Source organism: Triticum aestivum, chromosome 7B, assembly GCF_018294505.1.
Source record: "Triticum aestivum cultivar Chinese Spring chromosome 7B, IWGSC CS RefSeq v2.1, whole genome shotgun sequence".
Lineage (NCBI taxonomy): Eukaryota > Viridiplantae > Streptophyta > Magnoliopsida > Poales > Poaceae > Triticum > Triticum aestivum.
Genome location: NC_057813.1, coordinates 532,802,253 through 532,874,341, shown reverse-complemented (window position 1 = coordinate 532,874,341; position 72,089 = coordinate 532,802,253). Strand labels below are relative to the sequence as shown.

At 47.9% G+C, this 72,089-nt stretch overlaps 1 non-coding gene across 1 annotated transcript; it reads left to right on the top strand.

Annotated features, from left to right (window-relative positions):
* The first annotated feature begins 63,198 nt into the window (after positions 1-63,198).
* Positions 63,199-63,359, top strand: LOC123163227 (U1 spliceosomal RNA). Its single transcript, XR_006481794.1, has one exon. It is a non-coding gene; the product is annotated as a U1 spliceosomal RNA (small nuclear RNA).
* Positions 63,360-72,089: the final 8,730 nt, after the last annotated feature.

The window sequence follows — 72,089 nt, the reverse complement described above, 5'->3', positions numbered from 1 at the left end:
ACCAACATGCTCGACTTCGACTCCGAAGACATCGATGGTATGGACGACGATGCAGGAGACAACCAAGAACCAGCGCCTACAGGGCACTGGAAGGCCACCTCGTCATACTACATATACATGGTGGACACCCCAAAAGATGGGAATGGCAATGGAACATCGGAGGATGACCCCTCCAAGAAACAACCCAAGCGCCGGCGTCAGCGGCGCCGCTCTAAATCCCGCCACAGCAAAAATGGTGATTCCGGCACGGGAGATAATAACACCCCGGACAGTGCCGAAGACAACCCCCTCCAGCAGGATTCAGCACAGGAGGAGGGAGAAGCCAGCCCTCATGATAGAGCGGCAGACAAAGAGGTAGAGGACAATAATTATATGCCTCCCTCCGAAGATGAAGCAAGCCTTGATGACGACGAATTTGTCGTGCCCGAGGATCTCGTCGAACAAGAGCATTTCAAATGCAGGCTTATGGCCACGACAAGCAGCCTCAAGAAAAAGCAGCAGCAGCTTAGAGCTGACCAAGACTTGCTAGCTGACAGATGGACCGAAGTCCTTGCAGCCGAAGAGTACAAACTCGATTGCCCCTCCAAGAGCTACCCAAAACGCAGGCTGCTACCCCAATTAGAGGAGGAAGCACCCAAACCTACATCACCAGCGCATGATGTGGCCGACCGGCCACCTCGTGGCCGCGACAGAGAGGCCTCTAGGCCCTCCACTAAAGCCGCACCCCGGCGTCGCTCGAAAAGTATAAAGCCACGGGGAAATGCGCCAGACTTGTGAGACATATTGGAGGACAAGCCAAGGCAAATAAGATCAATCTACGGATTGCGTGGGCGCCCCACGACACGTGATGACAACCGTCACGCCGGATACAGCAATTCTGGCCGGGCCGAACACATTAGACAAAGCTCATTTGAGCTGCGTCGTGATATAGCCCAATACAGAGGCGCCGCACACCCACTATGCTTCACGGACGAAGTAATTTATCATCAAATCCCCGAGGGTTTCAAACCCGTAAACATTGAATCATACGACGGCACAACAGATCCTACGGTTTGGATCGAGGACTATCTCCTTCACATCCACATGGCCCGCGGTGATGATCTACATGCCATCAAATACCTCCCACTCAAGCTTAAAGGACCAGCTCGGCATTGGCTCAACAGCTTGCCAGTAGAATCAATTGGTTGTTGGGAAGACCTGGAAGCCGCATTCCTTGATAACTTCCAGGGCACATATGTGCGACCGCCAGACGCTGATGACCTAAGCCACATAATTCAGCAGCCAGATGAATCGGCCAGACAATTCTGGACACGGTTCTTAACCAAGAAAAATCAAATCGTTGACTGTCCGGATGCAGAGGCCCTTGCAGCCTTCAAACATAACATCCGCGACGAGTGGCTCGCCCGGCACCTAGGACAGGAAAAGCCAAAATCCATGGCAGCCCTCACATCACTCATGACCCGCTTCTCCGCGGAAGAGGACAGCTGGCTAGCTCGCAGTAACAACCTGACCAAAAACCTTGGTAGTTCGGATACCAAGGACAGCAATGGCAGGTCGCTTCACAACAAGCACAAGCGTCGCATTAACGGCTATAATACTGAAGATACGGCAGTCAATGCCGGATTCAGAGGCCCTAAACCCGGTCAGCGGAGCCGTTCAAAAGAAATACTCAGGGCCCGTCCAATCTGGACCGAATACTCGATCGCTCGTGCCAGATACATGGCACCCCCGAAAAAACAGCCAACCACACCTACAGGGATTGTTGGGTATTCAAGCAGGCAGGCAAGTTAAATGCCGAAAACAACGACAAGGGGCCGCATAGAGATGATGAGGAGGAGCCCCGGCCGTCGAACAATAGAGGACAGAAGGGCTTTCCCCCACAAGTGCAGACAGTGAACATGATATACGCAACCCACATACCCAAAAGGGAGTGGAAGCATGCACTAAGGGACGTATACGCGATGGAGCTAGTCGCCCCAAAGTTCAACCCATGGTCCTCCTGCCCGATCACTTTTGATCGAAGGGACCACCTCACAATCCGCCACGGTAGATTTGCCGCATTGGTTCTTGACCCAATCATTGACGAATTTCACCTCACTAGAGTCCTGATGGACGGCGGCAGCAGCCTGAACCTGCCTTACCAGGATACAGTGCGCAAAATGGGCATAGACCCCTCAAGGATTAAACCAACAAAAACGACCTTTAAAGGCGTCATACCAGGTGTAGAGGCCAACTGTACAGGCTCAATTACACTTGAAGTGGTCTTCGGATCCCCGGATAACTTCCGAAGCGAGGAATTAATCTTCGACATAGTCCCGTTCCGCAGCGGCTATCACGCACTGCTCGGACGAACCGCATTTGCAAAGTTCAATACGGTGCCGCACTACGCATACCTCAAGCTCAAGATGCCAGGCCCTCGAGGAGTAATCACGGTCAATGTAAACACCGAACGCTCTCTCCGAACGAAGGAGCATACGGCGGCCCTCGCGGCGGAAGTACAAAGCAGCCTCTTAAGGCAATTCTCGAGTCCGACTACTAAACGTACGGACACCGTCAAGCACGCCCGGAGTAACCTACAACAAGACCGCCTGGCACATTCCGAGCACGCGTAGCAATGCGGCCCCAACCCCGGCCCTCGCGAAATCGCGAGACCAGTACCACACGTACATAACTACGCTCTGGAGATACCATGGGCATAGGGGGAGGGGCACGACCACGGCATGCCCAGAGTACGGCTCAACCGCACAAGGGGCTCCTAATTGTGTCATTCTTTTTTTTCTCTTATTCTCAGGACTCGTTTTTCCAGAAGCCCTGTCCGACAGTAGAATCGACGAACTCACGATGCAACAGCCAGGGAAGCAGAAAAGCTACATTGAGTGTGCAGGTGGTCTCTATTACGAGCAGTATACCTATTTTCCATACTATCCCGTAGCCTACCCCTGGAGGGGGACATGTTAAATAGTCCCAGCCCTTGCTTATCGCACTATTTGTATCATTCTGCTTTCATTGCAGTATCTTTTGAATAAACAATACATAGCTTCTCCTTATTATTGCATTTCTTTTTTTTCTATAAATGTTCATCTATGACATGTTGCACCCGCACAACTTGGTACGGTCAATACACCAGGGGCTTAAGTACCCCAAAACATGGTGTGATAAGTCCGAACACTTTCACAAGTGCGGCACCCTGAACTTATAGCATTATATGCATCAGCTCCGAATCATGTCTTGGGTAAATAGTTGGGTTTGCCCGGCTCCCATGTTTTGTTACCTTACGTTCCGTTATATCGGCTAAGGTGGCGCTGGGAGAACCACTGCGATTGTGCCCCGGTTGAGTTGGGTTGAGCACCTTAGTGGAGAAAGCTAAAACTGACCGTCATGATAGGGCGAGAGCCGGTCACTGTTCGAGAGGTTTTTCGGGTCCCTAAAGACCCATGCCGCTTAGAGCAAGGAGTCGGCATTGTCCAGCCAAGGCATGGATAGCGTCCCGAACTCGGTCTTCCGAATACCAGGGGCTTCGCTGAAATTTAAAATTATAGCATTCTATGGCTAAGTGAGAGTGTTCAAGCATTATAGTCTGGTTGCCTCGTTCGTCGTGTTGAACGCCTCCCTTGAAGGACCCAAGAATGGGAACAAGAGCGCTCAAGTTTATCCCGAACACCCCAGCACTCGTGGCATGGGGGCTGAAGCCAACGACTCGCCATCTCTCAAATTTGATAAACGGCCGCACAGAAGGTAATATTTTAAATTAACAAGCGTTGCTTAGCGCATATGAACAAAGTTTTTAGCATATAGGATAACAAATGCGAGTCTACTCAAAAATTACATCTTTGGAGCATTCACCCGCTATAAGGCGGGCACCCTTCAGGACGCCCTCATAGTACATCTCGGGCTTGCGATACTCCTTGCCCGGCGGTCGCGCGTCCGGCACAAGCTTCTCGGCGTCCATCTTGCCCCAGTGCACTTTAGCACGGGCAAGGGCCTGACGGGCACCTTCAATGCAGACGGAGCGCTTGATGACTTCAATCCATGGACAGGCGTCCACCAGCCGCTGCACCAGACCGAAGCAGCTCCCAGGCATGGCTTCTTTAGGACACAGCCGAAATATGAGGCCCTTCATGGCCTGTTTGGGCACCTTGTGGAGCTCGACCAGCTGCTTCAGCTGGTCGCTCAGGGGCACCGGATGTCCGGCCTCAGCATATTGAGACCAGAACACCTTTTCCGTCGAGCTCCCCTCCTTGACTCGGTAGAACGCGGCAGCATCAGACACACTACGGGGCAGATTGGTGAACGCTCCTCGAGAGCTCCGGATTCGGGTAAGTAACAGATAATTCACTTTTACATGCTTGCTTTGCATAAAGAATGCCTTACCCGCCGCTATCTTCTTTATCGCCTCAATCTCCTGGAGGGCCTTCTGGGCTTCGTCCTTAGCGTCTTTGGCACTCTCAAGAGCCAAGGCGAGCTCAGACTCTCGAGTCTTCGAGTCACGCTCCAAACTCTCATGTTTTTTCACGAGAGCCTGGAGCTCTTGCCGCACCTCCGCCACCCGCGCCTCCTGCTTCTCTCGCTTGGTGCGCTCTGCGGCTGCACTGTTTTCTGCCTTGGACACCGCTTCCTTTAGGGTTGCCACCTCATTCGTGGCCCCTGCAATACCCACACTATTCCTATCATTTTTTGCAACCAAATCCTTTCTATAAGGTATTACTTTAATAAGGTATTACTTACCTTCCTTGTCCTCGAGCTGCTTCTTGGCAAGGCCGAGCTTGTTCTCGGACCGCTCGAGGCTCTCCTTCAATGCATTGACCTCCGCAGTCAGTGCGGCAGAGGTCAGTAGCGCAACCTGCATTCCCATATTGACATATTTATGTTAGACTCCTGCGTATATCTTTTTAGATCCTCAGCTCGGCTTTTCTTTCCAAACACCAAACTGAGCATCAGGGGCTACTGTCTATGCGGTAATATTCTTACATATCTTAAAAACATACCTCAAAGCCTGTTAGAAGGCTAGTACAGGCTTCAGTCAACCCGCTCTTGGTGGACTGAACTTTCTGGATCAGCGCACTCATGATAGTGCGGTGCGCCTCGTCGATGGAGGCGCCGTTAAGCGCCTCCAACAAGCTATCCGGTGCCTCCGGTTGGACGGAGGCCACCGGCGTCGCAGTCTTGCCCTTCTTACGAAGGGACCGCCCGTCAAACTCTGGAACCACTAGAGGTTCTGGTGCAGAGTCTGGCACAGGGCCGGACTTAGAGCCCTCTGGGGTTTTTCCCCCTTTGCGCCCGGAGTCCGGGAGGTCGCCTTGCGGCGCCTCCAGGACCACCTCCTCCTGGTTGGGCCCCTTATGGGACTCCACCGAGGCGTCTTCCACGTCATGAGGGGAGAAGGCGGTCGGAAGTGAAGTACTATTCACATCCGACGAATCTAGGGAGCCGCTCGACGAAGCGGGGAGCTCGTCCTTGGGCGGGCTACATGGTTGTATTCGGCGTTAAAAGACACTATGCGACAAATGAAAAGCATGAGTTATTCTGGAATCCGGACACTTACGATCTCGCCAGGGGCTTGGCCCTCGAGGGCCACTCCTCTTCGCCGTTGTCGGCGTTGGTGGAGTAGTCCGAAGGAAGGGTCCTTCCCTTCTTGGACCCTCTGGCCTCCCCAGTTGGGGAGGCCTTCCTTTTCTTCTCTCCCGCCGCTGGGGGAGAAGCCTCTTTTTTCTCCTCCTCGTCTTTGCGGGAGGAGTCCGCCTTGGAGTCATCGGACGATGAGTCCGATAACACCTGACGCTGGGAACTCTTTCGGGTTCCCGTGGCCTTCTTCTTGGCCTTCTTATTTGGCACCACGTGAGGTGCCGGAACCAGCAGCCCCGTCAATCAGGCGTCCGCTGGGTCTTCTGGTAAGGGAGCCGGATAGTTAACCTGCCCGGACTTCTTCTGCCAGGCCTATCAAAGGTAAGGGAGTTTAGATCCCGCATAGAGTCAAACTATGAAAAACAAGTGTCCTGTAAAGGGTAAAATAGCTTACCTCGCCGGCTTGACGCTGCGAGCTGAATGCGCGATCTTCGGTAGCGGATGCGGGAGCCTCGGCGCCCTTGAATAACACCTTCCAGGCATCTTCGTACGTAGTGTTAAAGAGCCTGCTCAAAGTTTGGTGTTGTGCCGGATCAAACTCCCACAAGTTGAAGGCCTGTTGTTGGCACGGGAAGATCCGACGGATGAGCATGACCTGGACTACGTTGACGAGCTTGATCTTCTTGTTCACAAGGTTTTGGATGCGGGTTTGGAGTCCGGTCAGCTCTTCCAAATCACCCCACGTCAGGCCCCTCTCTTTCCAGGAGATGAGCCATGTGCGGATGTCAGATCGGAATTCAGGGGCCGCTGCCCATTCAGGGTCACGCGGCTCAGTGATGTAGAACCAACCTGATTGCCACCCTTTGATGGTTTCCACGAAGGCGCCCTCGAGCCATATGACGTTGGGCATCTTGCCTACCATGGCGCCTCCGCACTCCGCCTGCTGGCCGCCCACTACCTTCGGCTTGACATTGAAGGTCTTCAGCCATAAGCCGAAGTGGGTCTTGATGCGGAGGAAGGCCTTGCACACAACGATAAACACTGAGATGTTGAGGATGAAATTCGGGGCCAGATCGTGGAAATCCAGGCCGTAGTAGAACATGAGCCCCCAGACAAATGGGTGGAGTGGGAAGCCCAGTCCGCGGAGGAAATGGGGAAGGAACACCACCCTCTCATGGGGCCTGGGGGTGGGGACGAGCTGCCCCTCGTCTGGAAGCCGGTGCGCAATGTCGTTGTGCAGGTATCTGGCTTTCCTGAACTTTTTGATGTGCCCCTTCGTGACGGAGGAGGCCATCCACTTGCCTCCCGCTCGGGACATGGCTGGGGAAGGTTGAGGCGAGATGTGCGGACTTGGGTGCTGGAGCTCGAGTGCGCGGAAATGGATAAGCAAAGGAGGAAGAAGGCGTAGGTAAAAAGGTGGATCCTTATCCCCTTATATGGATGGACGAAACTGTGTGTCCCCACCAGCCTGATAAAACTCGCTTATCTCCCAAGCGCCGTAATCAATGGTGCGGTTGGATTACCCACGCCTGTATTCATGAGAATCCCGGAATGAGGGGACACGATCTCTGCTTTGACAAGACGTGCCAAGGAAACCGCCTCGCTAAACACGCTGAGGTGGGACAGTAAAAACAATTTCAACAAAGGCTTGGTCGCGGTGTGATGTCACGCCGCAGAATATGTCAGCAGATTGAATTTGTGTAAAGATAATTCTCCCTACGATGGTATGTGGAACTTATTTTGCAGAGCTGGACACTATCCTTGTGTTCAAAATCTTCTATGAAGTATTCGGAGGAGGAACCCGCCTTGCAATGCCGAAGACAATATGCGCGCCGGACTCGTCGTCATTGAAGCCTGGTTTAGGGGCCACTGAGGGAGTCCTGGATTAGGGGGTGTCCGGATAGCCTAACAATCACCGTTGGCCGGACTCCTGGACTATGAAGATACAAGATTGAAGACTTCGTCCCGTGTCCGGATGGGACTTTCCTTGGCGTGGAAGGCAAGTTTGGCGATACAGATATGTAGATCTCCTACCATTGTAACCAACTCTGTGTAATCCTAACCCTCTCCGGTGTCTATATAAACCAGAGGGTTTTAGTCCGTAGGACGAACAACAATCATACCATAGGCTAGCTTCTAGGGTTTAGCCTCTTTGATCTCGTGGTAGATCTACTCTTGTACTACCCATATCATAAATATTAATCAAGCAGGAGTAGGGTTTTACCTCCATCGAGAGGGCCCGAACCTGGGTAAAAACATCGTGTCCCTTGTCTCCTGTTACCATCTGCCTAGACGCACAGTTCAGGAACCCCTACCCGAGATCCGCCGGTTTTGACACCGACAGTCCTCCTCTGACGTCTGACTGTAGGCGTGAAGATACCGATCATCGTCGGATTCTCAGGGCGATGCTGCTCCTAGATTCATGTTTAATTGAGCATCCCCTTTTCGCCTACGCTTGTCCTCGCGATAGGCGGCTCGCTCCGCCCTCATCTTATCCCTCTTCGCCCTCCTTTGCGCGTAGAACTCGCGCTCGTTGATGATGTCCTGCGGGAAGTGTTGGCGCCACAGCGCCATGGCTTCCTCGTCCATCTCGGCGATGCCGAGACAGTGCTCCCGCCTCCGGTTGTCGCGATGATCCTCGTCGGTGCTAAGCCGCGGCAGAGGCGCGAGCTCCTGCGCCCGCTCCCGCGTCGGCACATTGGGGAAGTTCAATGTTCTATGAGGCCACCGGAGGTGCCACGCCGCCGCGTCGTACGCGCGAGCAGCCTCATTGGTGTTGTGAAATTGCCGAGGCCAAGGCGCATCCCACGGAACCGGATCTCGATGGAGAAGCCACTGGAGGGGCGTGCGCGGACGCGCGGTATCCCCAATTTTCCCAGCGACGCGGCGGCATGGTGGCGCGACGGCGGCGAGACGAAAAATAGCAAGGAGAGAGCGGTGGCGAGGCACAGAGCGGGGAGAGAGTGGGGAGAGAGCGGTGGCAATGCACAAAGCGGTGGGAGGGTGTTGGATTTTATAAAGCGTGTCGGACGCCGCGCGCCAAAACTAGCACACGCCCGACCGCTTTTTCCCATGCGCGCGCAATCCTTTCCCGACATCTCTGCTATCTCTACTCTCTTCTCTACTGTTATATTTATTTTATATTTTATATTTAATATTTATCTCTACTTCCTATATTGTCTACTTTTTTCTCTATACTTTTTTTCTTGCAATATAGGTCGTCCGATTTATATCTGACAGATAGGAAGGAAACAAATGGAATTTTGCAAAAAGATACCCATACCCCTCTCCAGATTTGCAAATAAGGCCTTCCCTCGTTCATCCTTTTCTCCCACAAGATAAACTACTCATACAAATGCATCTTGATGCGTGCAACGCATGGGCATCTTGCTAGTTCTAAAAACCTTTCCATCATTTGCCACACTACTGGTTGCAGATGAAAAACCTACGCAAGCACAGCGCGATACAGGAGCGACGCACAATTACAAGCTGATATTCTGTTGGACAGTGGAGGCTATAACCAATTACTTTTACGGGAACAATAGCACCCAGGAAATTGAAGGGTAGGTATGAACAAAATTGGAACTTCACATGTATTGCTAAGTGATTCAGTACACACATTACCAATCGAGGAGGAGAACGATGGTCGCGGCGGCCTCTGTGAGTCATGGTCGACAACGGGAGTCAGTTCATTGTCCACGACGGTGGTACTTCTGCGCTTGGTGTCGGCTTCCGGGAAGCAGATCCGAGGCCATGGAAGACGATGCCAGGGAAGAGGCTCCGTGTACGACGACGACGGTGGACCGGCTCCAGTGTGGCGTACGAGGTCGTCGATGAGGCAGATGCGCTGTGGTGGACGATTGTGCTGATGTAAAGGGGAGGAGCACGAAGGCTGCGGTGGCGTGGAGAAGTCTATTTTGCGGTGGGGATAGAAAATGGGGAGTACTCAGGTGTACTACTCTAGGTGCCGGGGTGGGGTTGGCTGGGTAGGGTGAACGTGAAGTTACAAAAACAGCCCCCTACCAAGCATCATCCGTAGGCCTGTTCCGAAGGCTATGATGGTAACTTCCCACTGCTCAAATCAGGGTCGCGGAAGATTTTCCCGCCAACCTCAAAATTTTGTGACACTGGACTCCCCGTGTGGCGTGTTGAGTGATTCGGCTAAGCAACTAGCGAGTAGTAGTAGTAAACTCTGCATATTAGGTTTGACCGAAGTCAAACTTCCTAAAGTTTGACCAAGTTTATAGAAAAATATAAACATTTACCATAACAAATATGTATGATGTGAAAGTACATTCAATAATGAATCTAATGGTATTTATTTGTTATTGTATATGTTAATATTTTTTTGTTATAAGCTTTTTGAGAGTTTACAAAACTTTACTTTGACCAATGCTAATACGCGGACTTAAATAAAAATAGAGGGAGTACACATTTGTTTTCTTAGTTTGTAGTGAACTAATCATTTGTTGAAATTGTGAAATAAATATATTAGGCTATTGACTTCGAATGTAATGATCTATACAATTCAATAGTTACAATCATTGTCGAATCCCAAGATGTATACAAGGTCTATAGTACTTCACAACATGCTCAAACTCACATAATCCCAGTCAAATGAGAATCTAAATGCATTTCATAGTTATTACTTTGTAGGATGCAACAAAAACAACCATAACTCTACATCAGCCATTATAGAAGCAACATTTTAACATATCCCAATGTGTGAATGAAACATGCAGAGAGAGCTTTTTAAGATGGAGCAAATAGGGCAGGAAAGATTGTATGTATGTGGACGAGAGAGTAGGAGACAAACCTAACGAGACAGAGAGAGAGAGAGAGAGAGAGATAGAGAGATAAAGAGAGAGGAATAAGTTAGGTTTGTGAGAAAGATGGAGACATGTCATATACGTGAGATGCGTGTGCATCCGGATTCTGTATACGTGGAAGGAGAAGAGACAACATGTTTGATGAGAGAGTTGGAAAACATGGACGAGAGGGGAAGGATCTCATGGGTTGAGGGATTGACAATTTTGTGCGGGGGAGAGAGGGATTGGTAATTTTGTGCAAGAGAGGGAGAGAGGGTGGGGGGAGGAGTCAGTCAGCCGTCGTCACATCACCTTGCTTCCAAATGACCCCACAGTCCCTAGCGCGGTGTGGTCGCCGTCTTCGATCTGCTCGATGCCCTCTTTGAAGATTGAGGTGTTGTGCATGTTGGGGTGCAAAGAAGCACAAGCGAGAGTGGTCACCGTATAACCTTGGATGGGGATGAATTGTGTGCTCGGGGGAGTGTGTGTGTGTGTGTTGTGCTGCATGTGTGTGTGTGTGTGTGAGAGAGAGAGAGAGAGAGAGAAAACAAACCTGAGAGAAATGGGTATTCACGAAGAGATTGTGCGGCCCTTGAGGTGGGTAGGGGCCAGGTGAGGGTGTCAAAATGTGCGCGTTGATGCATGTGTTGCATGCGATCATGCGAGGGACGGACGAATCGAGAGAGATGGTTGTTGTGTTACGGATGCTCCTCTCTCTATGTCTCTCAGTCTCTCTCTCTCTCTCTCTCACACACACACACACAAGTAAACTAGAAGACCGTTCTCTCATGTATACACAACGTATCGGCATCTGTCTATGTCGCACTCAGGCATGATCATTTGCACATTCACACCTCTCTATGTCTGTATGACACGCACACCGTCTCCACATTGCCCTTCCGCCACAACACACATATGGACACATACACACATTCTCTCTCAGTCACACACACAAAATAAGTATTAAAAAAACTAGGGCACACCTAAAACGTCCAAATCCAAATAAACACAAACTGGAGCTAAATTCAAATATATGGAAATATTGCAGCGTCAAGAACTTTCCCAGGAAAAGAAAGTTGAGTAATATTCGAGGATTGTTTTCACACACAAAAAAAGGTTCAGTGGATGTCTTTCGAGCGCGACACGGTGACGCACCGTTCGATCGACCGCGCGGTCGTGGTTCACACGCTTGCACAGGATTCCGTATCGTGTCTGTGGTACTAACTTCAAAAAATAATAATAAAAGCGCTGCCTAAGTCTAATGTTTACGTGTACTAGTACGGTTTTCTTTTAAGTTTGACCAACCTTATATAAAACTAAAGTAAGCTCCCACACACGCACTCATCAATATGCCGCCGCTGCCGTTGCGCATGCCGGCGCCCGCCTGCTCCGGCCAACAATTTCTCGCCCATCACCGTCGTGTCACCGCCATCCCTGTGCCATGAAGCCGAAGGCTCGCCCGCTCACGCCGTCTGCAGTCCCTCCTCGCCATGCCACCGTGCTGCCAAGCACGCGAGCAGCTGGTGGAGTCGCGTCTATGCATGCAGCATACGAAGAGGAGGACGAGCGCATGCTCCAGCACGCCAACGAGGAGGAACTAGCGTGTCATTGTCGTCTCCGCCCGCGCGGAGGAGGCGCGCATGGTGGCTGTCGCGGCGGATGCCGGTCGCACGCGTGTCGAGCCCGCAAACTGGGTGCGGATGCGGAATCTACCTTTGAGACCTTGAATGCCACGTGGATCCTGCAATCTCAAAGAGCAATTTGGGTCAGTCGACTCATGTGAGCCATTTGATGCAACATGGATGCATAGAAGGGCTTCTTCCACCTCTTTTGCCGTCTTCTTCCTTCGCTCCGTCGAACTTCTTTCACAAATCGACTGACCCAAATTATACTACTGGTACAAACGTATTAAGTACAGTAGGAACACCAAGATACGAGCAGTAGTACCAACTGCAAGAAGAACAGTAGTAAGACATAGTACTAGTACTACTGTACGTAATAAAGAACATAAACATAGTTCTGCTGGGACCTCAACACAACTTACCCTTGAAAATAAACTAAGCAACTAGTCCGCTTGACACTTCAGTAGAACCAGCATGAGCGACAGCACTGCCACCTACTCGGAGTCCGAGTCCACTTCCTCGACTTCGTCCTCGTCCATCTTCCTCTTCCTCTTCGCCGATGCTTCTTTGCTTGAACCGGACACTGGGCTCTGCTTCTTCATCCAACCCTTGTAGATATTTAAACAAAGATAGGCATCCATTGCTGCGTACAGGATATGATCTTCATCTAATGTCTTCGACTCCCATGCATGATGAAACCCGTGATGAGGTTTCTTCAGTTTAGCGTACGAAGGATCAATCATGGCTGCTGCCAGGGTCAACATTGAAGGTTGAGAGGAGGACACCAGGCTTGCCTTCTGGAGATCGAAGGGCTGGCCTACAACGAGACCTATCCGACGCAGGACATCCCTGTCGTTCTTAAAGCCTATAGTAACGAATTTCACTCTTTTGTCCTTGAGGAAGTTCTTAAAATCCTGGCACTCAACATCGGCATGGCATATGTGGTAGACCAAGAAAACGTTATGTACGCAAACCTGGATCACGGCGGGCTTCTTCCTATCTTCGTCCTTTAGATCCTTCTCTCGTCCCAGGACTGTGGTGTACTCAACATCTAGCCCAGCGACCCACTCATCCGTTGAACTGTTGAACATGCGTAGGAAGCGAGCAAGCCATGCTTTCACCATCGCGGATCCACGTGTGTAGATGACGATAAACGGATCGCCGGTGATGGCTCTAACCTGGTACTCAATGGCAACCATGGAGATTTGGGAGGCCATGGATTTTGGAGGAGGGTTAGGAGAAGTTGAACTATTGTACCCCGCAAAAACTGGGAGCAAACTAATGTGAAAGGACGTGACGACTGGGAGCGAACTGTTGTGAGGTAGAAGACGGGGACGAGTAGGGAGTGCGAACGGTGTGGGGTTGCTGGCTTGCCCGGTGGATAAACGGCTGCAAGCCCCCAAAGAGTTCTCAAGAACTATGTGGGACCCACTAGATGTCATGTCTACTAGACCCATATTGGCTTCTGCCTGTTCGCACGCCATGTCGGTGCGTGGATGTAACTTCACTTAATTCCGTCAACCATCGCGCCTCCCATGACCTTCGCCTCCCTCGCGCGGTCGCGCCCTCTGAGACTTCGACCGACTATAAATGAGCATTTTTTGCCTACTCCGCATGCATGATACTCCCTCTGTTTTTATTTACTCTGCATATTAGGGTTGACTGAAGTCAAACTTAGTAAAGTTTGACCAATTTTGTAGAAAACAATATAGACATTTATCATAATAAATCTATACGACGTGAAAGTCCATTCAACAATAAATCTAATGTTGTTGATTTGTTATAGTATATATTAATATTTTTGTTTATAAACTTGGTAAAAATTTGTAAAGCTTGACTTTGACCAAAGCTAATATGCGAACTACTAAATAAAAACGGAAGGAGTACTCCCTCTGGTCCTTTTTACTCCCATCAACCGTTTGCAAAGTGTTTGACGGAATTTATACTTTTTTTGAACACCACCTTATATTAATTAACCAGCCACACCAGTACACTCATTCGATACAATATTCACCACACAGGGTGGTACCTTATTTACAAGAATACCATCTAATCTATTGTCAAAGCTATACTTAGCGATTAAGTGTGCCACCTTATTGGCCGAATGGCTAATCTTTGATAATTGAAGATTGTTGATCGACTTCGAGATGCTCACGGCTTTCATCTTCAGGTCACGCATAGCAGACCTATCATAGTCCCCCGATGCAAGAGACACTACCACAAAAGCGCAATCAGTCTTTAAAATTACAGGATTATGAAGAGAAATACCTATGTAGAGACCGGCAATGCAAGCCCTAAGCTCCGCTTCCTCCACGCTTTGATAGGCATCAATGAAATCCCACGACCAAATTTATACTAAAAATATCAATATCTACAATACTGATTATAATGAGTATAAGAACTACGTTTTATAGTGAGTGTAAAAATATTGATTTGACATTGTGAATGTTGATACTCCCTCCATTCCCTTATACAAGGCCACTATGAAAAATACATTTTGCATCTATACTAGGCCACTAACAGTAATCGAGGCAACATTTAATGATGTTTTCTCGTGGTAGCAACTTGTTTAATCCTTGCATGCATGTAGTCATAATGACACTGTGCTACTTCCTTCTCATTCCTTCCTTGCATGCATGTAGGTGTATTAATGATCCCAGTTAACAAGAAGAAAAGTTGGCTTGCAAAGTAGTCATTAAATTTTACCTAGGTACCTGTAATTTGAGTTTGTGGCCTTGTATAAGGGAATGGAGGGAGTACTACATTTTTCTATAAGTCTGGTGAAAGTAGAGATACATTGACTTCAGATAAAACTTAAATGCACAATGCAGACTAGTTCCTCCGTCCAGGTGCGTCCATGTCCTATCTTGTCATCACAACAAGGTTAGCTATTAGAGTACTACTACCTCCCTTCTAGTTTAAAGGGCTCAATTCAAAATTTTCACCTACTCTTAGCAAGATAGTAGAGGCGGTGGAATAGTTTTTGAAGTCTGCAGAAGTACTCAACTAATGTTCTCGTTCTTCACAAAAAATGTGTTTACCAATGCATGCATGAACACTAGTTACTCTAACCCCCCCTCTCTTCTTTAATTCTTTGCCACATCAGCATGTTTGCTATTCCTGTGTGCATGATACCAGCTAAGATACTATCATTATGGCCAACCTTAATCATCGCATGCAATAATTTAGTGCACCTTGAAATATGAACATGTGTGGGGCGTGTATGTTTTTAATGACTTGAGACTATACCTAGCCCGGCATGCAAGATGACTTATTATGCACCGTTCCCCATACCTGCAGGAAGCCCGTTTGTCTCCAAATCTTTTCCTCTCCATGTGTGGAAACAATTCGGAAACAATATGCCTGCCAAACTCTCCTTCTCCCTCCGGCGGTCCCACCACTCCACCCCGTGTGAAAAAATCTGCATGCATGACTCTCCTCCCCCCACGCTCGTCCAATCCGTTGTGACCAGCAATATTTCCACCCCTTCGCTCCCTCGTAATTTACTCCAACAAATATGCCCACGTAGCTTTTACTTAACTTCAACTGCATTGGGTCACTGACATATGGGCCCAATGGGGGACTGGCCCACATGTCAGTGACGCAACTGGACCTGTAGTTAAGTCAGTGCAGCTCAGTCCATATCTTACGTAGGTGTGTCATTGCTCGCTATAAATACCACGCCTCCCACAACATCGCTATCTCCTCCCCCTCACGTTCATGTTCATTGCTATCTCCTCCCCCTCCCTCTCACGTCGACCACCATGGCATCGCTCCTCCCAAGCCCTAGGAGCCCCTCACTGCACCCGCGGACGGTCACGCGTCGCCGTTCTGTTCCTCGTCGCCACTAGTCGAGGAGGACGCATCGGTGTTCTGTTCCTTGCTGCTACGCGACGTGTCGCCCTTCCGTTCCTCGGCGCCACTAGTCGAGGAGGATGCGTCGGTGTTTCGCTCCTCGCCACGACGCGATGTGTCGCCGTTCCATTCCTCGCCGCCACTAGTCGAGGAGGACGCGTCGGCGTTCCGCTCCTCGCTGCGACGCGTCGAGGTGGATGCGTCGGTGTTCCCAATCTCGCCAGCACGCGCGTCGAAAGACGCATTGGCTCCCCGCTACGAGGAGAACACCGCGCCGCCCGCCGATCCCTCCCAGCCTTGAGGAGCTTTGGAAAGAAATGGATGTCGCCTTGTGGGAGGCTTAGCCTCCAGCAGAGCGCGCCAAAATAGAGGCGGAGAAGAAGGCTGAGGAAGAGAAGTGCACCGCAGAACAAGCTGCCTGGGAGGCCTATGTCGCATCCGAGAGAGTCAGCCAATTGGCTCTTTGGCAGAAGGCTCGTGCGAGGGCCGTGAGGGTGGTGGAGGACGCCCGTGCCGACGCCCTGAGTGCAGTCAGGCCCAAGTGCCTCATCTACGCTTGGCGGTACGTGGACCGGGTGCATGCTTCCAACAAGGAGGAGTACCTGTTGGCGCCGGATCACCACACCAGTGAGATCACGCTCGCCCGCCGGCAAGCCGCCAATCAGCACCTCGCGAGTTGCGAGGCTGAGGAAGAGGCGTTGTGTCGGTGCGCTGGGAAACGGCCGTGCACCAGGGCACTCGTGGCGCGCCGCAAGCGCTCCTGCGAGCGCCGTGGCTTTTAGGAGGAGTAATTTTTGTTTCATAAGGCGATCTTATTAGTTTTGGGACGCAAATGATAAATCCCAAATGTTCAGGAATTTTTAGCGTCCTTAATTAAGTACGTAAAAGGGAAAGTTTGGAAACCTTGTGTATTCGTACGCATTTTGCAAGTACGTGCATATAGCACAAACTTTACTATATACTACCGGACTACACGTCTCTCTCGATATATGCTTACAGACTGTGATACTCCCTCCGTCCAGGTCAATAAGTCATCTTTGGTTGTGCACCGTGACCAAGAAGTAGGGAAGACTTGTACACCTAGACAGAGGGAATACTACTATTACTTATGTACGTGCAAATGCATGTTTTAACATTACGATGCGGTTTTTGTAGAAGTAGAAAAACAACACTAGTCAAGCTTGTGAAACAATTCAATGCAAAACAAATGCAAAAATGCTCGTTTGATTGTTTACTTTTAGCTTCCTTCTCTATGGTTATTTCTCTGTCGTACTTTATACGGAGTATCTCGGTGGTTGGAAAGGCATGCAAATTCCCAAACCGCTTCCTACACCTAGTATCAAATTTTTTGCCTAACAAGTTGTGCCGTGCAATTGGAATTCCAACTTGAGTACTACTACTAGTAGGAGTACCAGGGGCTAGTTCTTTTAGGCTTCTAGATTAGTAATCCCATAACTACTACCTCCGTCCTGGTTTATTGGTCCCCATTGTAATCTGTGTCAAATTTTGATCATAAATTTAACTAATGAAATGTTAGTGCATGTCACATGCACTACTCCATCCGTCTAGGTGAGTAAGTCATCTTAGGTTGTGTACCGTGACCAAGGAGGAGGATAAAAAGAGAAACGTTAATGTTTATTTGCTAATTAATAGTATTGCATGCAATGAACTAACCACTGCATGTCGTGTTTGATATCTCAAGTCATTAAAAGCATGCACACTCTTTATCTCTTATTGGTTGATATGTCAAGAAACAAGAAATGACGTAGAAGTTAATGCACCGCGCCTAAGTGTTTTGGGATTATTTGGTTTTCGTAAGATGACTTACACACCTAGACGGAGGGAGTAACATTTTATCAGTTAAATCTTTGGTCAAAATTTAGGACAAATTACAATGGTGAGGAATAAAATAGGACGGTGTAGTAGTTTAGAAGCCCAAATAAATGAGTGAGGCGCCTTATTGTTACTCTCCACTGTGACTAGTCTTGTGGGAAAAGCTGGGGAAGCCGCCAAAAGAACTGGCCCTAGGAGTAGTAGCTAGGGATCGAGTGTGCGAGATGAACCGGAGAAAGTAAATGCAGAGAGATGAAATGCAAAAAAGACGGAGGGATGTGATGGTTGCTTGTCCGTTTATTTTACCAGGCCACTTATTACTGGGAGTGGTTAGGTTTTGTGATATGATGGCTTTACTGCCGTGCCACGAGCGGGGTGAGAGGTGAGACTCCCGTGCAGCGCCGCCCTCTACACCTGTACTACATCGATCGTGGTTTATTAGTCCCCCATTGAATTTGACTGAAGATTTAACTCACAAAATGTTAGTGCATGTCAACAAAAGCTATATCATTGGATTCGTATTTGAACATAGTTTTGAATGATATAATTTTAGGTGACATGCATCAGCATTTATCGTACTATATATAATGTTAGTTCATTTTTTGGTCGTACTAATCTATAGTAGTAAGGTGCCCGTGCGTTGCACCGAAGAGTGAAATGCATTGATCGGGGAGTTGCTTATTTTGACAAAGGATGTGGGGGTCATCTCATGTGTAACGGGTATCGATAGGTTTCTTCGGATATTATTTCATCTCTAGAGCTCACAAACATCCGGGTGAAATAGATAAAAAGGTATCTTTTGCAAACAAAAGCGTTCAACTGTTCAACCTGCATCCAAAACTTGTGAAGAAATAACACTTATTGTGCTTTGCAAGAAATGATCTTTAAGAATTAGTTTTTGAGTATCGATTGTTATACATGTTGGCTACAGATGACATGGCACTTTCTTATAGTCAACAGTTGGCTATACTATTAATTAATATTAACCATTCCCTTATACACCTAGACGGAGGGAATAAATCAGGATGACTTGCAAGGGGGCAGAGGAGATGTAAGAAATGGTTCATCGTAAGTCTTTCACCAGTACTGTAGTAAAAATTCATACATGGAAAATTCTAGACTAAACCATAAACGGATACACTTTTATTCATGCGCAATACTCCAATAGAGCAAGATCTTGCATGGAAGTCTCCACATGCTTAGACAGCGGATTACATTGAGCGAAGACTAATGATCAACATTTAACTTGATAATGCGTATGTCTAGGTGAACCTCCTTGGGGTCCCCGTGCACCGCGTCGGCGGGTAAAGGATGCCATGGGTTTTCCAAGTCCACATTGGCGGTATAGTCCCAGCTCCCGTCCAAGTCCGTTCAATGAGGCCGGTGTCGCCGCCCACGCGACCCGGAGGGGTAGTAACACTGACCATGCACCCATACATCAGCCTCGTGTCAGTGTCAGCGTCAGCGGCGTCGCCCCTGATGCACATTACAAAGACGGGGCGACGGCCTGCGCGGGCCTCGCCGGTGCCCACGATCAAGAGGAAGACGCTGACGTCCTCCTCCGAGACTAGCAGGAGGCGGTGATCCTCCAGCGACTCCAGCATGGTGAACGGGTAGCACGTCTCATACTTGATGTTCTCCGCCAAGGGCCAGCAGTGACCGCTGCACGCATCCGTGAGGTGATGCACCATGTCCGCCGGCGAGCCACAAAACCGCATCGGGCACTCATAGCAGTGGACGAAGGGCTCCTTGGAGGCATTGACCAGGCCATCCATGAAACGGGAGTGGCTGTAGGGGACATTGCGCCAGTTGAATATATGAGCAAGTTACTGTTGGGGAACGTTGCAGAAAATAAAATTTCTACTACGGTTTCACCAAGATCCATCTATGAGTTCATCTAAGCAACGAGTCATGGGAGAGAGATTGCATCTACATACCACTTGTAGATCGCGTGCGGAAGCGTTCAAGAGAACGGTGATGATGGAGTCGTACTCGCAGTGATTCAAATCACCGACGACCAAGTGCCGAACGGACAGCACCTCCGCGTTCAACACATGTACGGAGAGGATGACGTCTCCTCCTTCTTGATCCAGCAAGGGGGAAGGAGAGGTTGATGGTGATCCAGCAGCACAACAGCGTGGTGGTGGATGCAGCAGAACTCCGGCAGGGCTTCACCAAGCGGCTGCGGGAGGAGGACGAGGTGCAGCAGGGGGAGGGAGGCGCCAAGACACAGGGTGCGGCTGCCGTCCCCCCTGCCCTCCTTTATATAGGCCCCCAGGGGGGGCGCCGGCCCTGGGAGATGCAATCTCCCAAGGGGGGCGGCGGCCTGGGGGGTGGAGTGCCCCCCAAGGCAAGTGGTGCGCCCCCCCCCCCCCCCACATAGGGTTTCCACCCCTAGGCGCAGGGGGGGCCAAGGGGGGGCACACCAGCGCACTAGGGGCTGGTTCCCCTCCCACTTCAGCCCATGGGGCCCTCCGGGATAGGTGGCCCCACCCGGTGGACCCCCCGGGACCCTTCCGGTGGTCCCGGTACAATACCGGGTGACCCCGAAACTTTCCCGATGGCCGAAACAGCACTTCCTATATATAATTCTTTACCTCCGGACCATTCCGGAACTCCTCGTGACGTCCGGGATCTCATTCGGGACTCCGAACAACATTCAGTTTGCTGCATACTCATATTCATACAACCCTAGCGTCACCGAACCTTAAGTGTGACCCTACGGGTTCGGGAGACATGCAGACATGACCGAGACGGCTCTCTGGTCAATAACCAACAGCGGGATCCGGATACCCATGTTGGCTCCCACATACTCCTCGATGATCTCATCGGATGAACCACGATGTCCAGGATTCAAGCAACCCCGTATACTATTCCCTTTGTCAGACGGTATGTTACTTGCCCGAGACTCGATCGTCGGTATCCCAATACCTCGTTTAGTCTCGTTACCGGCAAGTCACTTTACTCGTATCGTAATGCATGATCCCATGACCATACACTTGGTCACTTTGAGCTCATTATGATGATGCACTACCGAGTGGGCCCAGTGATACCTCTCCGTAATACGGAGTGACAAATCCCAATCTCGATCCGTGTCAACCCAACAGACACTTTCGGAGATACCTGTAGTGCACCTTTATAGTCACCCAGTTACGTTGTGACGTTTGGTACACCCAAAGCACTCCTACGGTATCCGGGAGTTACACGATCTCATGGTCTAAGGAAAAGATACTTGACATTGGAAAAGCTCTAGCAAAACGAACTACACGATCTTGTGCTATGCTTAGGATTGGGTCTTGTCCATCACATCATTCTCCTAATGATGTGATCCCGTTATCAATGACATCTAATGTCCATAGTCAGGAAACCATGACTATCTGTTGATCAACGAGCTAGTCAACTAGAGGCTTACTAGGGACATATTATGGTCTATGTATTCACACGTGTATTACGATTTCCGGATAATACAATTATAGCATGAATAAAGACAATTATCATGAACAAGGAAATATAATAATAATCCTTTTATTATTGCCTCTAGGGCATATTTCCAACAGTCTCCCACTTGCACTAGAGTCAATAATCTAGTTACATTGTGATGAATCGAACACCCATAGAGGTCTGGTGTTGATCATGTTTTGCTCGCGAAAGAGGTTTAGTCAACGGATCTGCGACATTCAGATCCGTATGTACTTTGCAAATATCTATGTCTCCATCTTGAACATTTTCACGGATGGAGTTGAAGCGACGCTTGATGTGCCTGGTCTTCTTGTGAAACCTGGGCTCCTTGGCAAGGGCAATAGCTCCAGTGTTGTCACAGAAGAGTTTGATCGGCCCCGACGCATTGGGTATGACTCCTAGGTCGGTGATGAACTCCTTCACCCAAATTGCTTCATGCGCTGCCTCCGAGGCTGCCATGTACTCCGCTTCACATGTAGATCCCGCCACGACGCTCTGCTTGCAGCTGCACCAGCTTACTGCTCCACCATTCAACATATACACGTATCCGGTTTGTGACTTAGAGTCATCCAGATCTGTGTCGAAGCTAGCATCGACGTAACCCTTTACGACGAGCTCTTCGTCACCTCCATAAACGAGAAACATGTCCTTTGTCCTTTTCAGGTACTTCAGGATATTCTTGACCGCTGTCCAGTGTTCCTTGCCGGGATTACTTTGGTACCTTCCTACCAAACTTACGGCAAGGTTTACATCAGGTCTGGTACACAGCATGGCATACATAATAGATCCTATGGCTGAAGCATAGGGGATGACACTCATCTCTTCTTTATCTTTTGCCGTGGTCGGGCATTGAGCCGAGCTCAATTTCACACCTTGCAGTACAGGCAAGAACCCTTTCTTGGACTGATCCATTTTGAACTTCTTCAAAATCTTATCAAGGTATGTGCTTTGTGAAAGACCTATGAGGCGTCTCGATCTATTCCTATAGATCTTGATGCCTAATATGTAAGCAGCTTCTCCAAGGTCCTTCATTGAAAAACACTTATTCAAGTAGGCCTTAATGCTGTCCAAAAGTTCTATATCATTTCCCATCAAAAGTATGTCATCTACATATAATATGAGAAATGCTACAGAGCTCCCACTCACTTTCTTGTAAACGCAGGCTTCTCCATAAGTCTGCATAAACCCAAACGCTTTGATCATCTCATCAAAGCGAATGTTCCAACTCCGAGATGCTTGCACCAGCCCATAAATGGATCGCTGGAGCTTGCATACTTTGTTAGCATTCTTAGGATCGACAAAACCCTCCGGCTGCATCATATACAGTTCTTCCTTAAGATGCCCGTTAAGGAATGCCGTTTTGACGTCCATCTGCCATATCTCATAATCATAGTATGCGGCAATTGCTAACATGATTCGGACGGACTTCAGCTTCGCTACGGGAGAGAAAGTCTCATCGTAGTCAACCCCTTGAACTTGCCGATAACCCTTAGCGACAAGTCGAGCTTTATAGATGGTAATATTACCATCCGCGTCCGTCTTCTTCTTAAAGATCCATTTGTTTTCTATCGCTCGCCGATCATCGGGCAAGTCTGTCAAAGTCCATACTTTGTTTTCATACATGGATTCTATCTCGGATTGCATGGCTTCAAGCCATTTGTTGGAATCTGGGCCCGCCATCGCTTCTTCATAGTTCGAAGGTTCACCGTTGTCTAACAACATGATTTCCAGGACAGGGTTGCCATACCACTCTTGTGTGGAACGTGTCCTTGTGGACCTACGAGGTTCAGTAGCAACTTGATCCGAAGTACCTTGATCATAATCATTAATTTCCTCTCCAGTTGGTGTAGGCACCACAGGAACATTTTCCTGAGCTGCACTACTTTCCGGTTCAAGAGGTAGTACTTCATCGAGTTCTACTTTCCTCCCACTTACTTCTTTCGAGAGAAACTCTTTTTCCAGAAAGGATCCGTTCTTGGCAACAAATGTCTTGCCCTCGGATCTTAAGTAGAATGTATACCCAATGGTTTCCGTAGGGTATCCTATGAAGACGCATTTTTCCGACTTGGGTTCGAGCTTTTCAGGTTGAAGTTTCTTGACATAAGCATCACATCCCCAAACTTTTAGAAACGACAGCTTAGGTTTCTTCCCAAACCATAATTCATACGGTGTCGTCTCAACGGATTTAGACGGTGCCCTATTTAAAGTGAATGTAGCTGTCTCTAGAGCGTATCCCCAAAATGATAGCGGTAAATCGGTAAGAGACATCATAGATCGCACCATATCCAATAGAGTGCGATTACGACGTTCAGACACACCGTTACACTGAGGTGTTCCAGGAGGCGTGAGTTGTGAAACGATTCCACATTTCCTTAAGTGTGTACCAAATTCGTGACTTAAGTATTCTCCTCCACGATCTGATCGTAGGAACTTTATCTTTCGGTCACGTTGATTCTCTACCTCATTCTGAAATTCCTTGAACTTTTCAAAGGTTTCAGACTTGTGTTTCATTAAGTAGACATACCCATATCTACTCAAGTCATCAGTGAGAGTGAGAACATAACGATATCCTCCGCGAGCCTCAACGCTCATTGGACCGCACACATCGGTATGTATGATTTCCAATAAGTTGGTTGCTCGCTCCATTGTTCCGGAGAACGGAGTCTTGGTCATTTTGCCCATGAGGCATGGTTCGCATGTGTCAAATGATTCATAATCTAGAGACTCTAAAAGTCCATCAGCATGGAGCTTCTTCATGCGCTTGACACCAATGTGACCAAGGCGGCAGTGCCACAAGTATGTGGGACTATCGTTATCAACTTTACATCTTTTGGTATTCACACTATGAATATGTGTAATATTACGTTCGAGATTCATTAAGAATAAACCATTGACCATCGGGGCATGACCATAAAACATATCTCTCATATAAATAGAACAACCATTATTCTCGGATTTAAATGAGTAGCCATCTCGTATTAAACGAGATCCAGATACAATGTTCATGCTCAAACTTGGCACTAAATAACAATTATTGAGGTTCATAACTAATCCCGTGGGTAAATGTAGATGTAGCGTGCCGACGGCGATCACATCGACCTTAGAACCATTCCCGACGCGCATTGTCACCTCATCCTTCGCCAGTCTCCGCTTATTCCGCAGCTCCTGTTGTGAGTTACAAATGTGAGCAACGGCACCGGTATCAAATACCCAGGAGTTACTACGAGTACTGGTAAGGTACACATCAATTACATGTATATCAAATATACCTTTAGTGTTGCCGGCCTTCTTGTCCGCTAAGTATTCGGGGCAGTTCCGCTTCCAGTGACCCTTCCCTTTGCAATAAAAGCACTCAGTCTCAGGCTTGGGTCCATTCTTTGACTTCTTCCCGGCAACTGGCTTACCGGGCGCGGCAACATCTTTGCCATCCTTCTTGAAGTTCTTCTTACCCTTGCCCTTCTTGAACTTAGTGGTCTTATTGACCATCAACACTTGATGTACTTTCTTGATTTCAACCTCTGCCGACTTCAGCATAGAAAATACTTCAGGAATGGTCTTCACCATCACCTGCATATTGTAGTTCAACACAAAGCTCTTGTAGCTTGGTGGGAGCGACTAAAGGATTCTGTCAATGACCGCCTCGTCCGGGAGGTTGATCTCCAGCCGGGACAGGCGGTTGTGCAACCCAGACATTTTGAGTATGTGCTCACTGACAGAATTGTTTTCCTCCATCTTACAACTATAGAACTTGTCGGAGACTTCATATCTCTCGACCCGGGCATGAGCTTGAAAAACCATTTTCAGCTCCTCGAACATCTCATATGCTCCGTGTTTCTCAAAACGCTTTTGGAGCCCCGGTTCTAAGCTGTAAAGCATGCCGCACTGAACGAGGGAGTAATCATCAGCACGTGACTGCCAAGCGTTCATAACGTCTTGGTTGTCTGGGATGGATGCTTCACCTAGCGTTTCATCTAGGACATACGCTTTCTTGGCTGCTATGAGGATGATCCTCAGGTTCCGGACCCAGTCCGAATAGTTGCTGCCATCATCTTTCAGCTTGGTTTTCTCTAGGAACGCATTGAAGTTCATGTTAACATGAGCGTTGGCCATTTGATCTACAAGACATATTTTGCAAAAAGTTTTAGACTAAGTTCATGATAATTAAGTTCATCTAATCAAATTATTTAATGAACTCCCACTCAGATTAGACATCCCTCTAGTCATCTAAGTGTTACACGATCCGAGTCGACTAGGCCGTGTCCGATCATCACGTGAGACGGACTAGTCATCATCGATGAACATCTCCATGTTGATCGTATCTTCCATACGACTCATGTTCGACCTTTCGGTCTCTGTGTTCCGAGGCCATGTCTGTACAAGCTAGGCTCGTCAAGTTAACCCTAAGTGTTTTGCATGTGTAAAACTGTCTTACACCCGTTGTATGTGAACGTAAGAATCTATCACACCCGATCATCACGTGGTGCTTCGAAACGACGAACTTTAGCAACCGCGCACAGTTAGGGGAGAACACTTTCTTGAAATTGTTATAAGGGATCATCTTATTTACTACCGTCATTCTAAGTAAACAAGATGCATAAAAATAATAAACATCACATGCAATTATATAAAGTAGTGGCATGATATGGCCAATATCATATAGCTCCTTCGATCTCCATCTTCGGGGCTCCATGATTATCTTCGTCACCGGCATTACACCATGATCTCCATCATCATGATCTCCATCATTGTGTCTTCATGAAGTTGTCACGCCAACGACTACTTCTACTTCTATGGCTAATGCGTTTAGCAATAAAGTAAAGTAATTTACATGGCGTTCTTCAATGACACGCAGGTCATACAAAAAATAAAGACAACTCCTATGGCTCCTGCCGGTTGTCATACTCATCGACATGCAAGTCGTGATTCCTATTACAAGAACTTGATCTCATACATCACAATATATCATTCATCATTCATCACAACTTCTGGCCATATCACATCACATGACAATTGCTGCAAAAACAAGTTAGACGTCCTCTAATTGTTGTTGCATCTTTTACGTGGCTGCAATTGGGTTCTAGCAAGAACGTTTTCTTACCTACGAATAACCACAACGTGATTTTGTCAACTTCTATTTACCCTTCATAAGGACCCTTTTCGTCAAATCCGCTCCAACTAAAGTGGGAGAGACAGACACCCGCTAGCCACCTTATGCAACTAGTGCATGTCAGTCGGTGGAACCTGTCTCACGTAAGCGTATGTGTAAGGTTGGTCCGGGACGCTTCATCCCACAATACCACTGAAGCAAGAAAAGACTAGTAGCGGCAAGCAAGTTGACAAGATCTACGCCCACAACAAATTTGTGTTCTACTCGTGCAATAGAGAACTACGCATAGACCTAGCTCATGATGCCACTGTTGGGGAACGTTGTAGAAAATAAAAAATTTCCTACGGTTTCACCAAGATCCATCTATGAGTTCATCTAAGCAACCAGTCATGGGAGAGAGATTGCATCTACATAGCACTTGCAGATCGCGTGCGGAAGCGTTCAAGAGAACGGTGATGATGGAGTCGTACTCGTCGTGATTCAAATCACCGATGACCAAGTGCCGAACGGACAACACCTCCGCGTTCAACACACGTACGGAGCGGATGACATCTCCTCCTTCTTGATCCAGCAAGGGGGAAGGAGAGGTTGATGATGATCCAGCAGCACAACGGTGTGGTGGTGGATGCGGCAGAACTCCGGCAGGGCTTCGCCAAGCGGCTGCGGGAGGAGGACGAGGTGTAGCAGGGGGAGGGAGGCGCCAAGACACAGGGTGCGGCTGCCCTCCCCCCTGCCCTCCTTTATATAGGCCCCCAGGGGGGGCGTCGGCCCTGGGAGATGCAATCTCCCAAGGGGGGCGGCGGCCTGGGGGGTGGAGTGCCCCCCAAGGCAAGTGGTACGCCCCCCCCCCCCACCTAGGGTTTCCAACCCTAGGCGCAGGGGGGCCCAAGGGGGGGCGCACCAGCCCACTAGGGGCTGGTTCCCCTCCCACTTCAGCCCACGGGGCCCTCCAGGATAGGTGGCCCCACCCGATGGACCCCCCGGACCCTTCCGGTGGTCCCGGTACAATACAGGGAGACCCCGAAACTTTCCCGATGGCTGAAACAGCACTTCCTATATATAATTCTTTACCTCCGGACCATTCCAGAACTCCTCGTGACGTCCGGGATCTCATCTGGGACTCCGAACAACATTCGGTTTGCTGCATACTCATATTCATACAACCCTAGCGTCACCGAACCTTAAGTGTGTAGACCCTACGGGTTCGGGAGACATGCAGACATGACCGAGACGGCTCTTTGGTCAATAACCAACAGCGGGATCTGGATACCCATGTTGGCTCCCACATACTCCTCGATGATTTCATTGGATGAACCACGATGTCGAGGATTCAAGCAACCTCGTATACTATTCCCTTTGTCAGACGGTATGTTACTTGCCCGAGACTCGATCGTCGGTATCCCAATACCTCGTTCAGTCTCATTACCGGCAAGTCACTTTACTCGTACCGTAATGCATGATCCTGTGACCAGACACTTGGTCACTTTGAGCTCATTATGATGATGCACTACCGGGTGGGCCCAGTGATACCTCTCTGTAATACGGAGTGACAAATCCCAGTCTCGATCCGTGTCAACCTAACAGACACTTTCGGAGATACCTGTAGTGCACCTTTATAGTCACCCAGTTATGTTGTGACGTTTGGTACACCCAAAGCACTCCTACGGTATCCGGGAGTTACACGATCTCATGGTCTAAGGAAAAGATACTTGACATTGGAAAAGCTCTAGCAAAACGAACTACACAATCTTGTGCTATGCTTAGGATTGGGTCTTGTCCATCACATCATTCTCCTAATGATGTGATCCCGTTATCAACGACATCTAATGTCCATAGTCAGGAAACCATGACTATCTGTTGATCAACGAGCTAGTCAACTAGAGGCTTACTAGGGACATATTATGGTCTATGTATTCACACGTGTATTACGATTTCTGGATAATACAATTATAGCATGAATAAAGACAATTATCATGAACAAGGAAATATAATAATAATCCTTTTATTATTGCCTCTAGGGCATATTTCCAACAGTTACTACGAGATTTAATCCGAATAAGCACAAAATAAATCATGACGGCTATAACAGAGATGAAACTAATCATGTGGACTAGCATAGTAGTAGGATACAGAGTAGAAACATGAATTGTACCACGATTTTGAACAGGAAGGACAGAAACACATATGGTGCAACGGGAGCAGCACCGTTGGCGTTGAGGTTGTCGCCCATGTCGTTGAGGAAGAGGTTGCCTAGGTCGGGGAAGAAGTCGTCGTCGATGAAGTCATGGCTGCCAGCAGTCGCGAGAGTGCGCTCCCCAAATTTCAACAGCACCCGCCGAATGTAGCGCAAGAGGGAGTGGCTGTAGGGGACGTTGCGGCCGCCGAATGGAGTGCAGGAGTAGTACACGAAGTAGTAGATGATGTCCTTACTAGTACTCCCTAGTCTATATCTATCTATATCTACTCTTATAGAAAACCGAGTTGGTGATGATGGTATGCCTGCCATCTCGTAATATAGACCGTCCGATCTATATCTGACGGATAGAAAGCCAACTATGACAATTTTACAAAAGATACTCGCACCTCTCTCCACATTTACAGGTAAGGCCTTGCCTCGTTCATCCTTATCTCCCACAACCTCGTGCTCCTCCCTATGTCTCCATCTCTACTACTCTACTTTGTTTTTTTATAACAAATCGAATAGTGCTGCCCCGTCCGCTGCACGCCCGGCTAAACATGCCTCCTCGCCTCCATCATCACCAACTGAGTCTTTTATAGGAGTAGGAGTAGAGAAAAAACCGAGTTGGTGATGATGGTGTGCTGTGCAATGCACGGGCATCTTGCTAATTTTTTGCATATAAGCCCAAACACCACATAGACACGGTTTTTGAGCACGTTTCGTAGTCGTTTCATGCTCGGGCATTGAAGTTTGTAACTATTTTAGATTAGAATATACTACTCCTCCGGTGCTAGTAGTTGAGCAGAGTCCTACTCTACTACTCTACTCAAGCAAGTTAGGGCATAGTACTGTAGTAGGTACTATAGGGAGTACCAGTACTATGATCACTCAAGCAAGTTGTCTGGCATCGACATGACCCTACGCTGCTGGTATGTGTCTCGTAAGTCAAGCGGCATGTTGTAGTCATCATCACCTGTCCACTTCCCGCAGCACATATTCGCTTCTCCATCTTTGTCCGCACATAATCTCATCCAATCTTCCATCCCCGCTAAGGCGCCTCCCCCCTCGTCCAAAACCCAAGCACTAACAATGGCAGAACCGAGCAGCGTCCGCCGAAAGAGTGGATGGAATTTGCTCCCCACAGAGGTAATCAAGCTCATTGTTTCGCGTGTGGACAATCTTAGTACCATGCCGCTCGCCGCGTGCTCGTCGGGGCTGTACCGTTTACTCAAAGCCCTCAGGCCGGAGCTTTTTAAGCCAGCTCCTTGCTTGCTGATGCCGCCTGATCTTCAGAAACGTCATGTCATGCAGCATAACGATCGTAGGGTGGCGAGCATCAACCCCTTGACTGCGATCGGATCCCCGTCAGCCTCAACTACATTAACAGTATGTACTGGGTCGGCATGAACACGTCTTGGATGGTGCTCGTCGACGGTCGCGGCAGCTGGATGCTCGTGGAGGTCTACACCGGGCGATTGATCCTCCTTCCTTCGATTAACACTGCACTGCTTTGGCACTATGGCCCAGAATACTCGGAATCTTACAGTAGCCAAAATGATACCAAGTTTGATTTGCTCAAGGTTGTAATCTGCCAAGTGCCCACAAGATCTGCGAATTATAAAGACTTCAGGCTAATTGCGTTCTTCAACCGCGGTCTCGCCTATCTGGCAGGTCACTACAGTAAGTGGATAAATCTACACGTCCATCGCAGGATCATACATCCTCCATGGTTCTCTGATGCCATTGAACACAAGGGCTTCATTTACGCCGTCGACTCCTTCTATGGCTGGACATATTGCTGGCCTACTCCAGTCATCGCTACAAACGGCTATTATAGCAGTATGTTACTTTCCTATGATATCATGATGGCTTGCTTATATTACTGTCAACATTTACTGAAAAAATATTCATGCTCATAACATGCTGTTCTTAAGATTGACTAAATCAAAAGCCCTTTTTCATTTGACTCACACTTGATATGATGTTGTAGGCCGTCTGGTGTCCCTACCCTTCCTAATCCCAGAACCTTTCAAAGAAAAGCGGCATGGCAGTTGCAGGTGGTTCCTGGCTCGATCAGACGACGGCGAAAGATTGATGATCGTTCGCACGTACCGGACGTGTTGTTTCGCGGAATACAATCACAGTCACTGCAAGATCTTTGAGCAGGATCCCAGCTTCTTTGGGCCTTCAGGAATTTTTGACTAGAGGCTGGTAAGTAGCCTTGGTACACGTTGTCTGTTTGTTGGACTGAATTATCCGATTAACCAGGAGATAACCGACGGCAAGGATCATGATGGCGGCGTGGTTTCGTTCATCGGGCAAAACTGTGTGTACACAGCGTACCATGCGTCTGTGCATGCACCATACCCTGATATGTGCCGCCACGCTCTGCAGCCCAAAGTAGGAGAGAGGGTCGCAAGTATCAGACTTTGACCTGCTGGCTGGAGTTTCCCCCGTCAGGCATCCATCTGGTTCAAGCCGTCAGCCAATCTCCATAGCTTAATAAATAGTAACGTCTAACTGAGCCAGTTAGTTAGATGAGTACACTTGTGTAGTAGGATATTTATTTAGTTTGATGCACACACTTGTTCTTTTTTTGGTAGCCCTTTTGTAATGATGGCTGATGTTTGGTTTGGAAGAGAGAGCTGCGTTTTCACTCTTCTGGCCTGCTTACTGCTTCTGTTGCACCCCCAGCCCTGGTTGCTGCTGCTGCTATTTTCAATGTACAATTAGTAGTATATTTCGTCTGTTGGTTGAATAAATGTGTTGTTAGACCCAGAAACACAGTATTTCGGAAGTGTTGCACGGTTTGACCCTTTAGTGCCCCGTACCGTACGTAGCTCATACTATTTTTTGTAAGGAACACATTTTCCACTTGTTGATAACATGCAGCCCACTGATGAAGGCCCAATAGAGAAGCCCATAATTAACTGGAAGGGATGCTCTCACATGAATCCGGCCCAGGTACATGCTCATGGTCCCCTAAACATAAATAAGTAAATAAATAAATAAAGCTAAATGCTCATGCACCAGTTCTTTGGGAAAATAGGTAGCCCAGTATTTCTTTTTGAAGAATAGCCAAGCTAGGCCTATTTGTTTTCTCCGAATTACTGGGCTGCAAATCTTTGAAGATGAGGAGGGATGCATTCCATCCTGGCCAAAGAGTATGGTCAATGTCTGTTAAAAGTAATATCAAAAGGGGTTGAAAATTCCAAAAAAATTATAGCAAATGGGATATTAGTTTCTTTTTTTGTTTTTGTTCTTCACTGATATCTTGTACGTATTTCATCGGATTTAACATGACATAGTACTAATTTATTTTTAAATTTGTTTTAGTATGGCTATTAATTTTTGGATTAAGAATATTTTGTTCTCCAGCAAAAATTTGCGAATTTTCAAAATTTCCCACATATTTAGTTAATTTTTTTACCCTGGTACTAACCAGAAAAAGGCCAGCGATTCTAAAAATGGAAAATGGGCTGCAATAAATTCCATATGAATTAGAGAATGAGTAAAATATATAAAAATAATAGCAAATGGGTTGTACACGCCACAGATTTTGAGGCTGACTTGTTTACGCAAGGCTTTGTCAGTGAACACACGATTCTAGCAGTAGTGATTGTTGAATGTCCATCCAACGGCCGACGTGCTTCTTGAATCTCTGATCTTCCTGCTCCAGCCGCCTAAACTAGCGTTGGCAGGACTGCCTGCTCCCTCCTCTTGTGGCTCGCTGTGATGCCGCGCAGGCTTCCCCTGCCCACCCTACTCCCTTCGCTGGCTTGGCCGCACGCAATCAACTGCCTCCTTATTACGCGAAAAAAAATGATTCCTCCCACTGACATCTGGGGTGCATCGGTTGGGAGGCTGACCTGTGGGCCTACTAAGTTGACGCGTACGCGGGGCTTGTCAACTTAGTCAACAAACGATTCTAGCAGCAGTAACCATTGGATTTGAATCGAACGGTCCTGCTGATTCTTCAATCGCTGCTCTTCTTGCACCAGCCGCCCAAACCAGCGCCCGGCAGACCGCCTGCTCCTGCCTCCAGTGGTCGGCTGTGCTGTCGTTGAGGCCTCATCGCCCCCTACTACTCCCACCGCTAGCTAGGCCTTGCAGCGACGGCAGCCTCACACCGCAGCCGAACCAGTGAACCCTCGTACTCCTCTCTGCGTGGGCATCCACTATCGCATCTTCCCCGGCTCCTCGTTGTCCCCTTCCTAGGCCTCGCCGTCGTCCACCACCTTGGTGCTCTCGGCGCGGCGTGGTCAATGTGGTCAACGACATTCCATCGGAAGAGTACTGTACGTGGAGAGGCTGACAGCTGGGTCCACGGCCACAGCCCAGTTTTTTTTGTGATTTGCCAAGTCGCTTTGTCAGGCCTGTTGGGCTGCAAATCTTTCAAGACGAGGAGAGCTTTCATTTGGCTGGCCGAGAAAATGGCCCATCAGTAATGAGAAATGGGATGTACATTTTTAAAACAAATCAAACCGGCAATTAGTTTCAAATATCTTTTTTTTCATTTCGAGATTTTAAATTACATTAATTTTTATGCGTGGAGAATTTGTTGGATTTTATATTGATATACATTTATTTTTAAAATCAGTTTGAATGTGAGTCGAAATTTCGGGATTAAAACAGTTCGGACCGCACCGAATATGCAAAATTTCGTATAATTTTTTAACCATGGCCACAATATGGGCTGTAATGCTAACAAAAAGAATATGGGCTCTAAAAAAACCTTAAGAATTAGCAAATGGGCTGTAAATTATTAGAAATAATGGCAGATGGGATATATGTTGTTTTTTACAGATTTGAGGCTTTCCTAAAAAAAGGTTAACGCACAAGCAGTGACTGTTGGATGTCCATCAAACGGCCGTCGTGCTTCTTCAATCTCTGCTCTTCCTGCTCCAGCCGCTCAAACAAGCGCCAGCGGGACTGCGTGCTCCCTCCTCCCCGTGGCCGGCTGTGCTGCCACGCAGGCCTCACCGCCCCACAATACTCCCATCGCTGGCCTAGCCATCCCTCTACTCACCCACACCTGCTGTTATTCTCCGGCGACGACAGACAAACCAGTAAACCCTCGTACAGTCGTACTCCCCTCCGCGTGGGAAATATCTGTCGAGTCTTCCCTGCCTCCATGTCGTTCCCTTCCTAGGCCTCGCCGTCGTCCACCGCCCTGGTGCTCTCGGCGCGGCCTGGTCAACGTGGTCAACAACCAACATGCATCTAAAGTGGAATGTACGTGGAGAGGCCGACAGTTGGGCCCACGGCGGCACGCAAGGAAATGCCTCCTTATTACGTGCAAAATAATGATTCCTCCACCTGACATCAGGGACCCACCGAAAGGGCCTCTGTATTTCGTGAAAAAAACGTTACCGCCACAGACAGTTCGGACCCACCAGCTATATCTTCGCACGCAAGGAAGTGCCTCCTTATTACGCACAAAAAAATGAATACTCCCCCTGTTAGCTGGGACCTAGTATAGTGGCAGGCTGACTTGTGGGCCTACTAACTTGACGGGGACGGAGGGCTTTGTCAACTTAGTCAATATGCACGATTCTAGCTCCAGTGACCGTATGATGTCCATCCAACGGCCGTAATGCTTCTTCAACCTCTGGTCTTCTTGCTCCAGCCGCCCAAACCAGCGCCGGTCGTGTCGCGTGCTCCTGCCTCCCGTGGCCGGCTGCGATGCGGCGGAGGCCTCACCGCCGCCTACTACTCCCACCGTTGGCCAGACCATCCCTCTACTCACCCACACCCCCTGTTATTCTGCGGCAACGGCAGCCTCACACCATAGAGAACCAGTGAACCCTCGTACTCCTCTACACGTGGGCATCCACTGCCGTGTCTTCCCCGACTTCGCGTTGTCCCCTTCCTAGGCCTCGCCATCATCCACCGCCTTGGTGCTCTCGGCGCGGCGTGGTCAACGTGGTCAAGGAACGGCTTCCATCGGACGTGGACTGTACATGGAGAGGCTGACAGCTGGGTCCACGGCCGCAGCAAGGAAGTGCCTCCTTATTAGACGCAAAATAATTATTACTCCACCTGATTGCGGGGACCCACCGGACGGGCCACCGTATTTCGCAAAAAAAACATTTCCCCCTGACTGTTGGGACCCACCAGCTACGTCTTCGCACACAAGGAAGTGCATCCAGAGAAAAAACGATTCGCCCCCCTGACTGCTGGGACCCACCAGTTACATCTTAGCACGCAAGGAAGTGCCTGACAGTCAAGACCCACCTGGTCGAAGCGTACGTAGCGTTGTCATTCTGGTCGCGAACGTGTACGTACATATATACTGGTCGATGTAGAGGTGCGCACGTGTCATAGTAGAGGCGCGTACGTGTCGTAGTAGAGGCGCGCATGTAGCATGTACACGTACGTACAACGTCCAAGGTGCAAGAAATAAAATACGGCCACGTATGTGTACATACGGGCGGGGTCTCGAACGCCTACTCGCGCATACGTACGGCCAGGGCTCGTGTACATGGCTGGGTCGAAACGGAGAAACAACATCGTCGTTGTGTTCATGGGGAGCCAACCGGCTGGGTCGAAACGGAATGCGTCATCGTGTTCATCGGGAGGGCTTGGATGGAACAGGCGATGGAAACGAGGCCTGGCGTAGCGCAGAACGGAAGAAACGGATCTCCTACGTTTGGAACGGGGTCCTGTTGATCGGGAGGGGTGTGGCGTACCGCAAAACGGAGGAAACAGACCTCCTACGGTCAAAACGGGGGTCCTGTTGATCGGGAGGGGTGTGGCGTACCGCAAAACGGACGAAACGGACCTCCTACGGTCGAAACGGGGGTCCTGTTCATCGGGAAGGGTGTGGCGTACCGCAAAACGGACGAAATGGACCTCCTACGGTCGAAACGGGGGTCCTGTTCATCGGGAGGGGTGTGGCGTACCGCAAAATGGGACTCCACGGGATACTGTTCATCTCCACCGTCGACCTCCTCCAGCCTCCATGGGCTACCGTCGACCTCCTCCAGCCTCCACGGGCTCCTGTTCATCCAGCCTCCACCGCTCGCTACTCCACCGGCTATTATTCAACCACCCCTCCACGGGCACCCCTTCACCATCTACTGTTCATCCAGCCCTCCACACCACGGGGTCCTGTTCAACCGCCCCTCCACTGTCTATTGTTCATCCAGCCCTCCACACCACGGGGTCCTGTTCATCCAGAGGCAAACGCCACCGCTCACTGTTCATCCAAACCCCCCCGCAACACTCACTGTTTATCCAATCGATCGGCTTCAGTTAGCAGCAGTAGCGAAGTAATCGCTCGATCGGGTTCAGTTAACAGCCATCGATCGATTGCTCGGGTTCAGTAACGCGTAGCCTGCACTGCAATCGCTCGGGTTCAGTTAGAGCCCAACGCCTCGCTCGGGTTCAGTTAGAGCCAACGCCTCACACACACGCGCGTACGAGTACGAGAGAAACGCGCATCGCTCGGCCCTCGACCTCCCACCGTAACCGGGAACTCCCCGAAATTTTCCTCGCCCTCGCTTCTACCATAGTTTTTTCCGTCATGGACGGCCCAAAGAATGTCATGCAACTGCGTCTCCGGCCTGCCCAGGACGAAAAGCCCATTTTCTGTCATGATTTTTTGTCATAGAAGTAGGAGCCCACCACATCTATGATGATACTGGGTTTTATCACAATTATCGTCATAGAAGTGTCATATGTATGACAGGAAAAAAATTCGTTCGGCCCAAAATGTCACGGATGTGTCTTTTTTTTGTAGTGAATGACCGGGCCACGGCGTGATGTCACACTATGGGAAAGTTGTCAGCAGATTAGACTTCTGGAATATTGTGCTCTCTACAGTGGTATGTGGAATTTGTTTTGCAGAGCCAGACATGATTCTTGTGTTCAACATCTTCTTTGGAGTATTCGGAGAAGGAACCCGCCTTGCAATGCCGAAGACAATCTGCGCGCCAGACTTGTTGTCATTGAAGCCTAGTTCAGGGGCTACTGAGGGAGTCCTGGATTAGTGGGTCCTCGGACAGCCGGACTATATGCTTATGCCGGACTGTTGGACTATGAAGATACAAGATTGAAGACTTCGTCCCGTGTCCGGGTGGGACTCTCCTCTGCGTGGAAGGCAAGCTTGGCAATCCGGATATGTAGATTTCCTTCTCTGTAACCAACTCTGTGTAACCCTAGCCCCCTCCAGTGTCTATATAAACTGGAGGGTTTAGTCCGTAGGACAACAACAATCAGAATCATAGGCTAGCTTCTAGGGTTAGCCTCTACAATGTCGTGGTAGATCAACTCTTGTAATACTCATATCAACAAGACCAATCAAGTAGGAAGTAGGGTATTACCTCCGTAGAGAGGGCCCGAACCTGGATAAACATTGTGTCCTCCGCCTCCTGTTACCATTAGCCTTAGACGCACAGTTCGGGACCCCCTACCCGAGATCCGCTGGTTTTGACACCGACAACCGCTAAGTGACAGAACTATTGCAGGAGCAGATGCAGACGTTATGAACGTTTTGGCAAAGCTCAATATGATAACTACTTCATAGTTTAGTGTGCCATGCTTTATGACTTAGAACCGGGACTTCAAAAATGTTTTGAACACCACGGAACATATGAGATGTTCCAAGAGCATAAATTAGTTTCATACTCATGCCTGTGTCGAGAGGTATGAGACCTCTAACAAGTACTTTGCCTACAAGATGGAGGAGAATAGCTCAACTAGTGAGCATGTGCTCAGAATGTCTGAGTACTACAATCGCTTGAATCAAGTGGGAGTTAATCTTCCAGATAAAATAGTGATTGACAGAGTTCTCTAGTCACTATCACCAAGTTACTGGAACTTCGTGATGAATTATAATATGCAAGGGATGACGAAAACGATTCCCGAGCTCTTCGCGATGCTGAAATCAGCGAAGGTAGAAATCAAGAAAGAGCATCAAGTGTTGATGGTTAACAAAACCACTAGTTTCAAGAAAAGGGCAAAGGGAAAGAAAGAGGAACTTCAAGAAGAATAGCAAGCAAATTATTGCTCCTATGAAGAAGCCCAAAGCTAGACCCAAGCCTGGAACTGAGTGCCTCTACTGCAAAGGATATGGTCACTGGAAGTGGAACTGCCCTAGATACTTGGCGGATAAGAAGGATGGCAAAGTGAGCAAAAGTATATTTGATATACATGTTATTGATGTGTACTTGTGTTTATAGCGATCCCTCAGTATTGGATATAGGTTTAGTTGCTCGAAACGGGAGTTGCAAAATAAACAGAGACTAGTTAAGGGCGAGGTGACGATATGTGTTGGAAGTTATTCGAAGGTTGATAAGATCACCATCGCACACTCCCTATACCTTCGAGATTGATGTTGGACCTAAGTAAATGTTATTTTGTGTTTGTGTTGAGCATGAATATGATTTGATCATGTTTATCGTGATACGGTTATTCATTTAAGTCAAAGAATAAATTATTCTTCTATTTACATGAATAAAACCTTCTATGGTCATACATCCAATGAAAATGGTTTATTGGATCTCGATCGTAATGATACACATATCCATAATATTGATGCCAAAAAGATGCAAAGTTAATAATGATAGTGCAACTTATTTGTGGCACTGCCGTTTAGGTCATATTGGTGTAAAGTGCATGAAGAAACTCCATGCTGATGGGCTTTTGGAATCACTTGATTATGAATCACTTGCTGCTTGCGAACCATGCCTCATGGGCAATATGGCTAAGACTCCGTTCTCCGGAACTATGGAGCGAGCTACAGACTTAGTAGAAATAATACATACTGATGTATGTGGTCCAATGAGTGTTGATGCTCGCGACAGGTATCATTATTTTCTGACCTTCACAGATGATTTAAGCAGATATGGGTATATCTACTTGATGAAGCATAAGTCTGAAACATTTGAAAAAGTTCAAAGAATTTTAGAGTGAAGTGGAAAATCATCGTAACAAGAAAATAAAGTTTCTATGATCTGATCATGGAGGTGAATATTTGAGTTACGAGTTTGGTCTTCATTTGAAACAATGTGGAATAGTTTCACAACTTACACCACCTGGAACACCACAGCGTAATAGTGTGTCCGAATGTCATAACCGTACTTTATTGGATATGGTTCGATCTATGATGTCTCTTACCGATTTACCACTAACGTTTTGGGGTTATGCATTAGAGATATCTGCATTCACGTTAAACAGGGCACCATCAAAATCCGTTGAGACGACACCGTATGAACTCTGGTTTGGCAACAAACCTAAGCTGTTGTTTCTTAAAGTTTGGGGATGCGATACTTATATAAAAAGGATTCAGCCAGATAAGCTCGAACCCAAATCGGATAAGTTTGCCTTCATAGGATACCCTAAAGAAACAATTGGGTACACCTTCTATCACACATCCAAAGGCAAGATCTTTGTTGCTAAGAATGGCTTCTTTGTAGAGAAGGAGTTTCTCTTGAAAGAAGTGAGTGGGAGGAAAGTAGTACTTGATGAGGTAATCATACCTTCTCTAAAATTGGCAAGTAGTTCATCAGAGAAATCTGTTCCCGTGATGCCTACATCAACTAGAGAGGAAGTTAATGATGATGATCATGAAACTTCGGATCAAGTTACTACAGAACTTCGTAGGTCAACCAGAGCACGATCCGCACCAGAGTGGTATGGTAATCCTGTACTGGAAGTCATGTTACTAGACCATGATGAACTTACGAACTATGAGGAAGCGATGATGAGCCCAGATTCCGACAGATGGCTTGAGGCCATGAAATCTGTGATAGGATCCATGTATGAAAACAAAGTGTGCACTTTGGTGGATTTTCCCGATGATTGGCAAACCATAGAAAGTAAATGGATCTTCAAGAGGAAGACGGACGCTGCTAGTAGTGTTACTATCTACAAATCTCGAATTGTCGCAAAAGTTTTTTGACAAGTTCAAAGTGTTAACTACGATGAGATTTTCTCACTCGTGTCGATGCTTAAGTCTGTCCGAATCATGTTAGCAATTGCCGCATTTTATGAAATCTGGAAAATGGATATCAAAACTATATTCCTTAATGGATTTATTAGTGAAGAGTTGTATGTGATGCAACCAGAAGATTTTGTTAATCCTAAAGGTGCTAACAAAATACACAAGCTCCGGCGATCCATCTATGGATTGGTGCAAGCATCTCGGAGTTGGAATATACGCTTTGATTAGTTGATCAAAGCATATGGTTTTATACAGACTTTCAGAGAAGCCTGTATTTACAAGAAAGTGAGTGGGAGCACTACAACCTTTCTGATAAGTATATGTGAATGACATATTGTTGATCAGAAATGATGCAGAATTTCTGGAAAGCATAAAGGAGTATTTGAAAGGAGTTTTTCAAAGAAAGACCTCGGTGATGCTGCTTACATATTGAGCATCAAGATCTATAGAGATAGATCAAGATGCTTGATAAGATTTTTTCAATGAGTATATACCTTGACAAGATTTTGAAGTAGTTCAAAATGGAACAGTCAAAGAAGGAGTTCTTGCCTGTGTTCCAAGGTGAGAAGTTGAGTAAGACTCAAAACCCGAACACGGCAGAAAATAGAAAGAGAATGAAAGTCATTCCCTATGCCTCAGTCATCGGTTCTATGAAGTATGCTATGCTGTGTACCGGACCTATTGAGAACCTTGCTATGAGTTTGGCAAGGGAGTACAATAGTGATCTAGGAGTAGATCACTGGATGGCAGTCAAATCCTTAGGTACCTAAAGTGGACTAAGGAAACATTTCTCGGTTATGGAGGTGACAAAGAGTTCATCGTAAAGAGTTACGTCGATGCAAGCTTTTACACCGATCCAGATGACTCCGCGTCTCCATCTGGATACGTATTGAAAGTGGGAGCAATTAGCTAGAGTAGCTCTGTGCATAGCATTGTAGACATAGAAATTTGCAAAATACTTACGGATTTGAATGTGGCAGACCCGTAGACTAAAACTTCTCTCACAAGCAAAACATGATCACACCTTATTACTCTTGGGTGTTAATCACATAAGCAATGTGAACTAGATTATTGAATCTAGTAAACCCTTTGAGTGTTGGTCAAATGGCGATGTGAACTATGGGTGTTAATCACATAAAGATGTGTCGCCGCAAAAAAATCACATAAAGATGTGAACTATTGGTGTTAAATCACATGGCGATGTGAACTAGATTATTGACTCTAGTGCAAGTGGGAGACGGAAGGAAATATGCCCTAGAGGCAATAATAAAGTTATTATTTATTTCCTTATTTCATGAAAAATATTTATTATTCATGCTAGAATTGTATTAACTGGAAACTTAGTACATGTGTGAATACATAGACAAAACAAAGTGTCCCTAGTATGCCTCTACTTGACTAAGCTCGTTTATTAAAGATGGTTATGTTTCCTAACCATAGACATGTGTTGTCATTTGATGAACGAGATCACATCATTAGGAGAATAATGTGATGGACAAGACCCATTCGTTAGCTTTGCATTATGATCATTACAGTTTCATTGCTACTGCTTTCTTCATGACTTATACATGTTCCTCAGACTATGAGATTATGCAACTCCCGAATACCAGAGTAACACCTTGTGTGCTATCAAACATCACAGCGTAATTGGGTGATTATAAAGACGCTCTACAGGTGTCTCCGAAGGTGTTTGTTGGGTTGGCATAGATCGAGATTAGGATTTGTCACTCCGTGTTTCAGAGAGGTATCTATGGGCCCTCTCGGTAATGCACATCACCATAAGCCTTGCAAGCAATGTGACTAATGAGTTAGTTGCGTGATGATGCATTACGGAATGAGTAAAGAGACTTGCTGGTAACGAGATTGAAATAGGTATGAGGATACCGACGATCGAATCTCGGGCAAATAACATACCGATGACAAAGGGAACAACGTATGTTGTTATGCCGTTTGACCGATAAATATCTTTGTAGAATACGTAGGAGCCAATATGAGCATCCAGGTTCCACTATTGGTTATTGACCGGAGATGTGTCTCGGTCATGTCTACATAGTTCTCGAACCCGTAGTGTCTGCACGCTTAACGTTCAATGACGATTTGTATTATGAGTTTATGTGATTTGATGACCGAAGGTTGTTCGGAGTCTCGGATGAGATCACGGACATGACGAGGAGTCTCGAAATGATCGAGAGGTAAAGATCGATATATTGTAAGGCTATATTCGAACATCGAAAAGGTTCCGAGTGATTCGGTTATTTTTGGAGTACCGGAGAGTTACGGGAATTCACCGGGGGAAGTATTGGGCCTTAATGGGCCATACGGGAAAGGAGAGAAAGGCCTCAAGGGGTGGCCGCCCCCCCCCCCATGGACTGGTCCGAATTGGACTAGGAGGGAGCGGCGCCCCCTCCTTCCTTCTCCTTCTCCCTTCCCCTTTTCCTACTCCGTGTGGGAGGTGGACTCCTACTAGGACTAGGGAGTCCTAGTAGGACTCCACACCTTGGCGTGCCCCCCTAGGGCCGGCTGCCTCTCCCTCTCCCTCCTTTATATCAGGGGCAGGAGGGCACCCTAGAACACACAGGTTGATCTTTTAGCCATGTGCGGTGTCCCTATCTGCAGCTACACACCTCGATCATATCATCATAGTGCTTAGGCGAAGCCCTGCGCCGGTAACATCATCATCACCGTTGCCACGTCGTCTTGCTGACAGAATTCTCCCTCGACCCCAACTGGATCAAGAGTTCGTGGGACGTCATCGAGCTGAACGTATGCTGAACACGGAGGTTCCGTACGTTCGGTACTTGGATCGGTCGGATCGTGAAGACGTTCGACTACATCAACCGAGTTACTAAACGCTTCTGGTTATGGTCTACAAGGGTACGTGGACACACTCTCTCGCTCCTTGCTATGCTTCTCCTAGATAGATCTTGCGTGATCGTAGGAATTTTTTTGAAATTACTGTGTTCCCCAACAGGTTTTTCATCAAAATAAAATAAATCAAATGGACACTTAATCGGTTAGATCTTTCTTCACAATCGAAGAATCTGTCTCCTTGAGCTAGTTTTCCTGACTCCGTTCCTCCTCAAGTTCGTTTGTTGGGACGGCTTGACAGAGCTTCGGCTTAGATTCCTGCCAGCTCCTTGGGGCGACGAGGTTAGGGTTTCTCACCATGCATACGTAACGGTGATATTTGGTGTCAGATTCTTCAGATCGATTCAAGGATTCCACCACGACGGCTGCTGCTCTGGGGCGCTGGTCCTTAGGGGCACGTGCACGAAGACTTTCTGGTTGTCATTGACAAGGTTAGGCCGACACTTATATGGGAGCGGCGACAGCGTGCGCCGGTGGCTCGTTCTGACGGCGACAATGGTCGTTCAGTGGTCCATGGACCCCGATGTAATTTTTATTATATTTGAAGTATTTTGTACCTCCAGCGAATCTTTATAATATATCTGACTCTTTTAGAAAAGAAAAAAAGATGGTATCCTAGGAACCAACAAATCAAATGGACCCTTAATCGGTTAGATCTTTTCTTCACAATCGAAGAATCTGTCTTCATTTTTCCTCCCCGGCTTCTGTTGAATTTCACTCCGTAGTTTACCGTTTAATTTAGTAATTTATCTCAATTACAAAATTCACTTTTTGTTCATGATCATTCATAGGATTTTGTTGGTGGTGTTGGCGGTGGCACTCTATATTCTCCATATCAACGGGTGGCACTCGGTTTATCACAGATATTCTCCATATTACGGCCACCTCGCGGAGATCTCCGCAACCCTTGGTGCCACAATCATGGTGCGCGCTGAAGGCGCAACAGGCTCATATCGGATCGATCACAAACAGTCAAATAGTACTATCAACAAACGATTGGCAAGCCGGCAGGAGATCGACCGAAACCCGCCGGCTGACGGTGCGGCGAAGAACGCGCGCGGCACGCCCCGTGATCACTGATCTGACCACCACCGCCCAATCATCCATGTGATCCTCCAGCTCCCCCTGCAACCACCCCCATTCTTTTAATCCACCTGGGGATCTAGAAGTATCTTAGCCTGCGCTTCGGTGGCCGGCACTGAGCGGAGCAGCAGAAAGCGACCAGTTCAGCCAGAAAACCTCTTGCCGATTCGATCTGATGCGAGGTTCAAGATTGATCCAAATCCAACGCGCCCGACGTAGGCGCCGTCGCGGAGCGCCGTTGGTTGATCCATCCGAGGTAGTAGACGCTTCTTTGATCCCGGAAGGGGCAGGACTCCCTGATGACGGTGATGAGTCACGTGTTGCCCACAAGTAAAGAAATAATCGGTAAGCTAGCTATTGTCATTTCCTATGTGATCTTTCGGTGGATGAGAGCCCAGTCCCAGCTCAACTCAACATCAGGTGTTTGTTTATCTCTCTGGCTCTCCTATCACGCTTGACTAGGAAGTCTGGGTCCACATGGCTTATCATAAAATTATCAGTCAGATAAATTAAACAACTTGGCATCACTTGTTTTTTCTTTCCTTTTCCCAGCGAGGACTGGGGGTGTGGCTGTCAACCGTGAAGGAATGGCTATGTTCTTTGAAGGTGGGGAAGGATCGGTGAGGGCTGAAACTTTCGGCGATAACTGCAATAGTGTAATCAGATTATGGCCTGCGAAAGCGAAGTTTCTAAATCCAGTAGACTAGAGCATTATTGGGAGACGGAAAGCTACGATCAACTGCAAACACAGATCAACGCCGTTTCCTTGTATAGACTCCCTCTGTTCGGAATTATTTGTCACAAAAATGAATAAAGATGAATGTATCTATAACTAAAATATATCTAGATATATTTATTTTTTGAACGAATTGCGAACGGAGGGAGTACAGCTCTCGGAGGCAGAGCAGCAAAAATTTTGAGCCACGCCTGCTCCCTACAAATTATCGTCACCTCCCTTTCCCCTTTTACAGTGTCTTGGCAAGAGCAAACTGTGAGCAATCTTTATTTTATTTTCTTTTGAAAAAGTAAGCAACCATTAAAGTTCCTTTTTATTCTGGCTACATTCTTTTTTGTGAACTAGTATTATTCTGTCTACTGGGCCTAGCCATCCAGAGCCCATTCAGTAACGCAAGTCCACGTGAAATAGGCCCACGTATAAGCAGCGCATAACTACACAACTCTCTTTGCACACAAAAAAAACTACACAGCTCCCTTTTTTTGTTTAGTACCACATTGACAACGCAAGAACATTAGACTAGGAGAGTGATACGTCCATTTTGCATCATGCTTTTATATCGATATTTATTGCATTATGGGCTATTATTACACATTATATCTCAATACTTATGATTATTCTCTCTTATTTTACAAGGTTTACCATGAAGAGGGGGGATGCCTGCAGCTGGAATTCTGACTGGAAAATGACCAAATATTAGAAACCTATTCTGCACAACTCCAAAAGGCCTGAAACTCCACGAAACAACTTTTTACATTTAATAAGAATTTTTGGACAAAAGAAATAGGCCAGGGGGCCCACACCCTGTCCAGGAGACAGGGGCGCCCCCCCCCCTAGGGCGCGGCCCCCTATCTCCTGGGCCCCCTGGTGGGCTTCTGGCGTCCATCTTCTGCTATATGAAGGGTTTTCCCCTGGAAAAAATCGTGGGCAAGCTTACGGGACGAAACTCCGCCGCCACGAGGCGGAACCTTGGCGGAATCAATCTAGGACTCTGGCGGAGCTGTTCTGCCGGGGACACTTCCCTCCGGGAGGGGGAAATCATCACCAACGTCATCACCAACGATCCTCTCATCGAAAGGGGGTCAATCTCCATCAACATCTTCACCAGCACCATCTCATCTCAAAACCCTAGTTCATCTCTTGTATCCAATCTTGTATCAAAACCATAAATTGGTACCTGTGGGTTGCTAGTAGTGTTGATTACTCCTTGTAGTTGATACTAATTGGTTTACTTGGTGGAAGATCATATGTTCAGATTCTTTATGCATATTATTACCCCTTTGATTATGAACATGAATATGCTTTGTGAGTAGTTACGTTTGTTCCTGAGGACATAGGCGAAGTCTTGCTATTAGTAGTCATGTAAATTTGGTATTCGTTCGATATTTTGATGAGATGTATGTTGTCTCTCCTCTAGTGCTGTTATGTGAACGTCGACTACATGAAACTTCACCATTATTTGGGCCTAGAGGAAGGCATAGGGAACTAATAAGTAGATGACGGGTTGCTAGAGTAACAGAAGCTTAAACCCTAATTTATGTGTTGCTTCGTTAGGGGTTGATATGGACCCATATGTTTAATGTTGTGGTTAGGTTTACCTTAATACTCCTTTTTGTAGTTGCGGATGCTTGCAATAGGGGTTAATCATAAGTGGGATGCTTGTCCATGTTAGGGAAGTACCCAAGTACCGGTCCACTCACATATCAAATTATCAAAGTACCGAACGCGAATCTTATGAACGTTATGACAACTAGCTTGACGATAATTCCCAATGTGTCCTCGGGAGCTCCTTCTTCATTATTAGAATTTGTCCAGGCTTATCCTTTGCTACATAAAGGATTGGGCCACTTTGCTACTGTCGGTGTCAAAACCGGCGGATCTCGGGTAGGGGGTCCCGAACTGTGCGTCTAGGCGGATGGTAACAGGAGACAAGGGACACGATGTTTTACCCAGGTTCGGGCCCTCTTGATGGAGGTAAAACCCTACGTCCTGCTTGATTGATATTGATATTGTGGATGTTTACAAGAGTGGATCTACCACGAGATCAAGGAGGCTAAACCCTAGAAGCTAGCCTATGGTATGATTGTAATGGTTGTTGTTGTGTCCTACGGACTAGAGCCATCCGGTTTATATAGACACCGGAGAGGGCTAGGGTTACATAGAGTCGGTTACAATGGTAGGAGATCTACGTATCCGTATCGCCAAGCTTGCCTTCCACGCCAAGGAAAGTCCCATCCGGACACGGGACGAAGTCTTCAATCTTGTATCTTCATAGTCTTGGAATCCGGTCGATGATGATAGTCCGGCCGATGATAGTTCGGCTGATGATGGTAGTCTGGCTATCCAGACACCCCCTAATTCAGGACTCCCTCAGTAGCCCCTGAACCAGGCTTCAATGACGATAAGTCCGGCGCGTATATTGCTTGGCATTGCAAGGCGGGTTCCTCCTCCGAATGATAGAAGATTGTGAACACCAGGATAGTGTCCGGCTCTGCAAAATAAATTCCACATTCCACCGTAGAGAGAATAATATATACACAAGTTCAATCTGCTGACGTTTTTTGTGGTATGATGTCACGCCACTACCAAGACATTACTTGAATCGCTTTTTACTCTACCACCTCAGCGCATTTAGCGAAGCGGTTTCCTTGGCACGTCTTGTCGAAGCAGAGATCGTGTTCCCCCTTAATCCGGGATTCTCATCAATACGGACGTGGGTAACCCAACCGCGCCCGTCGCCGCGCCCCCTCTATCGAAGGCGAGTCCCAAACGGTCACAAAGACGGCTCTTGGTATTCTCCCTCTTTATAACGGGACCAAGGCTCGTTTCTTTTCTTCAATCCTCCATCGAATCCTCTCCCCGCTCCAAGTTCCAGCACCTAGAGCTCCAGATTCGAGCGCTTCGGACTTTCAACGATGTCCGGTTCCGACCTCTAGGGCCGGTGGATGCCCTCCTCCGTCACGGAGGAGGACGTGCTAAAGCTGCGGGAGGCCAAGTACCTGGCTTATGAGATTTCGCATAGGTTGCCTGCCGAAGGGCAGGCCCTCCCCACCCCCGAGCCCGGCGAGTATGTCGTTTTCGTATCCCACCTCCGTCGGGGTTTAGGCTTCCCGATGGATCCTTTTGTGAGAGGGCTCATGTTTTACTATGGGTTGGAATTCCACGATTTGGCTCCGGAGTCCATCCTCCATATTTCCGCATTTATTGTCGTCTGCGAAGCCTTCCTCCGCGTCACCCCTCACTGCGGCATGTGGCTGAAGACCTTCAATGTGGCGCCGAAGATGATCGGGGGGCGTCAAGCGAAGTGCGGCGGGGCGGCCATAAGTAGGAGGGCCGATGCCCCGTGGCCCGCTGGCTCCTTCCAAGAGGAGCTCGGCCCGTGGCAGCAAGAGTGGTTCTATATTACCGTTCCGAGGGGCCGCAGACAAAAGCCGCCGCCCTTATTCCGCCTGGAACCTCCACGACGGTTGATGTCGTGGATCAACCAAGGTCTCAATTGGGGGTCGTCAAAGGACGTGCCCCTTCTGTAGGGCCGGATTCGAGATCTCCAAACGAGGGAGGTTGATGTGGTGGTGGTAATGCAGGTTATGCTGATTAGGCGTCTCCCGCCCTGCAAACGCCGCCCTCTCCGGCTGTGGAAGTTCAATCCGGAGGGCCCACGGATTCTTCAATACTTCATGGGTATGACACCCCTGGAGATGTACAAATTATTCTTCGGATCGCAAGAGGCGCGTCCGGAATTGACCGAGGATGCTGGCCTAAGCTGCAATCGCCTGGATACTCAAGTAAGTAGTTCCAAGTCCGGACATACCGTTTGTTTGCCTTTCGATGATTCGCCTTATGACCAACTTCCTTCTAAACAGGAGTGGATAGCGGAAGCAAAATTGATATGGTGTCCGACCCCCCTCCCCGAGACCGCGCCGGATTCCGTGCTGGTCCGGATGCTTGAGGTTGCGCCTCCAGAGGAAGGCGAAGGGGAAAGCAGGAAAGCTACTGCCTCGCCTAAGGAGGCTCTTGAAAGAGGGGGGATCGAGAATCCCTCCCTCCAAGGGGAGAAGAGGACTACCTCCGAGGACCCGGGGGCAAATGCCCCTAAACGGGGGAAGAAATCTTCGCCAGAGGGTCCTGCGTCCGGGGAGGCCCCGGCCGCACAATCTCCCTTAAAGAATCAGCCCTCCAACGAGCCGTAAGTAGAAAGAAAGGATTTTTATCATAAGGGACATCCCTATTTGTGCTTCTGAGGATAACTAAAGTTTTTACCTTATAGTTCGAATCTCCGTCCTTCGGAAATGAGCTCGTCTTCGGGGGACCTTCGTCCGGAGATGATGGAGAGCGAGACGCCTCCGTCCGGGGCGCCGTCGGATAGGGCGGACGAGCCTGATGTGTTGTCACGGAGGGAGCCCCCTGGTTTGGCAAAGCTGGATAGTTCAGCGCCAACTGGTGTACGGCTGAAGGATCTGCTTGAGAAGGCGTCTATCTCAGAAGATCACCACGCATTGATGAGCATGGTGATTGAAAGGATTTCGTCCGCCGAAGGCGGGTTGCATATTGCCGTCAGGAGTTTGCTGGCGGGGTTTGAGGTACGTAAAAATGACACACCTTTTAACAGTTTTTCATATAGAATGCGCCCTGTATAGATAGTAGCCCCTGAGACTCGGTAGGTTGTCGAAATCGATAGCGTGCCGAGGATCAAAATCGCAGGTTTAAATTCCCGCCGTGCCGATGCAGGTGGCGGGTCGTCCGGGGGCCAGCCAGACTGATGGAGTTGCTGAACTAAAGCGGCAACTCGCTGTTGCGGATGCGGACATCACGCTGGTCAACAGGCGACTTGATAAGTCGCAAGGTAAGTGTTTCTGTGCGGTCACTTGGTAAGGGAGCCAAAGCCAGCTCCTTACAACATGTGTGTGAAATGCAGATAGTGCCGCTGCTGTGGAGAGCCTTCGGGCCGAACTTGCTCAAGCCAAGGAGCAGGCCAGAAGGAGTAATGCGGCGGCCTCGAGGGCGGCCGAGGAGTTAGCGGCCGAAAGGGTCGCACACTGCCGGAGCAGGGAAGAGATGGCCGAAATGGCCGTGAAGTTAAAAGATGCTACCGACCGCAATGAGGCTCTTGGGAAGGAGCGCCTAGCGGGGCAAGAAGACCTGGGGAAGGCCACCGCCGAAGCCAAGGATGCCCGCTCTGCAATGCGGGCTATAAAGGAAGAGTTACGCCAGGCCGGAGATATTATAGCCGGCAAGCCTTTTCTGCTGCGCCGAAGGTTTACGGATCCAAAGTATGCTCAGCTGGGCCAACTGTGGGGTCCAGAGGACCCTTATATGGACTTAGCAGCGAGTGCGGCGGATGCTGTTGTGCATTTTCGAAGCCAGAAGGATCACAAGACGGAAGAGTTGTTTTGGTCTCAATTCCATAGTCCGGAGTGTTCACTTCCGCTGACCGACCGTTTGGCCGAGTGGGCTGAGCTAAATAGGTTGTCCGGGCTTGCTATGATGAATATAGTGACCCATGTCTGGCCGGATAGGCCCGAGCCGAAGAGTTACTTTGGCTTATTGCAGCAATTTCTTGGGGCGGTGCCGCATATCAAGGCGATGAAGCGGTCGGCCTACATAGAGGGTGCGCGGATGGCACTCGCCCGTGTGAAGACACATTGGACAGAGATGGATGCCACCGCTGTTGCGACCCCGGGTTCGGACGATAACCGGTTACCCGCCGAGCACTATTTTGGCGAAGTGCTGTGTGGTGCTCGTGTAATAGAGTCACAGTGCTCAAAAAAAATGTTACGTTCGAATGAACGTTTTTATGATGTAAAACAATATTTATGACGTAAGCGTCTTTTATACTTGTGCGTTCAAGTAATAGAATATCTCCTATGCGGCCGTTCATGTATACGTGTGTATAACCTGAAAGATGGCAGTCGTCGGCTTCAGCCCCCACGCACAAGGTGCGGGGGTGTTCGCAAAAAATAGCGTGTTTTCACACTTAATCCGACGTCTCGGTCCTGTAAAGGAGGTGGTACCGTAGCAAACGAGGCAACCGGACTATAATGCTTTATTACTTTCACTAAGCCATGGAGTTCGAGGGTGGGGCTACGACATAGCCCCTGGGGGCACCGCGCTCTCCGAATTTGGGGCGCATATGTGCCTGACTGGGAAACGGCCCTTCGCCAAAGCGGAGGAATTCTAAACATTCCCATGGTCGATCGAGTGGTTGACCAGTCTCTCGCTGTATCATGACAGTCAGTTTTCGGCTTTCTCTACTGACGTGCTCGCCCCAGCCAAACTGGGGCACAATCGCAGTAGTTCTCCTGGTGCCGCGTTAGCCGGTGATACAGAACGTAAGGCAGCAAAACACAGGAGCCGGGAAAACCCAACATTTGACCAAAGACATGATTCGGAGCTGATGCATATAAGACCTAACTCGAGACGCCGAACACTCCCGAAGGTGTTCGGTCTTTACAATAGCGGGCAAAAAAATGCCCTAAGCCCCTTGGGTCCAGGTACGGGCAAGTTCTTCTGGCGCGGCCGATGCCAAAATGCCAGTCTCCACTCTGGTTATAATGAGAAACCGGGGGATTATAGCAGCAAGAGACAGTAAGAAAGGTTTACGTAGGGTCTTAGTCTGAAAAGAGTCCTTGCAACGGGTCCCTACTGCACGTCTGCGCCTGTGTCTCCGTTGTGCCGTATCCTGGACGGGTGTGCACACTGTTCATCTGTAAAAAGAGAGGAACTTAGTTTGAAAAGAAATCATGCGAGAAAGTGCATAAAAAATTGAAATATAGATTAATAAAGTTGAGCCTATGCTAGCTCATTATGGCTTATATGTACAAACCCTTGTGAAGGGGTGTGCGGCTAGGTATCCCCTAGCTTATTTATTCCGGACTCGTCCAGCCGTGTCCGGGGTCTCAGGCGACCTTTTAATGAAATGATGCCACGTGGACCGGGCATTTTAAGCGTAAGAGACGCGTAATGTGGTATTGCATTGAAGCGGACGAAAGTTTCCCGTCCCAGTGATGCTTGATAGCTACTTTTAAATGGGGCGACATGAAAGGTTAGCTTTTCTCGTCGGAAGTTGTCAGGTGACCCGAACACAACTTCTAGTAACAATGAACCTGTGCACCTGGCGTAAGGGCCTGGCGCCACTCCTTTGAAGGAACTGCGGCTATGCTGAATTGTAGTAGGGTCCATCCCAACTTGCGGATTGTGTCCGGATATAGCAGGTTTGAGTCACTGCCGCCGTCCATCAAAACCTGCATGAATTGCAGTCCGTCTATTATGGGATCCAATATCGGGGCAGTCTATCCTGCGTTCCGGATACTTCTGGACTAATCCAGATGGTCAAAAGTGATTGGTTTTGACATCCAATCTCGGTGTTCCGCTGGGGTGGACCGTGCGACACTTGTCTTAGCGAGTGCCGTGTTGGTTTTCCGTACTATCACGTGAAGCGAGTTTACTGTTTTGACTTCTTGTGGGAAAGTCTTTTGACTTCCGGTGCTCTGCTGGTGGGGTTCGTCATCGTCCTCGCTTGGCGCATCGAGCCCCTTATGTCCGGCGTTGAGTCTGCCGGACTGTTTAAAAACCCAACAATTTCGGTTGGTATGGTTTGCAGGCCTTCTGGAGGTACTGTGGATTTGACATATCCGATCTAAAATTTTGTTTAAATTTGATAGCTCGTCGCTGTTGTCTTTAAGAGGCAGTGTTTTATTGTTTGGCCGCGAGCTTTTGAATCCGGCGTTGACCGCCGTGCCCTTTGGGCTTTTTTCTTTATTCCGGCGCTGATCTTTCCTGCGCCGTGATTTTCCGTTTCCATCTCTGATCTCGGATGTACTCGGGTCGCTGGTGCTGCATCTTGCTAGCCAGCTGTCTTCTCCTGCACAAAAGCGCGTCATGAGGCTTGTTAGCGCGGCCATTGTTCTTGGCTTCTCTTGGCCGAGGTGTCTGGCGAGCCATTCGTCTCGGACGTTGTGTTTAAAAGCTGCTAAGGCTTCCGCGTCCGGACAGTCGACTATTTGGTTCTTTTTGGTAAGGAACCTGTTCCAGAATTTGCATGCTGACTCTCCGGGCTGTTGGGTTATGTGACTCAGATCGTCTGCATCCGGAGGGCGGACATAAGTCCCTTGAAAATTTGCTCTAAACGCGTCCTCAAGCTCTTCCCAACTTCCAACAGTGTTTTCTGGGAGGCTTTTGAGCCAATGCCGAGCTGGCCCTTTGAGCTTGAGGGGTAGGTATTTTATGGCGTGGAGTTCATCTCCTCTAGCCATGTGTATGTGTAGTATGTAATCTTCTATCCAGACTTCGGGGTCTGTTGTGCCGTCGTATGCCTCTATGTTTATGGGTTTGAACCCTGCTGGAAATTTATGATCCAGCACCTCATCGGTAAAACATAGCGGGTGTGCGGCGCCCCTGTATTTGGGTGTGCCGCTGTCTTCGAACACTTGTCGTGTTGTGTTACTTCCTAGGGCCCTCTTTTTTGGCCCGTAAATGGACCTAGTTGGGCCGTCCGTTTTCACAGGATCATAAGTCGGCTTGTGTGCGGCGCCGCTTGCGCTTTTGGCCTGTCATCTGGCCATCTATCCGGCCAGGCGGCCTCTTTATTTTTTGACTGTGAGGGCTCTATGGCTTCCTCGTCAAATTCTGGCAGCAGCTTGCGCTTCGGGTAGCTCTTTGTTTGATGGCCATTGCCATAATTGTCTGCGGTCTTGAGTACTTTGCTCCACTTCATTCTGAGTATGTCTTCCGCTGTTTTGAGCTTCCGTTTTTTCTTCTTCAAACTTCTTGTAGTGGCGACGAATCTTTTGTGAAGGTTCTTATGCTCCGGTGTTGTGTTCGGACTGTTGATTGCTCCGTGAAGGGGTTGATTATCCAGTTCGTCCTGTTCGGATGGTTGCTTGGTTGTATGTTCGTCGTCCGCTGGTTTGCCCTGCTCTATCGCTGGGTCGTTAGGAATGCTGCTTTGATCGAGGCGGGACTTAGGGCGGCGTTTACGTCACCGTTTTGTTTGTTTATCGGCGGGATTATCCTCTGCCGCGTCCCGTTGTTCCTCGTTATAGCTTCCCTTTGGGGTGTCCACCATATATATGTCATGTGACGAGGTGGCCTTCCAGTGCCCTGTAGGCGCTGGTTCTTGATTGTCTCCGGCATCGTCGTCCATACCATTGATGTCTTCGGAGTCGTAGTTTAGCACGTCGGTTAGATCGTCGACGGTGGCTATGAACTGGGTGGTGGGTGGGCTCTGAATTTCTTTATTGTCCGCGTCCCGACCATCCTAGCCGTAGTTCGGCCAGGGCTCTCCGGATAGTGAGAGATGCTTCGGCGAATTTAAGATATCGCCGAAGGGTGAGTGCTGAAAGGTGTCCACAGCGGTGAATTCCATGATCGGCGCCCAATCGGATCCGACTGGCAGGGGCGCAGGAGGTTCGGAGTCCGGCAGGGGGTCCGGCACCTCGGAGTCATGGGCTTTATGCGGGACAAGGTAAGTGTTCGGCTCCATCGCCGTAGAAGTTGCAGCTCCCGAGGCGGTGTCCAGCCATCCGTCCTCGATCCGTGCGATCGGCTCCAGACTATGGGTCGGAGCGGATTCGTGTGCGGCCTCCAAGGTGCTGTCCGGCGGCAGAGTTAGGTCGTGCCCGTCGTGGCAGCGCGGCACGCTTGGCTGTGGCTCAGATCCATCGAAGATCAAGTCCCCCCGGATATCGGCCGTGAAGTTTAGGCTTCCAAACCTGACCTGACGGCCAGGGGCGTAGCTTTCGATCTGATCCAGATGGCCAAGTGAGTTGGCCGGTAGTACGAAGCCGCCGAATACGAAGATCTGTCCAGGGAGAAAAGTCTCACCCAGGACTGCGTCGTTGTCGATTGAGGAGGCCATCAAGCCTATCGGTGACGACACAGAGGAACTCTCAATGAAAGCACCAATGTCGGTGTCAAAACCGGCGGATCTCGGGTAGGGGGTCCCGAACTGTGCGTCTAGGCGGATGGTAACAGGAGACAAGGGACACGATGTTTTACCCAGGTTCGGGCCCTCTTGATGGAGGTAAAACCCTACGTCCTGCTTGATTGATATTGATATTGTGGATGTTTACAAGAGTGGATCTACCACGAGATCAAGGAGGCTAAACCCTAGAAGCTAGCCTATGGTATGATCAAGGAGGCTAAACCCTAGGCTAAACCCCCTAATCCAGGACTCCCTCAGCTGCACTTTATTTACTTTATTTACTTTTTGCTTGTTACTATTTATCTTATCACAAAACTATCTATCACCTACTATTTCAGTGCTTGCAGAGAAAACCTTACTGAAAACCGTTTATCATTTCCTTCTGCTCCTCGTTGGGTTCGACACTCTTACTTATCGAAAGGACTACGATAGATCCCCTACACTTGTGGGTCATCAAGACTCTTTTCTGGCGCCGTTGCCGGGGAGCGTAGCGCTCTTGGTGAGTGGAACTTGGTAAGGAAACATTTATATAGTGTGCTGAAATTTTTTGTTACTTGTCACTATGGAAACTAATCCTTTGAGGGGCTTGTTTGGGGTATCTTCACCCCAACCAGAATAGCAAAGAGATGCTCCTCAACCTACTGAACCTTATGAAAATATTCACTTTGAGATTCCTTCGGGTATGATAGAAAAACTGCTAGCTAATCCTTTTGCAGGAGACGGAACATTGCATCCCGACTTACACCTTATCTTTGTGGATGAAGTTTGTGGAATATTTAAGCTTGCAGGTATTCCCGATGATGTTGTCAAAAGGAAGGCCTTCCCTTTATCTTTGAAGGGAGATGCAATGACATGGTATAGGCTATGTGATGATACGAGATCTTGGAATTATAAGCGATTGAAGTTGGAATTTTACCAGAAGTTCTATCCTATGCATCTTGTTCATCGTGATCGTAATTACATATATAATTTCTAGCCTCGCGAAGGAGAAAGCATCGCTCAAGCTTGGGGGAGGCTTAAGTCAATGTTGTATTCATGTCCCAATCATGAGCTCTCTCGGGAAATGATTATTCAGAATTTTTATGCTCGGCTTTCTCTTGATAATCGCAACTTGCTCGATACTTCCTGTGCTGGTTCCTATATGCTGAAGACTATTGATTTCAAATGAGACTTATTGGAAAAAATTAAATGCAACTCTGAAGATTGGGGTTCCGACGATGGTAAGGAGTCAGGTATGACACCTAAGTTTGATTGTGTTAAATCTTTTATGGATACCGATGCTTTCTGTGGTTTTAGCTCTAAGTATGGACTTGACTCTGAGATAGTAGCTACTTTTTTGTGAAACTTTTGCTACTCACGTTGATCTCCCTAAAGAGAAGTGGTTTAAATATAATCCTCCTGTTGAAGTGAAAGTAGTTGCACCTATTACAGTCGAAGAGAAGACTATTACATATAGTGATCCTATTATTCCTACTGCTTATGTTGAAAAACCTCCTTTTCCTGTTAGGATAAAAGATCATGTTAAAGCTTCAACTGTTGTTCGTAAGAGTAATACCAGGACATATACACCTTCTGAGCAAATTAATGTTGAACCTGGTATTGCCATGATTAAAGATCTTTTGGATGAGGATTTAGATGGGTGTGTTATCTCTTTCTTGGGTGATATTGCTAGACCCGACACTAAGACACGTAGACCTGTTGTAGGCACGCATGTTATCTCTGTTAAAATAGGAGATCATTGTTATCATGGTTTATGTGATATGGGTGCTAGTGCTAATGCGATACCTTATGATCTTTATAAAGAAATTATGCACGATATTGCACCTGTTGAATTAGAAGTCATTGATGTTACTATGAAGCTTGCCAATATGGACACCATTAAACCTATTGGGATTGTTAGAGATTTTGAAGTGTTGTATGGGAAGATTAAATATCCTACTGATTTTCTTGTTCTTGGTTCCCCACAAGATGATTTTTGTCCCATTATTTTTGATAGACCCTTCTTGAATATTGCTAGTGCTAAAATTTATTGTAAAAGGAACATTGTCACTATTGGCATAGACGGTACATCTCATGAGTTTAATTTTGCCAAATTTAGTAGACAACATCGTGAAAAGGAACCATCTAGTAAGGATGAAATTATTGGTCTTGCTTCCATTGATGTTCCTCCAACTGATCCGTTAGAACAATATTTGCTAGACCATGAAAACGATATGTTTATGAAGGAAAGGGAAGAAATAGATGAAGTGTTCCTTAAACAAGAACCTATGCTGAAACATAATCTTCCCGTTGAAATTCTTGGGGATCCCCCTCCACCCAAGGGTGATCCCGTATTTGAACTCAAACCATTACTTGATAATCTTAAGTATGCTTATCTTGATGAAAAATAAATATATCCTGTTATTATTAGTGCTAACCTTTCAGAGAAAGAAGAAGAAAGATTATTGAAAACTCTCAAGAAGCACCGAGCTGCTATTGGGCATACCCTGGATGATCTTAAGGGCATTAGTCCTACATTATGTCAACACAAAATTTCAGTGGAGAAAGATGCCAAACCAGTTAGAGATCCTCAAAGACGATTAAATCCCAAAATGAAGAAAGTGGTAAGAAAGGAGATACTAAAACTCCTTGAGGCAGGTATTATTTATCCCGTTGCTTATAGTGAATGGGTAAGCCCTGTCCATTGTGTCCCTAAAAAGGAAGGTATTACCGTTGTTCCTAATGATAAAGATGAATTGATCCTGCAAAGAATTATTACAGGCTATAGGATGGTAATTGATTTCTGTAAGTTAAATAAAGCTACTAAGAAAGATCATTACCCTTTACCTTTTATTGATCAAATGCTAGAAAGGCTATCCAAACACACACATTTTTGCTTTCTAGATGGTTATTCTGGCTTCTCTCAAATACCTGTATCAGCGGGGGATCAATCTAAAACTACTTTTACTTGCCCTTTTGGTACTTTTGCTTATAGACGTATGCCTTTTGGTTTATGTAATGCACCTGCTACCTTTCAAAGATGCATGATGGCTATATTTTCTGATTTTTGTGAAAAGATTTGTGAGGTATTCATGGATGACTTCTCTGTGTATGGATCCTCTTTTGATGATTGTTTGAGCAACCTTGATCAAGTTTTGCAGAGATGCGAAGACACTAGTTTCGTCCTAAATTGGGAAAATTGTCACTTTATGGTTAATGAAGGCATTGTCTTGGGGCACAAGATCTCCGAGAGAGGTATTGAAGTTGATAAAGCCAAAGTTGATGCTATTGAAAAGATGCCATGTCCCAAGGACATAAAAGGTATAAGAAGTTTCCTTGTCATGCCGGTTTTTATAGGAGATTCATTAAGGACTTTTCTAAAATCTCTAGGCCTCTGACTAACTTATTGCAAAAAGATATTCCTTTTGTCTTTGATGATGATTGTGTAGAAGCATTTGAAACACTTAAGGAAGCTTTGACCACTGCACCTATTGTTCAGCCACCTGATTGGAATTTACCTTTTGAAATTATGTGTGATGCTAGTGATTATGCTGTAGGGGCTATTTTAGGGCAAAGAGTCGATAAGAAATTGAATGTTATCCATTATGCTAGCAAGACTCTTGATACTGCCTAGAGAAATTATGCTACCACTGAAAAAGAATTCTTAGCAGTTGTGTTTGCATGTGATAAGTTTAGACCTTATATTGTTGATTCCAAAGTTACTATTCACACTGATCATGCTGCTATTAAATATCTTATGGAAAAAAGATGCTAAGCCTAGACTCATTAGATGGGTTCTCTTGCTCCAAGAATTTGACTTGCATATTGTTGATAGAAAAGGAGCTGACAACCCCGTTGCAGACAACTTGTCTAGGCTAGAAAATGTTCTTGATGACCCACTGCCTATTAATGATAGCTTTCCTGATGAACAATTAGCGGTCGTCAATGCTTCTCGTACTGCTCCTTGGTATGCTGATTATGCTAATTACATTGTTGCTAAATATATACCGCCTAGTTTCACATACCAGCAAAAGAAAAAGTTATTTTATGATTTAAGACATTACTTCTGGGATGATCCACACCTTTATAAAGAAGGAATAGATGGTATTATTAGACGTTGTGTGCTTGAGCATGACATGAACAAATCCTACGCAAGTGTCACTCTGAATCCTATGGAGGACACCACGCTGGAGATAGAACTGCACACAAGGTACTACAATCTGGTTTTTATTGACCTACTCTTTTCAAAGATGCTCGTAAGTTTGTCGTATCTTGTGATGAATGTCAAAGAATAGGTAACATCAGTAGACGTCAAGAAATGCCTATGAATTATTCTCTTGTTATTGAACCGTTTGATGTTTGGGGCTTTGATTATATGGGACCTTTTCCTGCCTCCAATGGTTATACACATATTTTAGTTGTTGTTGATTACGTTACTAAGTGGGTAGAGGCTTTTCCAACTAGTAGTGCTGATCATAACACTTCTATTAAAATGCTTAAAGAAGTTATTTTTCCGAGGTTTGGAGTCCCTAGATATCTTATGACTGATGGTGGTTCACACTTTATTCATGGTGCTTTCCGTAAGATGCTTGCTAAGTATGATGACAATCATAGAATCGCATCCCCATATCATCCGCAGTCTAGTGGTCAAGTAGAGTTGAGCAATAGAGAGCTCAAATTAATTTTGCAAAAGACTGTGAATAGATCTAGAAAGAATTGGTCCAAAAAACTTGATGATGCATTATGGGCCTATAGAACTGCATACAAAAATCCTATGGGTATGTCTCCACATAAGATGGTTTATGGAAAAGTGTGTCATTTACCTCTTGAACTTGAACATAAAGCATATTCGGCTATTAAAGAGCTTAATTATGATTTCAAACTTGCCGGTGAGAAAAGGTTATTTGATATTAGCTCACTTGATGAATGGAGAACCCAAGCATATGAGAATGCTAAGCTTTTCAAAGAAAAATTCAAATGCTGGCATGATAAAAGGATACAAAAGCGTGAGTTTAACATAGGAGATTATGTGTTATTGTTCAACTCTCGTTTAAGATTTTTTGCAGGAAAACTTCTCTCAAAATGGGAAGGTCCCTATGTTATCGAGGAGGTCTATCGTTCCGGTGCGATAAAAATCAACAACTTCGAGAGAACAAGTCCGAGGGTGGTGAACGGTCAAAGAATCAAACACTATATCTCAGATAATCCTATCAATGTTGAAACTAATATTATTGAAACCATAACCCCTGAGGAATACATAAGAGACACTTTCCAGAACGTTCCAGACTCCGAAAAGGCATAGGTACGTGGTACGGTAAGTAAACCGACTCCAAAACAACTCTAATGGCAATTTTCATCAGTTTTGGATTATTTAAGGATTTTAGGAAGAAAGAAGTAGTCCGAAAGGGACACGAGGCTCCCACGAGAGAGGAGGGCGCCCCCCTGTAGGGCGCGCCCCCTGTCTCGTGGGCACCTCGTGTGCCCCCCGGACTTCGTTTTCTTGTATGTTACATATTTTGGTCGGTAAAAATTCATTATATATACTCTTGAAGGTTTTGACATCACGCAAATATCCTCTGTTTTCGTTTCGAGCTGTTTCTGTTTCAGATCTAGAGCATCATGTCATCTTCAAGCGCTCCCAAGGACAAGTTTTTCGAGAGGGTTATCAACCCCTATCTTGCGGAGGTGCTGCATCACCCTCAAACCATTGAGATGCGTGAGGGGGTGTTGCACATCCACGATGTGGAAGGACCAAGGCGTACCGGGAGCATGGAGACAAAGCTCGAAGCCATGGAACAAGAAGTTTTCAAGTGTCAAGGGATGGTGGAGCGTGGACTCAACGCCAACCAGATGATGATCACGGAGTTCACCAACAACCACAAGCTGGATGCCAAAATCATTGGGGAGACCATCTTCAAGCTTCAAGAGAAAATCGAGCACCTCCAAGCCCAGATTTATGACCTGCAAAACCAGAACTGTGAGTATGAATATAGATTCAAGCGAATGAGTTTGGCTGCAGATTTAAGGATCCCGGAGACTCGATCATCCTTTTATGATGGAGAGCCCATGCCTTGGAAGACGGACGATAAGCCTACTTCATCAACAACTCCTACTTCGCCACCTCCGAAGAAATAATCACATGGGTATGGGCACTCCCCTTGGCAACTGCCAAGCTTGGGGGAGGTGCCCCGGTATCGTATCACCATCACACTCCTATCTTTACCGCTTTATTTAGTTCGATCCTTTTAGTAGTATCTTGATCTTTTAGTTCGAAGTTTTGATATCAAGTAGTTTTGAGTTTTTCGTTGTGATCTCTTTATGTAATCGAGTCCATGTGCTATCTATAATAAAGATTAGTGTTGAGTCAAGGGCTTTGCTATGTTGCTATGATCTTGAGAAAGTAGAAAGAACAAAAGAGTTCATATTGATCTTATGGATAGTGATAACTTCACACATAGAAAGTATGAGGCATAAAAATTGTTGAGAGTTGATGAACGTAGCCTTGGTCATCGTTGCAATTAATAGGAAGTGATAAGGAAAGAGGGGTTCAAATATAAATATATTAACTTGGACATCTTTTATGATTGTGAAGCACTCATTAAGTATGACATGCTAAAAGAGTTGACGTTGGACAAGGAATACAACATAATGGTTTATGTTTTTCGACATCTCAGTTAAAGTATATTGTCATTAACCTTCCAAACATGTTGAGCTTGCCTTTCCCCCTCATGCTAGCCAAATTCCTTGCACTAAGTAGAGATACTACTTGTGCTTTCAAATATCCTTAAACCCAGTTTTGCCATGAGAGTCCACCATACCTACCTATGGATTGAGTAACATCCTTCAAGTAAGTTGTCATCGGTGCAAGCAATAAAAATTGCTCTCTAAATATGTATGACTTATTAGTGTAGAGAAATAAAAACTTTGTACAAACTTGTTGTGGAAGTAATAAAAGCGACGGACTGCATAATAAAGGTCCACATACAAGGGGCAATATAAAGTGACGTTCTTTTGCATTAAGATTTCATGCATCAACCCTAAACGCACATGACAACTCTGCTTCCCTCTGCGTACGGCCTATCTTTTACTTTATGTTTTACTTTATTGCTTGAGTCAAGGTGATACTCACCTTTCCCTTTTTATTTTTTATCCTTTGGCAAGCTCCTCGTGTTTGAAAGATCATGATACATATATCCAATTGGATGTAAGTTGGCATAAGCTATTATTGTTGACATCACCTAAAGGTGAATATGTTGGGAGGCAACACAATAAGCCCCTATCTTTCTCAGTGTCCGGCTGAAACTTTATAACCACAAGTATTGCGTGAGTGTTACCAATTATAGGGGACTACGAGATGGTTGAGTATGTGAGCTTGCTGAAAAGCTCTATTATTGACTCTTTCTGATGTTACGATAAATTGCAATTGCTTCAATGACTGAGATTATAGTTTGCTAGTTCCCAATGAAGTTTTTGAACCATACTTGACATTCTGAATTGCTTATTACTTGAACATAGGAAATCTTATGACAAAATCCATATATGTTGCTGTTATTAGAATGATCATGATGCCCTCATGTCCGCATTTTATTTTTATCGACACCTCTATCTCTAAACATGTGGACATATTTTTCGATTTCGGCTTCCGCTTGAGGACAAGCGAGGTCTAAGCTTGGGGGAGTTGATACGTCCATTTTGCATCATGCTTTTATATCGATATTTATTGCATTATGGGCTGTTATTACACATTATATCTCAATACTTATGGCTATTCTCTCTTATTTTACAAGGTTTACCATGAAGAGGGGGATGCCTGCAGCTGGAATTCAGGTTGGAAAAGGAGCAAACGTTGGAAACCTATTCTGCACAACTCCAAAAGACCTGAGACTCCACGAAACAACTTTCTAGATTTAATAAGAATTTTTGGACAAAAGAAATAGGCCAGGGGGCCCACACCTTGTCCAGGAGACAGGGGGGCCCCCCTAGGGCGCGGCCCCCTATCTCCTGGGCCCGCTGGTGGGCTTCTGGCGTCCATCTTCTGCTCTATGAAGGGTTTTCCCCTGGAAAAAATCGTGGCCAAGCTTACGGGACGAAACTCCACCGCCACGAGGTGGAACCTTGGCGGAATCAATCTAGGGCTCTGGTGGAGCTGTTCTGCCGGGACACTTCCCTCCGGGAGGGGAAAATCATCACCAACATCATCACCAACGATCCTCTCATCGAGAGGGGGTCAATCTCCATCAACATCTTCACCAGCACCATCTCATCTCAAAACCCTAGTTCATCTCTTGTATCCAATCTTGTATCAAAACCACAAATTGGTACCTGTGGGTTGCTAGTAGTGTTGATTACTCCTTGTAGTTGATACTAATTGGTTTACTTGGTGGAAGATCATATGTTCAGATCCTTTATGCATATTATTACTCCTCTGATTATGAACATGAATATGCTTTGTGAGTAGTTACGTTTGTTCCTGAGGACATGGGCGGAGTCTTGCTATTAGTAGTGATGTGAATTTGGTATTCGTTCGATATTTTGATGAGATGTATGTTGTCTCTCCTCTAGTGGTGTTATGTGAACGTCGACTACATGACACTTCACCATTATTTGGGCCTAGAGGAAGGCATAGGGAAGTAATAAGTAGATGATGGGTTGCTAGAGTGACAGAAGCTTAAACCCTAGTTTATGCGTTGCTTCGTTAGGGGTTGATATGGACCCATATGTTTAATGCTGTGGTTAGGTTTACCTTAATACTCCTTTTTGTAGTTGCGGATGCTTGCAATAGGGGTTAATCATAAGTGGGATGCTTGTCCATGTTAGGGCAGTACCCAAATGCCGGTCCACTCACATATCAAATTATCAAAGTACCGAACGCGAATCTTATGAACGTGATGAAAACTAGCTTGACGATAACTCCCAATGTGTCCTCGGGAGCTCCTTCTTCATTATTAGAATTTTTCCAGGCTTATCCTTTGCTACATAAAGGATTGGGCCACTTTGTTGCACTTTATTTACTTTATTTACTTTTTGCTCATTACTATTTATCTTATCACAAAACTATCTATCACCTACTATTTCAGTGCTTGCAGAGAAAACCTTACTGAAAACCGCTTATCATTTCCTTCTGCTCCTCGTTGGGTTCGACACTCTTACTTATCGAAAGGACTACGATAGATCCCCTACACTTGCGGGTCATCAAAGAGCAGGCTATATTTTGATGACTAGGTGCTTCATTGCAACATACTTACCTGGACGGGGTCAACAAGCAATCAACAAGGCTAGTGGCCTAGATCAATGGTTTACATTGCACTTGGTGAGTGCGTTGGTCTACCATCTCCCTAAGTGGGAGAACGGACGTCATAATTAGTGGTAGAGGGGTTACGCGTTCGCGCGGCCCCTGCCAAAACAATAATAACATTTTTTTAGCTATTCACTTTTGAACCTTTGATTTGATCATGATAAGTTCCTTTGTCATTACTTTTGTTCTCTTGTTGATTTTTTATTTGTAATATGTTTTGCGGTGGTGCAAAATCATTGGTTAAGTTAGTACTAGGATGGAAATGTGCAACTTTCAGTTTTCGTCGCCTTCATGCAGAATCAGAAAGCGACCAGGGCGGGATACTTTGTTGTCTGCGTCTGCAGGTTGATGGTTTTGTGTTCGGCACGAGTAGCGGCGTGTTGTCGCTTACCGCGATCATTGATCTATGTTTCTTTCACTTTTGTGCTGATATTTGACAGGACGCTTCTTTGATTCCCGAAGGGTCGGAGATTGACAGACAAAGTCATCAAGTATAGTGTGGGAGCTGGCAAAGCTAAAGATTATCATGTTATCAGATGCAGAGCACAGGGATGCAACACTTGTTTGTATCAACGATCTTTTCATTAACTTATCACTGCTCGCAAATGACACTTAATCGTGAGAGCATCTCCAACCGTTCGGCCCCCTAGGGCGCATAAAAATCACCCCTTGGGGGCGAGCCGGCGACTCTTTCGGCGCTGGGGGGGTTTTGCCCCCAGTCGTCGCCCCCAGCTCGCCCCCAGTCGTCGATTTTGGCCCACTTATTTCGGCGAAAAAGGCCCATATGGGCGAGAATAGGCCCATATTCGACGTGATTCTTTGTGGCTCAGCTATCAACATAAATATTTTTTATCACATATTTCATCACATAAATTTCAAATACTTCAACAAAATAGTATAACAACACATAGTTCAATACAAATTATATAGTTCAACAAATAAAAACTCATATTTCATCACACGTTGCGCCCGGTGTCGCCTTTGAGCCTCCATAGGTGCTCTATCAGATCTTGCTGCAGTTGATGATGCACCTGTGGGTCTCTGATCTCCTGACACATACTGAGGTAGGCAGTCCAGGTTGTCGGTAGCTGGTGATCAACTTCGGTAAGAGGACCCTGCCGGTGGTATGGTTCAGTGTCAAACACTGGCTCTTCCTACTCGCTCTCAATGATCATGTTGTGCAAGATGACACAGCAGGTCATGATCTTCCACATTTGATCTTTCGACCAGGTCTGAGTGGGGTACCGGACAACAGCAAATCAAGATTGGAGCACACCAAATGCCCGCTCGACATCCTTCCTGCAAGCCTCCTGAATCTTCGCAAACCAGGCGTTCTTGCCTCCAGGCACAGGGTTTTTGATGGTCTTGACAAATGTCGACCATCTCGGATAGATGCCATCAACTAGATAGTACCCCTTGTTATACTGTCGCCCATTGACCTCGAAGTTCACCGGAGGAGAATGACCTTCAACAAGCTTGGTAAAGACAGGAGAGCACAGCAGCACGTTGATGTCATTGTGAGTTCCTGGCATACCAAAGAAGGAGTGCCAAATCCAGAGGTCATGTGTGGGCACCGCCTCAAGTACCACACTGCAACCGCCTTTGGCGCCTTTGTACATCCCCTGCCAAGCAAATGGGCAATTCTTCCATTTCCAATGCATGCAGTCGATGCTTCCAAGCATCCCAGGAAATCCTCTTGCTGCATTCTGTGCTAGGATCCAAGCAGTGTCTTCCGCATTGGGTGTTCTCAAGTATTGCGGTCCAAACACTGCCACCACTGCCCGACAGAACTTGTAAAAACACTCTAGGCTGGTGGACTCGGCCATGCGCCCATAGTCGTCGAGTGAGTCACCGGGAGCTCCGTATGCAAGCATCCTCATTGTTGTCATGCATTTCTGGAAGGAGGTGAATCCAAGTGTACCGGTGCAATCCATCTTGCATTTGAAGTAGTTGTCGAACTCCCGGATGGAATTCACAATCCGGAGGAAAAGCTTTCTACTCATCCGATAACGGCACCGAAATGTTCTGTCGCCGTGAAGTGGAGCATCGGCGAAGTAGTCGGAGTAGAGCATGCAGTAGCCTTTGAGACGATGCCGGTTCTTTGCTTTCACCCGCCACGGCGCTGAGCCACCTCGCCGCGGCTTTTCATTGCTTGCCAGCAGCTGGGCGAGGGCGGCGAGCACCATGAGATGCTCTTCTTCCTGGACGTCGGCCTCGGCTTCCTCCTCCAGCAGCGCGACGAGCACTTCCTCGTCATCCGAGTCGATCGTCGAGGCAGGCAAATCGCCAAACACCTTGCGCGTGGTGGGCGCGCACCCGCCGCTAAACTGCCCCTCCACGGCCGGAAACGCCCAGCTGGTGTCGGAGGGGCTGTCGCGGCGAACCTATGCTATTTTTCCGGCGGGGAATGGCTATCTACCAGTGAAGGGCGACGGGGCGGCGCCGGGATGTACCTAGTTGCGGCCGAGAGCGCGGGGGGTGGGAGGCGGTCGGGGAAGAAAATCTTGACTTTTCACCTGATGGCGTGGGCCAGCCGTACTTTTCCCTTGCGCTGGAGCCCCCAAGCGCCCCCCAGCGCGCCGGGTTCGGCCTGCGACCGCCGGGCGGAAAAAAGGGACGAACCGGCGCTTTTCGTCGTCCTGGGGGCGCGACTGGGCCTTTTTTTGGCGCCGGCGCCGAAAAAGTCGCCTGGGGGGGGGGGCTGTTGGGGGCGCGACTAGAGATGCTCTGACGTTAACTTGTTCGGCGCGACCGGCCATCTTCGCCGTGCCCACTGACTGCATCCTCCACATGATGAGATTCCCCGGTGCCGCTTTCTGAGTCCGTCCTGCGTCGCCGGGCATCTCATCTCTTTTTTCTTTCGAAAGATAGTAGCAAGGCTTTGGACAATGATTTTTGGATCCATCAGATCAACACCGCACAGGGCCTCACCTTGACGCACTTGCAGGAGTTCGCCAACCTCTGGGAGATGGTTGCCGGTGTCACTCTAAGCCAAGATAGACAAAACACTATTTCGTGGAAATTCACAACCAACAGAGAGTACACGACATCCTCGGCTTACTTGGCGCAATTTGCGGGACTCACCTACAGTATCAATACTTCCATGATCTGGAAGATGTGGGCTCCTCCCAAATGCAAGTTCTTTGGTTGGCTAGTTCTCCAGAACCGAGTCTGGACGGCCCATCGCTTGTCTCGACGGGGATGGCCCAATTGCAACCTTTGCCTCCTTTGCAAGCAAGTTCAAGAATCTGCTGCACACCTACTATTTCAGTGTAGATTCACGAATAGAGTTTGAAACGAGATTACCATTTGGCTGGAAATTCACGACTGCTCACCAATGATTTGGCGAAATGAAGTTTCTGTTCGATCTTGGTGGCAAAAGGCGGTGAGCAACGCGGATCATAACAGAAAGGCTCTTGCCTCTGTTATGATGCTTGTCTCATGGGAGATATGGAAAGAACGAAATGGCAGCATGTTTCGCAACGCCGCGACCCCGACCACAATTATCGTCACGAGAATTAAAGAAGAGGCCCACATGTGGACTTTGGCTGGGGCCAAGCATTTGAGTAGTCTTATGTTGCGAGAGTAGTCTTTTTTTTGAACGCGTTGCGACATATGTCTGAACCTCCTCTCTTATTTAATAAAAATGGCAAATCTTTTGTCTGGTTTCAAATAAAAAAAAGACAGCCGGGCATCTCATCTCGCCAGCAGCCTAGCGCTCAACAAGAATTCGCTTTCTCCAGGAATTATTGCGGCAGACACCAATCCATCCATCGACCAGTCGTAGCCTCGTACCCATTTTGGATCTCGCTCAACTCGCTTGTGCCGACGGCATCGGCATCCCGGGCAGGCAGGGCGGAAGCCCGGCGAGCGCCCTGCCCCTGCGTACGTCGCACACGCACGGCAGCGACAGCTCCTCTCTCTCCCACGTCGCTCTCGGGAGCCAACGCGTCGTACGTCGACACGTCGTGGCAATGGCGACATGGCATTGCACGGCCGGTATTCCTGTTCACCGGTCCTACCGCGCGCGGAACTGGGCGCCGCCGGCGTGTCCTTTCTCGACGTCTCCTTTTGCCCTTTGGCCGTCTCCAAAGTACAAGAGGGAGGCTCTGTCTCAAAAAGGTAGAGCAGGACGGGAGCAAAGATCTTCCGTTGCTCTGGATGATGCGCGGCGTGTCGGGATCTCTTGAATCTGTGGTTCATTGGTTCTTTGGGTGGGTTTGAAGGGCGCCCGTCTGTGTGCAACGTGGCGATAAGTGATCAGGAGTCCGGTTGGTAAATGATAACTGGGACGGATTATTGGGGTTCTTTCGTTTTCACGAGGTTTAAGTTGATAGTATAACCTGCTGAGCGGATCGATTGGTTCGAGGTTTGGTACGATTGTGTGTCGACATGATTGTCGACCGCTGACAGGTGAAAGGATAATGCTAAATGCGGGCCATGGCATGCATCTAAGCCTTATATAATGGGAGGTGCTTAGGGAAGATGCTTAAAGAAATAAACCAAGTTTTTCTTAAGCATCGGTGCTTATTTGTACATGATAGACGCTTAATTAAGCGTCTCTTTTATAGAAATAGGCACCGATGCTTCAGAAAAATCCGGTTTATTTTTCTAAGCATCTCTCTAAGCATTTTTCATTGTACAAGGTCTAAGGGCAGCTCTAGCCGATTCGAATTCGTTGTACCAATGAACGTCATACGGGATATAAAGCGTGCTTCATATGGATATATGGAGACGGTGAAGACAGTGCGCATATACAAATTCGCCATAACGTGACGTCCAAATGTTTTTGTTACGTGGGCGTCCCACTTGTCATTCAGGCACCAGCTCAAAAAAAGAATTCACCATGGAAGTTTTTAATACCAGATTTCAACATCCGTTTACACTAGGATTTTAACTTGGATCTACAAAATGGATTTGATGAAACAACTAGGAGTTGAACAACCGGAAGCCCGCGGAAAGGGCATGGCCGTGCTGACATGGTCGATGGTGGTGATTGTGCCGGTGACGGGGATGGAGGGATAGAGGGCGGAGGATGACAGGGTGGGTGAGAGGGTGAGTGTGGTGACGCCAGCGAAGGAGTGATGGGGCTTATATATCGTCGAATGGGGGTGCTCCGGCGGGAAACAGATGCGAAATGCGGCGGCGGTTGCTCTTCTCGATTAATAAGCGATCGAGGCATCGACGGGGGTGAAAGCGGCACCTGTCGTGGTTCTAAGCCTGACAGTAGAGTGGAGGGTAGGTATGGAGAGGCAAGGTCCTAGCTATGGAGAGGTTGTAAGCACAAAGGATGTACGAGTTCAGGCCCTTCTCGGAAGAAGTAACAGCCCTACGTCTCGGAGCCCGGAGGCGGTCGAGTGGATTATGAATGTATGGATTACAAGGTGCCGAACCCTTCTGCCTGTGGAGGGGGGTGGCTTATATAGAGTGCGCCCGGACCCCAGCCAGCCCACGCAGGAGAGGGTTTAAGGTGAGTTAAGTCTGGGGCGTTACTGGTAACGCCCCATATAAAGTGCCTTTACTATCATAAAGTCTACTTAATTACAGGCCGTTGCGGTGCAGAGTGCCTCTTGACCTCCTGGTGGTCGAGTGAGTCTTCGTGGTCGAGTCCTTCAGGCCAGTCGAGTGAGTCTTCGTTGGTCGAGTGAGTCCTCGTTGGTCGACTGGAAGGCGACCTCTTCTAGGGATGTCCTAGGGTGAGTTACTTGGAACAGGTCCGTGACCCTACCCTAGGTACATGACCCCATCATTAGCCCCCGAATGGATTGAGGCTTCGAGTGAAGAAGGAGTTGATGCCGTTTCCGATTAACCTTTGCGCTCTAGTTGTGCGCTGTTCTGGATCAAAGAATCTCTTCGTTGACAGGGAGCAATTTGTCTTCGGTCGACTCGATCCATTCTATTTTTGCGTCGAGTGATCTTTCGAGCTTCGACGATCTCCGAGCGACGGATCGCCGGAAACACCGCGTCTGACAGACTAATTTGTTGCTCGCGGATTCTGCGGGGTGCGAAATTTGGGGGCGCGCGCGAAGCGGGGCAGACCGCGGCGTTCGGATGGGACGGGGCGTAGACGCCTCGATCTCCGCGCCGCCTTTTTCGCCACGTATCCAGTCCTCATAACTGCTCACAGATATGATTAGATCGACCGGGCCCACATGTCAGCCACTCGGAAGGGACCTTATAAATGTGCCCGGCGAGGATTTCTGTGCTGCGCCTCAGCATTCTCCCTCTCTCCCTCTGCTCCCTTCCTCCCTGCTCAGCGTGCCCGCTCTCGCCCCCGCACCACTTCCCTTCGTGCATCTCACCGGCGACCATGGCCAAGGAGAAGACGGCGGCGCTGGAGCGTGCCAAGAAGGCGTCGGCATCGGAGAAGGCGAAGGGGAGATCCACCAGCCGCAGAGGGTCCTCGTCCAGATCCCGCCTGCCGAAAGGCTGGGTCCAAGGAGACTGGATCCAGTCGACCATCACGGAGAAGGACCTCCTCGACATGGCCAACGAGGGCTTGATCCCTCACGGAGCTGCGAGGTTGCCGGGGAAGGAGTGGCAGCCACAGCCAGAAGAGGGTGAGTGTGTGCTTCTGGCCACTCATGTCGATCATGGGTTTTCCTTGCCGCCAAGCATTTTCTTCCGTGGCTTCTTGAATTTCTTTGGAGCGCAGCTCCACCACTTTACCCCAAACTCCATTGCCTATCTTGCTGCATTCGTGTCCATGTGTGAGGGTTTCTTGGGCTGTCGACCGCACTGGGGCTTGTTCAAACGTATCTTCACGTGTCGCTCTCAGACCGTGAAGAAGGCGAGCCCAGGTGACGAGAAGACCCGAGTCGTCCAAATGTGTGGGGGCCTGGGGATTCAGGTGAGGAATAATAGCACCTTCCCGCCCATGTCCTTCCCCGAGTCCGTCAGAGGCTGGCAGTCGACTTGGTTCTACTGCCAGGTCCAGTCGACGCCAGGGCAGTCGAGTGGACTCCCTCCGTTTACCATGGACCGAGTGAACAAGCCCTCCCCTCTGAAGCTGGTTCCGGAGGAGAAAGCCGACGTGAAGATGTTGATGGAGCGCGTGGTGCAGCTGGTTCGGGAGGGTGTGACAGGCATGGACCTCTTGGAGGTTTTCCTCAAGCGTCGCATCCAGCCTCTTCAGTTCCGGAGCCACTGCATGTGGTTGTACTGTGGGCCCGAAGACGAGACTAGAGTCCATCCGGAAGAAGTCGACGATGTCACTCTGGAAAGATGGATGGTAGCCGTTACCGGAAACAGGGACAACCCGCGTGGAGCCAGAAGGATTCCTCCACTCGACCACGACAGCGTCCCAAACAAGGTGCATTTGCTCTGCTTTCCATTGTGTCCTTGTTGTATTCATTTCTGCTAACCCTGCCGACTGGTCGACTGATCCTTGTTTGGGCATCTGCTAGGCCTTCACCGAGCTGTACTCGATGCCCAATGGGGCACAAGCTCCGACTGAGGAAGGCGAGGCGAGCGGGGGCGAGGCGAGCGGGGGCGAGAGCCAGGAAGAGGAGGAATGGGACTCGGATGCTGCAGGGGATGACGACGACGATGATGATGATGAAGGTGATGAAGATGACATCGAGGACGAGGAAGAAGAGGAGGAGGAGGTCGTTCCACCGCGCTCAGAAAGGCGGTCGAAGCTTGTCCACGACCCTTCGACCGAACGTGGTAAGGGGGTTGCGACTGCCACTCAGTCGACCAAGCGCCCTCGGACCACCTCTCCGACGCCGACTGAAAAGGCGCCGAAGCAGCCCAGGGCGGCCTCATCGAAGCCGACCAAGCTCCTGCCGAAGATGAAGGTGTCCATCCCCACCATATCAGGGTAATTGTGTTGCTCATATTTTCTTACTCTTGTGCGAATTTTATCTTTGGTCGACGCTGAGGTTAGTCGACTGATCCTTTGGAGTTGCAGTGCTGCTACTTCTGAGACCTCGGCCCGGGCCGATGACCACGAGATGGAGGATGCAGCAACTTCGAATCCAGGTACTGTGTTCTTAATACCATTCTTAGTCGACTGACTCGCGATCTCTGATCCTGACCCTTCTCCGCAGCTCCACCCAACACTGTTATCGATCTTCCTGATGATGATGAGGATGAAGAGCCGCTGAAGCACAGGAGGAGTCGGAAAGCGTCCGCCAGTAAGGTGCCTCAGGATGTGCCAGCGCCTAAAATTCTGACTGTGGAGGAAGAGAACACCACTCGACACACGGTGACCTTCGCGACTCCACTGACGAGTGCTCAGCAGCCTTCCCTCTTCATGACGCACCACGTCCCAGAGGACCAAGCTGGCGCAGCGAAGGAGGCGATACGCCAGGCGGGACTCATGATGGAGCAGCTGAAGACCATCCGGGACGCGAGCCAGGCAGCTTATGACGCCAGTTCTGCCCTCCAAAGCAATGTCCAGGTCAGTCGACCGCTGTTTGCTCTGTTGGATATGCTACCAAAAACTTTTCTTTTCTGGAATTTATATTAGTCACCCACTGGGTGTGTCGAATAAACTCCGTGTTAGCGGGGGCACGCTGAGTGCACCCGCTGGGTGTAGTCCCCAAGGCTAAGGTCGACTGCTGGCAGTCGGCCTTAGGCTTTATAATGTCAATCTTTCTGTCAGTCGACCGGTCGACTGGATTTCGCAAACCAGTGGGGGCACGCTGAGTGCACCCACTGGGTGTAGTCCCCGAGACTGTGGTCGACTGCTTGCAGTTGATCACAGTCTTAGAGAATGCGTCTCGCACACTGTTTTTTTTTTCGAGGTCGACTGGTCGACTTTGTCTTCAACAGGATTAGTGGGGGCACGCTGAGTGCACCCACTGGGTGTAGTCCCCGAGACTACGGT